This window comes from Polistes canadensis, unplaced genomic scaffold (assembly GCF_001313835.1).
Source record: "Polistes canadensis isolate GaletaPanama2010 unplaced genomic scaffold, ASM131383v1 scaffold_6, whole genome shotgun sequence".
In the NCBI taxonomy this organism is placed as follows: domain Eukaryota; kingdom Metazoa; phylum Arthropoda; class Insecta; order Hymenoptera; family Vespidae; genus Polistes; species Polistes canadensis.
The window spans coordinates 1,416,073-1,488,161 of record NW_014569553.1 but is presented as its reverse complement, the minus strand read 5'-3'; the positions used below and the strand labels follow the sequence as shown (position 1 = coordinate 1,488,161).

Sequence of the window (72,089 nt, the reverse complement as noted above, 5' to 3'; positions counted from 1 at the left end):
GCAACGATCGACTCTCCGGCGCCCAAGAGTCGTTCGATGATCCTTCTCCATCTTCTTCTTTTTTCCTCTTTTTCTTCTTCCTCTTCTTATTCTTCTATTTCTACTTCTTCCTCTTCTTCCTCGCTGTCGTAGTCGTTGTCGTAGTCGTTGTCGTAGTAGTAGTCGTACTTGCCCTCTCCTCGTCGTACACGTCCTCCTAGTTCACAGAAAAGGAAAAAAAGAAAACGAAGAAGATGCAGAAAAAGGATAAGAGAGAGAGAGAGAGAGAGAAAGAGAGTACACTTCGCGTAACGCAAAAACGATGAAGAAACATTTTAAAGTGGCGCCGTCAAGTTAAGGCACGGAGACATAAGGAAAGAACTTTAACCGATTAAAATAAAATAAAAGGAAAAAAAGTGGCAGAGAGAGAGAGAGGCGTAATGCGAGAAGAAATATAATCGAGTGTTGGGGTATATTTTATACTAACGGAATTATATTTCGATGTTTTATACTAGAATCTCGTAGAGAAAAGATGAAGAATCATTCGAACTCATTTGACGTCTCGTAGTCGAAGAAAGAAGGTATCGAGTATTTTTCTAATTATGAAAAAAGTGGTAGCCGTAAGGTGAAAAGAAAAATAGGGGCTGGGGGGAGGGGGTTTACACGGAACAGACGATATCTTTCGCTATGGAATTACATTTTTAAATCTATTGTAAATATTTAAACTTAAATCTCGTGGGAAAGATGAAGAAACGTTTGAAAGGGACGCCTTAGAGTTTACGTAGTGACATCAGAAAAAAGAAAGAAAGAAAAAGAAAAGTATATTTATATATACATAATATATATATATATAAAATTGACGATATATATTTAAATGAAATTACATTTAGAAAAGCTATAGAAATATTTGACTAGAATCTCGTGTAATTTTCATCATTTTGCTATTTTTTTTTTGTTTAATACTTCACACAGTTTATTTTATTCGAACGAGAGATACAAGTGAGTAGTAACTCTAACGAAGAAGCAAATGAAAGCTAATAAAAATGTAAAACGGACGAATCTGGTATCATAGTTAGGTGTATGTAAATACGTATAGTAAATACGTATATTCTATACACGTTTAGAGATATTTCCTATTGGCTTATCAACGAGCCGCAATTCCGTATAGCCTCGGGTAGCTACGTGATAGCTTTGTGGTCGGCTTTTACATTATTAATTACGATCAGGCATGCGAGACGTTTCGTACGGGACGGCTTTCTGCGAAACAGGCTACCGATCATAATTATTCCGCCAATAGTAATCGCTCGGATGGCGTACGTTCCCTCCAACCCCCGTACGTCCCACCTACTCCCTGTACGAGTACTCGCCCGTTCATCGAACGACAATTTATGGATCGTTGAACGCAACCGGCGTGTAAACAAGAGCGTTCGCGTGTGCTGGTTCGATATCGATTAATACAAAAAAAATTGAATTTTGTTGAAAAAAATCTATTCGAAATTATTCAAGTCGTACCCCGACTTTTCCTCGATGAACCCAACCGGAACCAAAATTCAGTCTCTTACGTAAAGAGGTTTTATCTTAAGTTTAAAGCAGATACAGTTCGCGTAACGTTCGCGTTTTATCGAATTTAAATAAATGACAAATTGACTTCTATCTGAACACAAATAATACAAAAAAAAAAAGAAATAAATGAAAAATAAAGAATTATTCGATGTCTGTTTTATTGATCATATAACGTCACTTTTCCTCGATAATTTAATCCCGATCGAATTTACCATTAAACGTGTCGATAGTTTATGCACGCCTAATGATATTTTATCGAACGAAATAAATAAGATAACATTTTCTGGCTGATGATAAAATAATATTTTTAACGCGATAATATGAAAAAAGTAATAAAATATTATATTTTTTTAAATAGAAAACTACAGAGTGATTAGAGAGGTTGACGGGTAAGATTTAAAATTGAATGGCCATTGTTTAACGATAAGAAAGAAAAATTGTAATCACCGAGGGCGAGTTTGGAAGAGGTATGCGAGTTGTGATTTACGCGAGTAGGTTTGCTTGATTTCACGGTAAGGCGGGTGTTTTATGAACTCCTTCAACCATTCCGCAAATAGAAGGAGAATCTTGCCGAAGAGTTGGTGTGTATACTAAGTACTTTGTATACACTCGTACCGGGACTCCCGCGACGAACCGGTCGCTGATAAAGCACTCGATAATCTACGATCCTTTAGGACTACGTAGGTTAGGCGTGTTTGCATCTTCGTAGAAGACCAACGACTAATTTTTTGATTAAGAAAAAGTTACAACATAAGGACGAGCGGACCCGCCGCGCCGTTATCCTTGAGACACGAACACAGGGGATCGGAAAATTATACGTCGGCTTCTCGACGTAAATGGAATGAAGTTATTCGAAAGTCTTTCTTACAACGTTTACGTTACAAGGTATAAACTCGTGACGAAGTGATCCGTAGCGAAGCTCTCTTGTAGCCATGCTTACGCGTTTACATCTACATGTTATACATACCTCTCTTTATATATATATATATATATATGATACATATAAACGTAGATAGTACATAGGAGTTTAACAAAAACGATTTAGCATTGAGTTAAAACGTTAAATTATAAACGTTATTCTCTTTCCCTATTCGAAAATAGAAACAACGTCGTTGGGAAAGACGAAGAAGATCATATTCGCGAGAAGATGTAATAAAAATAATTGATTAAATTATACCGGTTTCTATATATATATATATATTTCGATGTATTTTTTCTACTCGCGCAAGTATAATAATAAAAGAAGAAACGAAATCTGAATATCAATGTTAAAGGGGATCGAGCCCTTTCTCATGAAAAGAGGTGGGATAAAGAGAGGAAGAGAAATAAAAAAAAGAAAAGAAAAAAAAAGGGTCGATAGAAATAGTGCGTTCGCTCGGTCGCTCGCGTGTGTGCATATACGCGTGGCTTTTACAGTCACGATTGAGAATATTTGCGTCTATGAATCGCAATGCACATCTATATTCCGAAGCGGAATCCATTCGCGGTCGTCGTTTGCTCGTTATCTCGGGAATCACTTTTATCCGAGGGATGGAGTCTAACATAAGAGGGACGAAGCGAAAAAATACAAGTTAAAACGAGAAAAAGGATGAATGTGAAGAGAAAAAAAAAAGAAATAAGAAAGAAAAAGAAAAAGAGGAAAATAAAGTTGCCGGACGATTCGATCCAACCACGACCACGCAACCGATCTTAATGTTTCAACAGCTCACGGCCCGATAACGTGAGAGTAACGCAAATAACCTATCATAAAAATATATTACATCTATAGCTCGACGACGTGCGTATCATCTTTTCCCTTGCTCTGGCTAATCTAAATATCGATTCTACGAATCCATCTCCTGGAGGAAACCTCGACCGTAGGTATATCGTGTATCACTCTAAAAGAGACCATCATTTTCGTTCAACGTCTGTAATACAATACTATGAAATATTCCATTGTATTTTACTTTTGTACGATCACGACGAGAATGTAGTAACGTCGTTGACAACAATTTTTCTTTTCAAAATGAAACACAACCGTTGGAAATGATAATCCTTTCTACGATATTATCAAATATTCCATTGTATTATTTACTCTTATGTGTAAAATATTTAAAACATAAATCTAAGTGTAGCATAAAAATAAAAATAATTAGATATTAGAAAATATTTGATGAAAATTCACAATGTGTTAGAAATAGTTAATAAAGGAAAAACAATGACAAAAGAAATCTGAAATATTTAGTTTGAAATGATAATCTGTGCTAACTTTAATTTGGCCTATGGCAACTAAAGCGTAGTGCATCCAAGTTCGTTTAAATCGTTGATTTGTCCTATCGCGCGTGTCGGATCTGCATTGCAAAATTCGAACGAGCCTCGCGCATCTCTACTCGCGTATCTCGATGCAACGCTATCGGTTGCGGATGCAGGCATCAGGGGTCGAGTAAGATAGTAAGGAGAATTTAACGGAGGCAGACATATTCGTAGTAGCTGTCTTGGTAAAAGTAAAGGTAAATGTACACGTATATATATATATATATATATATGTACAAGTTTGTGCTTGCAAACACACATACACATACATTTATTTGCATGTAAACGAGACAGTGCCGAGCTCGAGCGTTTCTGCACCCCGTGGCATGCGTCAAGATAACCAGAAAAGCTTCTTCCTCTTTCGATTTTTTGCCGATCTTATCCCTTCTTATATCCCTTTCGAATGTCTTCTATCCGCGCGCGGAGAGATTGCCGCTCCTACTTCTTACTCCTAGATTATCATATTTTCCTCGACGAGTTTACTAAGCTATGAGAATTTATTCGAACAATCACGAGTAAAAAGATATATTCTTATTTCTTCCGATATATAAGAAAAATCGGGAGAATTTAAATTCGTTCATTGTTTTCTCGAGTTTAATTAAAAATCAGAAATCAACGTAGTTCCAATGAGCATCATTTATACTAAGTTATTAGAACATAAACGTAAAATAATATTTTCTCGATCTCGATCAAATCGTAATTGACATGATTCAAACGCAAAACGTCGTTTACCCGTTTTATTAAAACACAAGATCTTTATTTAATGACAATAATATAAAATATTATTACATCGTATATAACAGAGTGTTTTTTTTTTTTCTTTTTATGATAGCCAAGAGCATCATCAACCAATGAAAGATCGGTAATATCGAGTGATTTCTTTTCTAGTAGCTGAATCCATGAATCCATGTGACAATTTACCGCAATATCGAGAACGTTGGTAAACCGTCACGCGTGTACATACACGTTTCAGACAGAAATGAAAGACACACGTGCGCTCGTTGCAGTTTAGAAAAAGAGAAAGAGAAAGAGAAAGAGAAAGAAAGAAAGAAAGTCGACTGTGGAAGCATCGGCGGCCAATGCGAGCGAACGTAAATCATAACGCATAACCATTCGTGGTGCAAGCTCCACCTATTCCTTCGATGAACGACTTTACATATGCACGTGTATACCTACATCTATACGTTGTATTAGTTTGTATTCGTGTTGATCATCGACGGTGGCTGCGATACCGATTATCGCCTTTTCCGTATCCCAACGTTCTATTGCTAGACGGCTAATATATTTTCCGGCGGTTTAATAATAATCCGTTATGGTTCGGGTTTTAAACGTCGAGTAAGGATGAATTATCGAATCGAGTCGAATCGAATTTAACCGTGGTGTTAGGATACTCTTCAGATTTTTCCTTGATACTATTACTACTACTAGTTGCACGTAGGGTGCATTCTTTCCCTATTTATTTTACTCTTTTTCAGAAAGAAAGGAGAAATACACACACACACAGAGAGAAAGAGAGAGAGGGTAATAGGTTTTTGTTGAACGACGAGAGGCAACTAGGCAGTTCCGTCTCGTCTTTCCTTCTTTTCTTGCCTTTCGCATGTCCTCCGTATCGAAGAATGTCGCAGGTGCTTCGTCCCGGAGGAAAAGAATCGATCGATCTTACGATCTTACGATCTCTCGATCGGTTAGAGAACTCCGCTAGATCGCATCCAATGCTTTTTGCCAAGGGGAATCGAGACTTCGAAGGAACAAGTTCCCCCTTAACGCTCCGAGCATTGCAAATTTTGCGAGTCCTTCCTTAAGACCGGCCTATTACGAATCAACTCGTTTCTTTTTTTTTTTTTATATTTTTCCCCCCTTCCACCCCGTTTATTTCTATTATTTTCTTATTTCGTTAAAAGAGTAACAGAGAGAGAGAAAAATATACAAAACGGGATAAAATGTTATTCTGGAAAATCAAGTTTAATCTTCGTTTAGATATTTGCATAAGAAAAAGAAATCAAGTAAGATATATAATATCGTGTAATCAATAGTCGGATAGTTGATAAGGAATAAAAGTAAATGGGAAGAAGTAGAAATCGTTGTAAGAGTTACAATGCGATAGGGAGAGATACTTAACTGGCGCCGGTGGTATAGTTGGAAGGGAAATTATTTATCGCTGATCCGACAAGAAGTATTACCGAGGAATACAAGCGACGTTTATTAGCTCTAGAGGAAAAATAATGTTCTACATATTCATTTAATGTATATTAATATCCTTTACAGACGGACAGAATGAAAAAGATGGAAAAAGATAGAACATCGTAGATGTTGAAATCGTGTTCAATGACCGATTTAATAAAGCGTTATACTCGAGCTCGCATTTAACCGTTTCGAATTTTCGTTTTTAAAAATGTCAAGAAAAAAATTTCATGAATATCTCCAATATCTTTCTCTCTCTCTCTCTCTCGAATGTGTTTTTTCTTTTTTCTTTATCGGGATTGCAGATAAATAATTTAGTCGCGACATTTGATTCGTGCAAAATCGAACTGCGTGTATGTGGAAGAAGGAGGTTGTAGATCTGACAAAAGAATCCGAGGAAAATTTTAAAGCGGCCATTTGTCGAGAAACGAAGGAAGAAACCGGTAGCGATAAATCATACTTAACTCCTACCAACGCTTATAATTCTGATACAAACGGGGCACGTACGTATCTCGACGAAGAGACGATGAAAAGTCCACGGCAAGATTCGAATGCACCAAGATAACCGAACGCAGTATCATCGTATCGATTTACGATATCTCTCCGTTTCCGATTCGATTGACGTTACTTTCGATCTTTACGTATCTGCTTAAATAATAATAGAAAATGTTAAAATATACAAATTTTACATGTTACATTGTATGTGAAATCATTTGAAGATTGCTGCAAAATATTCACCGAATATACACAAAATTATCTAAATAATTAATATACTATATTTATATATATATATATATCCTCTTAATTATAAATAAATTTATCGATTTGTGTTTTTTAACAAATTGCATACGGTGTTTTGTTTGCCCAAAGTACTTCTGAAGATCGTAAATTTTGTAATCGTAGCATAAACCATTGTGCAATCCACGGAAACACTTTCTTTTTTATTCACATTTATAAATTCTTCCGAATATTACTATATATAGTTATTGATATTTTTTTTTTATTACCCAAATTGAATATTATTTAATGAAATGATTTTTAATTCGTCGAGTCGTTGATACGCGCATATAAAAAATGCATCGAAACAAAATATCTCGCGGAGATTTTATTATAAACGACAGTTCTCGTGACCCGTACGCAAAATGTGTTAATTAATAAGTAAAAATAGTAGTTTTTTTTTTTGTCGTAAAAGAAAAAGCGTGTCAAGTTTTTTATTGAAGAAAATTATATTCAAATATCATTTAAATGAAATATACAGCAATTTTTCTTATGGCAAGGGAACTCGTAAAAATAAAAAATAAACATAATTTATCTCAATTCTTTGATTATTTTAGACACATATGACAAATATCGAATAAAATGATAAAAAAACGTCACGTAATTGAATAAAAAATTTATAAAGATTCTCTCAAAGTTTCTTATTCGCTTTAAAAACATTAAAAATACCATAAGACGAAGATAATATAATAATTCATATTGGAAAACAAAAGTATTGGATAAAAATATTGCCTCGTGGAACTTTTCGATCAATTCGATGCTTACTCATTCAAATAAATATAAGACGAATTTTTGAAAGATTATTACGATCGGAAATGAATTTGAATTCGAGGATCACGCTGTTTCCGTTCCTGCACGTTCCTCCTCTTATCCTATTGACCATTTTGTTTTTTCTCCCCTTTCGAATGTAAAAAAAAAGAAAGAGAGAGAGAGAGAGAGAGAGAGAAAGTGAGAGATAAAATGTATCTTGGAAAGGCAAGGAACCGTCTGAAATCTCAAGGCGGGACGTAGGAACGATGCGCAGGACGGTATTTTTAGACGTTCAAATCGGTCCATAAATTAAATCCGCAAAAGGACCAAGCGAGATCCCGAGAGCTAAATGGAACGAGCTCGCCATCATGCTCGTCTCCTTTGCTTTCTTTCCAATTTTTTCACATTTTTTTTTTTCCATTCCATCATCGCGAAAATATGTAATTCACATTTTCATTGTTTTATTTTAGAAATATTAAATGTATCCTAATTAATTTACAAAGTAATTAAAAAACAAATGTAATATCGAGATACTGAATTAATAATTACACATAATAAATAATTATCATTGATAATTGCATTTGAAAAAGTATTACTATTTTATTCTCCCAAAATTTCCTACAAAAATATGACTTATTTTGAAAGTTATATCAATGTTTTTTCTTGCCATACGTTTTCGCGTAAAATTCGACATTAATGTGTATACGAAATTGGATTTTACGAATATATATTGTAAATCGAATTGGCTAATTATCACTGGCGCGAATAAGATGAACATATAAATGTTAATGTTTTTGAAGAAATAATAATAAAAATGATAAAACAAAAAGAGGAGAAAGAAGAAGCATCGATCCTTTGGCCGAAAGGTCAAGAATGTGTCGCGCAAAGGACACCATCTTGTTTCTTCTTTATATATACTTTTGAATTTTTTCTTATAATTTATTTTTTTTATTTTTCTTTATTTAGTCGATTCTCTCTCTCTCTCTCTCTCTCTCTCTCTCTCTCTCTCTCTCTCTCTGTTTTTGTTCGCGTAGAAAAAAGGTCTATGGAGGGTCTGACGCTATAAATTAAAATGTATCCGCGCTGGCGAGATAGCCGTGGAAAGGACACTCCGTCGATAAAATTATAATTTTATTGCACGGTGGGTGCTATTTTTATCGGCGACGTATGTAGGTACGCTATCGGGTGTATCGCTTTCTGGAAAGAAACAAGCATTCACGAACGATATATTCTTTTTCCCTTAGCCGTCTGGATCTTGCGTGGCGTTCGTTAAAACGATTAAAATTTCCTCCGACGAAATTTCATGAAGTCTCGCCGTGAAGTCGGATAAGATACGTTCGAAATATTTACAAAGGTGCCTCTTTCGCCAAAAAAAAAAAAAAAACATTTTTTCCTTAATTTCTTTTATCTCTTTTTCTTCATCAAAATTCGCGAAAGCACGCGTTTTATGTCAACGGCCTTGAGTAAGATTCGTAATACGACCATGAAAGTGTTCGTCATCGATAATAAACTTTTACAAGGATTGCACAAGAGTTCATAGTATCATAGTAAAATCTACGATCAAATCTTTCGTTTCAGTCGAATATACATGAAACTATCGTACGAATTATTTCAAGAAACAAAAAAAAAAAAAGAAAGAAAAATCGTTAAGAAGATACACCGTTGTCGGCGTTAACAACCGAAGTTGCTCACACGAGATCCGATCACAGCGTACTTTCATCCGTAACCCAATTCTTTACTTCGTTTTGACTTCGGTTAAACGGTCGTATAAACCGATCTCTTATCCTCTAACGAATTATTCCGAACCGTTACGCGAGATATTATTAACGAATATTAAACTAAAGTTTTGATACGTAAATAATAAAAGCCCTGGCGAGTCGTGATCAAACAACGAACGATTATGAAAAGACCGTTGCTGGTTTATACTTCGTAGAAAGTATCAAAGCTTATGATCCGTTCGTACAAAACTTGAACGTAAAATAAACGTTGGAAGAAGAATAAGAATAAGAATAAGAAGAAGAGGAAGATTTTTGATTGGTCAAAGTTCAAACAACAGCGGAAAGTTTCGATGAGAGTAACATCGAAGTCCAGTTCTCACCCTGGAGAAATTTGGTAAGGAATAGATTTGTTGGATATGTACGTACATAAATCCATACACGTATAGGTAAGATTCATGTACACAGGTAGAAGTTCGTGGACAGGTGAGGAGAAAAATGAAGAAAGAAAGAGAGTAGTAGCAAACTGGACGACCCATGGGCCAGAGAGCTAGGTCGTCATCGTTTAAGAATAAAGGATGAAAGATAAGGGCAGTATGAGGAAAAAAGGGAGAAAGAAGAAGAGGAGCTGGACTTGGCCCGTAAGAACGATGAATAAGATAGAAAGAGAGAACCGCGCGAAACTGACCAATAGATCCGGTTTAGCCAGTTTCCGGATTCCGTGGGTCATCGGGATCGAGCTTCCCCCTTTTTCAAGCGGTACCATCCTCCACTCTTTTGCACGGGTTGTCCTCCCTCGTGGAAAGGTCCGCTAACGCAACCCCTTTTCTTTCTCACTCGATCGTCCACTAGTCGCGTTGTCCATTCGCATAAATTAACTGCCCATCCTACGAAGAAATCCGGTTTTGCGACAATAAGCGATGATAGGGGCTGGACTAGGAGGGGAGCCCTTGGAATCATCATAGGTCACTCGACTCCCTAAACTCGGCTTCTGTCTCCGAAGACCCACGTGCAACCTGCGCCTAAACTAATGTAAGTGTGAGACACCGGCTGAAACTCTTTGGTAATACTCTTCTGTCCAGTTACGACGTTTCCTTTGGGGATGACCATCACTACCGATCAGATGTCGTTCCTTACGGTGGGAACCAAAACCTGATCGCGGGAGTCTTTCGTTAAAACTTTCAAGTGTCCGTTCCCAACGTTAGAGAATCGTAACGACATGGAAACGTACGTTGCAAAGCAGACCGAGGAGGAGTTAAGAAGAGGAACACACGAAGCTTCTCGTTGCGTTCTTTCGAACGAACGAACGAATGAACGAACGGATGAACGGAGGAAGAAGGGTGCCATGGAGAAGAGAATAAGGAAGAACAAACAAAAAAAACAATAAAAAAAAAAGCGGATCAACCGGACAGTGGTCAGGACAGCGTGTAAGTGCAGTCTCTGTCTTCTTTCATTTTTGGAAGGAGGAACAAGAAACGACAACTTCTACTATTCGAACCGGTACCGAACGCGTAACGACGTTTCGCGAGGAAAAATCCTAAAGGGGAATCTACAGAAAAGACTTTTGGAGAAAGGGAAAGAAAAGAATGGAGAAAAAGAATAAGAAGAAAAAGAAGAAGAAGAAAAAGAAGAAAGAATAAATAAACTCGTGGACCGTTGGCCATAGTTCGAGACTTTGTAAAACGACGGTTTACAATTGATCGTTAACCATCTTTTACTTTTAACGTTGCTTAATTCCAATCTATCTCTTTTTCTTTTCTCTTCCAACTGTTCCAACGTTCCTACTCGTTGAGATTCTTCGATCGTTCAACGAGTCACGTTCAATCCCCGTTACATCGGCTTTAATCTGAAATGTTAAAAGAATAACAACGCATCGTACCAAAGTGCAATTTGGTATCCACTAAATCGAGTCATTTTTAAAGAGAATATATCGTTCGGGGTGTACACGCGATCGTTCGGATGCTTGCACGAAGACTCGATAGGGACAAGATGTATATCCTTCTTCGTTGCAGAAAAGGAAGGAGGAAGGAGGTGGAGGAGGAGGAGGAGGAGGAGTAGAAGATCCGGAGGAAACTGCGAACTCTTTTCATTCGGTCGCAATAAACGCAAACGCGCCGACATTTGCGGTTAATAAAATGCGAGGAATGCAATCCCCTTGCATTATTTATTTCTTTCTTCTTTTTATTCGTCTTTGATATATTTTCTTCTTTTTTTCTTTCAATCTTTTTCCTACCATCCTACCTCATCGCACCTCCCAAGGAGCATCTTACACGGATAAAATAGTAGTAGTAGTAGTAGTAGTAGCAACCTATTGAGCCGTACAAGATAAATGCTAGTAATTGTTAGCACTAAAGGAAAAAGCTGTTATATTCCCGATATATCGTGCCAATCCCCGAAACTTTGCACGCACGCACGCATGCACGCACGCACGCACGCGAACGCAGTCACCTATTCGTGACTTTCCGGAGCGCGTTATAACGAGCGTGCTCGAGTAAACTTGGGTACCGATGCTGATGTCAAAAAGAGAGAGAGAGAGCTTTCAAACGAAGAAGACGGATAGACGAAGGTACATTAAAAGTAAGGTAAGTAAAGTAAGTGTATGTGAATGGCTTTTACAGAAAGAAAAAGAGGTATGTAAATGCATGCACGGAAATGCACGCGTATCGATATGTAGCGTTGCACATGTATATGACTGTTACACACGCGACAGAAACACGAATACGTTTATATATCGGGTGTATATATAACAAAAGGAGACACTAACATGGAAGGAGAGCAACTCGTTGGATAGTCCCTGATCGCTCGTCCGTGTCGACCTATTCGATCGAACGACCGTCGTTTATCATTCCGGCCTCTTACCTCCCACCCCCTTCTTCTCATCCGCTAACCATGTGACTCGACCGCCCATCGACGTTCTATCGGCGATATCATTTCTTTTTTTTTCTCTCTCTCTCTCTCTCTCTCTCTCTGTTTCTTAGCACACCACCGAAGGTGGTGGCACTTTATAAGAAGAAAAAATAATATAAGACTGGAAGAGAGAAAAGAAAGGAAAGAAAAAAAAATCATCATCATCATCATCTCGGACTACTACACCGACGTACGTCAATGTCCGAGACAACTTCCGCGATAAGAAGAAACTCCGATAAGGGCCGATCAAGTTCCTTCGATCTCGCGATTCTCGATTCGCGATTTTATCTTCTTTGTCGATTTTATGTAATAAGAAGAAACGCAACCAACTGGAACGTTGATAAGCTCTCTCTCTCTCTCTCTCTCTCTCGCTCTTTGATTTTTTCTCCTTTGATCTCGTTCTACTCTCAATCCCGATGTCGAGATTTCGATCGTAAAAATTAATATTCTTGGCGTCGGTTATGCAAATTGGCGAGAACTCATTGCACTCCGAGCGATCAATTTGTTAATTACGTATACCTTATCTACCTACGTAAGTACTCAAGTACACAACCTATATATCTTAGATTCGATAGATTCCATTCTATCATAGAAATATTTGTTTCCCCGAATTATTCCTTTAAAAAGATTCATTCGATCGGATCTATAATCGTTACTCTTTCATCGTGTTTAGATAATAAAATCCGTCGAGAAAAAAAGAAAAAAAGTAAAAAAGGAAAGAAAGTAAAGCGAAAATAGGAGAGGGTGTTTGTTGTCACGGAATCCGGTTTTCCTTTAGGAATTCGTAGAACTCACGTTAGTATTTGCCCATTAGAGAAACATCCCATTCATAATCTATTCGTAATCCATTCATAAATTAACTCTCGCAAAGGATAATAGTAAAAGACCGGCCTTGTAAGGATTCTCCTCTCTCTGTTGACCTGCGAACCGGTCGGTCGGATCACAGAAAAGACGAACGCGGTGGAATGAGAAAACGGAAGGAGAAAAAGGAGAGATAGATAGATACGGAGAAAGAGAGAGAGAGAGAGAGAGAGAGAGAGATAATATGGTGCAGTTAGATGGGCAGCGATTTCGCCTCGTTTGCGCTACTCGCGCGGAATAGTCGAGACGTCTTGAACAGAAATTTATGCGTTTAGGCGTCGGCTACGATCCTGATGTATACTGCTTCGTATAACGTTGCTATCGTAGCCAATGGACGTAATGGCCTTCGTTCGGCGCCGCGAATAACACGGTGCAAAAACGTTCAACTTGGGATTGGCTCAAACTATTGGTAATTATTTATCAGCAATTTTCAAACGACCATGCTGCTCCCTTTAACGATTTGATGAAAATTGGAATGGGCTTTGAGTATGTATATGAAAATTGCTATCACGCGTCTACGTAATATGCCGGAGGTTAAGTATTTCATTAATATAGTTATACAGGGGTATATCTCGTATACGGGAATGGACTTTAGAGGTATTGGAAAAAAAAAAAAAAAAAAAGATTAAATTAACGGATTCGGAACAATTCGATAACAATTTGTCTTCGATCGAGTTTAGATAAGAAAAGTAACGAAATAGCGAGCGAATGAAATCACGACTACTATCTTACGTGTCCTACGTACAAACGTACATACATATACACACACATGTAAGTAAATACTTACTTGCTTACTTACTTACTTACTTACTTACTTACTTACGTGGCTAGGAATACGTATAATGCATTTTGCAACGGCGAGTGTATAACTCACGGGGAAAAGGCGGTAGTGCTTAACGGACGGACGGGACTTGGAACGTTCGAATTCGAGCGTGAAGCCTGATATGAAGTATATACGTAAGTAAATACATATGTGGGTATAGCTAATGCACAAGCGAGCATAGGGCGAGTGTGGCTTATTACCGAGTTTGGTTCGACCAATAAAATAACGTGTTAACGTCGATAAGACCGTTGAATTTACTGCACCGCCGCCTTTAAGGTAACGATTAATAAATGACTTAGATCAGAGAAATTCGGAATACTTTCTATCGATCGCTTAGCTAAAGCGTAAACTAAATTCCAATCTTTAAACACTTTATCCCCCTTCTCTGATAACAAACGCTTATATTTCGACCTTACGTAATATCTCATTTCCTTCCTTAGGCATAATACGTGTGTGCATTGAGTTGTTAGTAAAGTTTGCGCCGTTTTATAAATACATATGGGATATATAACAGAAAGAAAAAAAATTCCAAATATCGGCAGAAACTTTCCGAGCAACTCAATAAAGGTATACATAGATATAGGTATACACCTAGACTCGATACAAAGACAAGATCGCGAATAGATGGAAGTTTGGCGAGGTAACGCTTAGCAATAACGCTATCTACAGCCACGTGTAATTTCATTTGTCGCGGGAGATCCTATCGTTTAAATTTATATGCCAGCCCGTAGGAAATACGTCGCGGAAAGCGATAAATGCGTCCATACCGGGCCGCTATAACGTAACCATCGTGTCGATCGTATAATGGTGCTTTCCTTGGATACGCGTAGGGTCATCGAACGTCCATCTCTTCGTTGTCTTCTTCTCCTCCTCCTCCTCCTCCTCCTCCTCCTCCTTCTTCTTCTTCTTCTTATTCTTATTCTTATTCTTCTTTTTCTTTTACTCCTCCTGCTCGTCTTTCTATTCGAAAGAGAAGAGGAACAGAAAGAGAGTAAAAGAGAGTGAGAGAGAGAGAGGAAGCTATCGGTAATTATTTATCGAGTGATCTTGAATGACGGTCACGTATACGCGCTCTCGTCTCTTCTCAAACAGGATCGGAGGAGAATCTCGCCGACGATGCGTCGGCATTCGGTGTATTAGAAGCAACGCGGAGGGTACCCTACGTATATACCCTTTTCGTTGTGCTACCTATACTCGTTTCTTTTCCCTTCTTCTTTGATCGCACTAAACCTATACCTATACGTCTACGGGACTAATTCTTCCTTTCGTTTCTTCCTAGAAAATACAAATAATTCTTTTCCACCTATCATTCGCACCTTCTTTTCTAATATATATATATATATATATATTTTGTTTATAAACAGTCAAAGATCTAATCGAGTCTCCTTGTGACATTAATTTAAAAAAAAAAAGAAAAGAACAAGATGTTTTTCCTACGTTGAAAATTTGTTCTGAGTTTTAATCAATGTTACCATAAAAGTTGCACTTCAGTGCGTAACAACGGTTTCAGGAGACTCGACAAACTCGATATCGCGTTAACGGTAAACCATTCTATCAGTCTTTGAATTCCTGTTTTAACAAGAATCGTCTTCCTATTAACATTCTTCGGAACAAAGCAACCAACCCGTTACTATAAGATATATTATTTGATATTTCTTCTCAAATGTCCGTTTTTTTTTCCCCAATAATAATCTTATATTTATTTTTAGATAATTATAGAAGGCCGAATAAATCTGATTATCCGGGAATTTGGTCGTTCTCGTGTTTTTGATTTTGTTTTTCGTGTTGATCAACGACAGAGAGAGAAAGAAAGAGAAATATATTAAAAGCTCGCGTTATCGATCGCAACGGCGTCAGAGATCGAAATCGTGAATTCTGCGCGTTCGATTTGCACCAGGAGGCGGCGCCGGTGCGAAGTCGGGGACCCATTGGCCACCGCAATGACCAATCATCATTTGACATTCTTTCGCCTTGGTCGTCGTTGTCGTCGTCGTCGTCGTCATCGTCGTCGTCGTCGTCGTCGTGTGCATTTATCCCACGAGCACGCAGATAGGGAGAGAAAGAGAGAGAGAGAGAGAGAGAGAGAGAGAGAGAGAGGGAAAATTCGACGAGACGCAGAGGCACGCGTACGAGACGCACGCGAGCCGAAGAATAACCACCACCACCATCGTCACAACTATTCTTGGGATTATCGAGATCGTGAAAAAGGTTGCACGCATGCGACGGTGGAAGGATAACAGAATGCATAGGAAGCGTATGGCATTTGCTTGCTTATTTGCTTACGCTACTGTTTCATGCGGTACAAGCTTCGAAACTACTTTATTCTATCGACTAAGTTACGTTATAGCCCAAGAAATTCTACAGTTTATTTTGACCAAACTACAATTCATATTCTTGTACGTGATCATTCATTCTAATTCATAGTCTATGTTAGTAATCGAAATATAAATAGGGCAAAAGTAACCTATAAAACAAAAAATTCAGATAAGCGCATTACTGTATGTAATTACAATGTCTAGTTCGTAGTTATGCACTTGTAAAAATGTTACTAGTACTCCCCGTTGCCTTTTCAGTCACTCGATTGTTTTAGAACTGAAGTATTAAGAAAAATGTTTGAACACCGATGAAATACTAGTACATCCGTCGAAAAGTTGCGCCATCGCATAGTTTTAGAAAGAAAAATCTCGCGTATAGTTTTTCATCATCGTCGTTGATCGTTTCTAACAACGTTTAGAAGAGATGCGTTAGTAATGAAAAAACGGCGGATATCGATGCTTTAGGAGAAGCACGTAGCCGTGCGAGATGGGCAATGCACTTTCTCATTACCGGCACGTAGACGAGTCCGTGGCGAACGGCTAAATACTCGATAAACGTACCTTTTACAGGAAGCACCATTGCAGGATGCGTATCTATATAAAGGAGTCCGGAATGTACCCTGTCGCGGATTAATTACACTTTGGAGGGGGAGAATTATCCAGGGGATGTCCCACCAGGGGGACCGATCTCGATACATTTTCTTCTCTAAGTGCACGTTACGCATGGGTGTGTCCCTTTCGTTTCGCGGACTCCAATGCTTGCCTGTTTGCTCGCTTGCTGCTTGCCTTTCGCTTAAGCGTCGCCTCTCAGGAATGTCAAACGTTGATCTCCTTGCCAACGATTATTCCCTACGTATCTTGGAATTTCATTGACAGTTCTTATCAAAGTATTTTTAATATTTAAATGAAGTTTCTTACCATATAGATTCGATGATATCTCAGCTATAATTCATTAAAATCAATTAGTTCATTTTCCATATATACCATATCATACTCATTATCTACATTTATAGTTTGTTCCCATCTTTTATTAACTTCGTACGAAATCGCGATCAATTTGTTCATTATCTTGAAACCTTATCTACGTATCACTATTCTGGATTAGAATAATTCATATCTATACTCATTTAAATAAGAAAATTATCTTACGTTCAGTTATTTATCGTTATCGATTAATTTTTCATACCTGTAGACGAAACGATGGCTCGCGATATATACCTAAGGATAGAATGAAGAAACAACATCTTACACGATATAGTGTAAGGGACAAGGAGGGTTGTTGACTCGATCCTTAGGAACATCTACCGATGGAAAAACGTGGACGTTAAGCATTCGACGTCAGCTGCGACCGATTCCGCGGTAGCACACGCCAGACCAGTTCAGCGAATTGAGTAGCTCCAGTTGCCATATCCTGCCACATCCCGCAGACATTTCCCTGCCTATTACGGACGAGGTTCGATCTGCCTCGGCCAAACAACTGTTCAATGAAATTCTCGGATACGAAAACTCAACCACCAGTCTTGAAACTACTTACTCTCGGAAAGAAAGAAAAAAAGGGTAATGATAATAAAAAAAGAAAACAAAAAAAAAAAAAGAAAAAAAGAAGAAATTTCATTATTATAGGCAGATATATAGATATGTTGGTAGCATATACCGGGTAACAGCGGTTACATGGAGCACTCAATAGTGCGGCACGCTTAATGACGCTCTATAATGGCGCCTAATCTTAGCACTCAATCGCGATACGCGTTCACGATACGAGATCATTCTTGCTCGTCCGTGCTCGTAAACGCAAACTCTCCTCTCTCTCTCTCTCTCTCTCTCTCTATCTATCTGAGTCACGGCCAATAAACGAAGATATTTTCATTGTAACGAAACACGCGAAGAAAAAGAAGAAGAAACCTCCTTGGGTGGGGGGCCGAGGAGTAATAGATTATTTAGGCGTTAATTCCTTGAATAGCATTTTTACGAAAAAAGTCACAAAATTTAGAAATAAATCATTGAAAAATTGTATATTTGAATAAAGATTATTAACTCGCGGTATCGAGGAGGAGGTAAGTTTTGGCCCTACTTTTTACCTCAAGGATCTTTCGAACGTTCTTTCGAGCGTACAAGGTTCACGCTTGCGTATAACCGGAGTACGAACTCGGTGAGAGCGTGTGTGCGTTGCTTCTATGTCTCTCTTTCTCTTTCTCCCACACTCTTGGTATAAGCCTACCATCATTTTCTCTCTCTTTCTCTTTGAGCGTACACGAGCAAAGGCCGAAGGAAGGCCAGCGGGTAGGGAAGAAGACAGGGCGTGGTCGCGATCTCCCGCGCCGCGAAACGCGTTTATTTGGTCGAGAAATTTCTCTCTGCCATCATCTCTCTCCCTCTCTCTCCCTCTCTCTCTCTCGTACCTTCTTTTCACCGCGCGAAACCTTCGTCGTGTTCGTTCTTTTATGAGAGTTTCCAATCGCGGCGACTAGATATACCTCTCCACCTATGTCTGCGTAAGTCTCTCGGAGTCGCATCGGAAGGCGCGTCACGCGCTCCTGGACTTGTTCGGCGTTCCTCATCTCGAGAAAGGGGAGCAGCACCAGCACCACGTAGAAAGAGAGAGAGAGAGAGAGAGAGAGTGAGAGCAAAAACAGCCCTCTCTCGTGCTTACCTTTTTCCTCCCCTCTTCTACTACTACTACTCTTCCTTCACTCCTCGCACCAACCGGCCAAGGAAAGAGGACGGATGAAAGATAAAGATAAAGAGAAAGAGAGAGCGAGATAAAGGGGGGGGGGGCCCGAACGGGTGGTGGAAGAAGGAGAAGAGAAAATTTACGCCGGCTTGATTATCGATCGATCGATACGTGGTCAGTTTACATATGTAGCGCCTGAGTTTAATTGCGACCAGGAGAATTAACGCTTTAAGATTCGCGACGACGATTTGAACCGTAGGCGCGTTTAAACGAGAAAGAAAGAGAGAGAGAGAGAGAGAGAGAGAGAGGGAGGGCACCAACACCGTTTTACCTTGCCTCTCTCGGAATTAATGGCGATCTGAGAAAATTAGCGGCCTGCTTCGGTTCGACGGTGATTTAATTGCGATCGAACGTTTTTTACGTGTTTACGGAGAAACTGTACGAGCAAGCGAGCTAGTAAGCTTACAAGCGTTCATGTTACCAATCGACAACTTTCGTTTAACGCCTTCAACAGTATACTCCATTTTTTTCACCTACCTCTCTCCCTCCCTCCTCTGTCTCTCTTTCTCTCGTTTTACCGAAAAGATATTCTACTCCGTCGATTAATCTCGGTGTAGGGTAAGCAAGCAAGCGAGCAAGAAAAGATCGCGTAACGAATTCAGCAGACGAGCATCTAAAGCGTACCATTCGAAAATCAGAAGTCACCGTTCGTTAATTAGGTGGCAATTTTCAATAGCTGCATTAACTTCGCGTGATAACTATGTAAGAAGAAATTGCATGCGTTCGCGTTAGGCGGGAATATCAAACGTTTCCTAGAGAAAAAAAAAAGAGAGAGAGAGAGAGATACAGAAGGGGGTGGGAGAAAGATGATTGCATAAAATAGGGGTATAAAAAAGAAAAAGAAAATATGATAGAAAAAGAACGTGGAAGGAACATCTCGCGATAAGGTAATTCGACATACGTATCTATTTGCCACTATGCGACATATACGTTTCTCGGGATTACGAAGGAATACCATTAGCATACTCGATCTACCGGACTAGCTCGAGAAAGAGAGAAAAGGGAGAGAGAAAGACAGTCTGTCTATGCGTACGCGTGTGTGTGTGAGAGAGAGAGAGAGAGAGAGAGAAAGAGATTTAAAAGATCATCTTCCTACATTTGAAAGAAAAGTGGTGCAAGTAGAAAGATTACGAACGAACCGTCCCGTCCGATCTCAGTGGCGTATAAAACGCGTCGCCGTAATTCAAGAGCGTGGCGGATGTGCTACCACCAATGCCAGAGAAAGAGAAATAAATAGAGAAAGAGAGAGAGAGAAAGAGAGAGAGCTCAGACTTTGACGTTGAGAGGGAAATAAATAACGTTTAACGCGTTCGATCATTTCTCGAGCGTTGATGGAGCGTGGTTATAAGATATACTAATCATTAGATATATGCCTTAGATTAAATATGCCCTTTTATGAGGATATTAAAATATCGCTATTTATTATGTATCATCTTAACGTCAACTCGATTCGTCTAATAATTACAATGTACCAACAACGGACAGTAGCCCTTTTTCTCTCGTTACTTTTTTGTTCTGTTTAGAAAATGAATGTTGGAAAATAACATGTTCGATAAAAAATATTCACGTTTTAATATTAATAAATATTAAAATGTATCTATATATGTAATTTTATGAAAGTAATGATATTTCTCATTGGACGAGCCTTCTCTTATTTTCTTACTCTATGTAGAAAAATAGGATTATATAAGGGTTAATTGAACCTTTCGGTTCTCCCATCCCCCGCCACGTATACGAAAGAATTTTGAATAAAGCCAAATGGAAATTGAAACTAAATGGAAAATAAATGTTTTTTACGGCGATAAAAAATGATAGGTAAGAGCGCGTAATTCGGCGTCCCGCGGTCCAAGTCGTAAAAATGAAAATAATATTTAATCGCGATTATCGTCGAGAGCATTGCAATAATAGCAATAACGATGGGCTCTTTATAGCCTTGCGAGTAATCTTAGGTACTCGTAGACAGGTAGCCAAGAGAAGAAAAGGGGAAGGAGAACCCTGCGGCGAATACTTCCTACAGTCTCAATATCGTAGCACCGAATTACTGCAACATACCTTCTTTTGCGAATCCTTTTCCCGTTTTACCGGTCCTCATCTACACGTAGGTTAAGCGTCTTCTTTGGGAGTCGTCTCTTGTCTTGCGACGCATTGCCGATTCCAACGAAAGTATTTGATTACCATCGACGATAAACAAATTTTGTCCACGGCCCCGGCGTACCTACGTCCATACACGCGTGCGTATGCATAATTAATGTTATTCAACTAGTAGGATCGTTGTAACGTTTGTCAAGACAAAAATTCATTTCGAAAAGTTAACTCGCTGCTGGAACCGATCGGAATGCGAGTTCTTCTAATGAACTGTTAAGCCCATAACGGTTACCAATTATTACCTGATCTTAATGATCAAGGACTCATTCGAAAGATAAACATTTTTATTATGCGAGTTCATTATTTTATTTGACAAGAAAATTATGGTTTAAGGGTGGAAAGGGAGGAAGTGGTGTCAAAATCATGTCTCAAAAATATGTCTTTTTCAAGATTAATTTTTAAACGAGGACACGAATCTGTTGAAAATATCGAATAACAGGCTAGCGTTGAAAATCTTGATCTTTCGAATGAATTATTGATCATTATAATCGGATAAAAAATACGATTGGGAAAATTTATATTGGTAAGCGCTCCTTTTTATACTATTTTTCTTTCTTATTTATCAAACCACAGTGGCGCTACTTCGCGTCAACTGTTGAAGCTTCTTCCCCCACTCAACAACGAAACAATGTAGAGATATCTGTTACTTTGGATCGGCTGTTCAAAATGAAGGTAAAAAAAAAAAATAAGGTAAAAAAGTCGGCATGCGTATAAGTATACACGCTATACCAAATTATTATAAATCTCTCTGATGTAACGCTTATAAAAATGTATAAATACTTAAAACGAACAAAAAAATTACTACCGTGAGAATTCATGATGTAAATCCTAAATAAAAAAAAACTTCTTAAGCCCTTTACGACCCCGGATTACCTCGAAGTTCTTAAATAGTTTAAAATTAAAATAAATTTTCTTGAATATTAAATAATTAAATAAATGATATATGACAAAATGTGCGTTAGAATTTGTATTACTTTTCCTTATCTTTCGTTTAGGTAAAATTAATCGATTTTAACAAATGCCTTTGGCAATTAATTTCGTACAAAATGATAATTTCGAATTGGACTATTGTTCCTCCATTTTTCGAATCTCGGAATGAAATAAAAAGAGGGAAAAAGAGAAAAGGCTTCGAGTCGGCCTTTGGAGGAGTCGTTACAAAGCGCACCTCCGAGCGACGTATCGCATCGAATTTCACGTGGCGTTTGTGGTTCCTTGGGAATGGATACTCGGATTATGGGTTACGGTTACGGTCGTCTCGCGTATACGAAGAAACCATGCACGAGATGCGGCGGCCACGACGACGTAAAACCATCGACGATGGAAATAACGATAAATATACTAACCTTTTAACGTGTCCTTATACCTTTTATCAAAATTATTTATTTTACAGTGATATATTTCGTTGTTTCGTATTTGCGCTTCGATTTCTTTTTATTTTTTTAAATTCTATATTCGATTGAAATTAAAATAATTGATAATTGTTTATCTCAGAAACGTTTCGTATAAATGCAACTTCGTAAAACTTCTTTGACGAAACGAAGATTGGGTGGGTATCTATTTTGAAGGTTTCAAATACACGTATGCACCTGAAACGTAAGAAAAATATATTAGTATCTATCCTAATTCATTGGAAATAATATTTATACGAGTTAGTTTACTCTTTATTAACGGATTTAATCTTTTCTGTATTTAATCTACATTAATCGAGTTTCGTTAGAAAAATAATGGCGACCATGAATTTAAGGGGGGAGTTGATACCGAACTCTAATTGGTTGACTTGATTTTAACGAGACGAATGTAATGATTCACTCGGTAATGTTATCTCTACGGTAGTTCAACGTACAATTAACATAAGTATACTCGGAGATAAATAATACATATGTAAATGCTTTCTCGTGGGGACAAGTAAACAATCATTGGGATATAACGCGATTAATCGCGTATTTGTAAAGTTGTTTTCATTTGGAAAAAAAAAGTATAAGATTGTTGATGTTTTTTTATCAATACAGTTAAATTATCAAGAACCGTATAAAAATACACTTCCGACGACAAATGCGAACGGATATGCTCTGACGGTGAATGAACGAACTACCGTTAGAGTATAGTTTACCTTTCGACATCGTTCAACTGGAATTTACAAGTCGCGCCATCTTTCAGTTCGCACGTTATTCTTCCATCTTACCTTGGTAAGATAATTTTTTTTTCTGTCGTAAGAAAAATGCGGCCATTACAAATTATTTTTTTAAGCGTATCATTATTCGGAAAACATACGAAAAATTCAATAAAATGAACGAACAATGTTGTTATTCGAGTCGAAGCGCCTTTAATGATAAAATTCTTGTGCCTTTACAATGTTTTATAAATAAATGCGTTGTTCGTTTTCACACGTTTGTCATTGGTTGGTGCATGCGCGACAGAGCTGCTGAATCTCAACCCTTTCCTGTTTTGCTGTGTACCTATTTTCGACACGGGGATTCCAGAAAATCCCAATGTTTATACCAGGTACTAATGTAAACATGCTACCCTTTAATGGTGGCTTTATTATTTTACAATTAGCAGACAGCGTTCTCGCATCAAAAGGAAAAAAAGAAAGACAGAGAGAGAGAGAGAGAGAGAGAGAGAGAGAGTAAGAGGGGGGTTGAGAATCGTAGGTAAAACGTTCGAGGAGACACGAATAAATAAATGAAAATAAAACCAACGAGGAAAATACTGAAGGACAACGTCCTCGAAGGAAGAACGCGTTTGTCTGTGAATCATTGCATGTTTCGTTTCACGATCGATCATAAACTCCTTTCTGTTCACCTCCCCATTCGATCTCTCTTTCCTTCTCTTATGGAATATTTTCTCATTGTCATTTTATATCTTTCAAAGAATCTACGTTTGTAACGATTACGTAAATCCAACCCTCGACATTTTTATTCGGCGAAACAAAGTCAACCTTTTACCCCCTTTATTCACATTTATATATTATTTTTTATTATTTTATTTCTCTTTTATTTCTTTTCTTTTCTTTCTTTGGATCTGTACTATTATTATATTTTATTTTCACTTTGAAAAAAAAAGGAAAATTGTGCTGCCGCTTTTATTCATTGATAATTTTGGTTTTATTTCTCCCTCCTTTCTTTCTTTCTTTCCTTTTTTATTTCGGTATTTATTTTTTTTTTAATTTTTCGAACGGTCCCACGCGTACCCGTATACCGTCAATATCGACGACGCAGTATTTACGTTAGTTGTACACTAAAGAGATATACCGAGTGTTCGATGTAATAGACGCGATCGAACGCTCTCTGTGTGAATGTATATGTGTATATGTATATTCGTGTGTATATGTGTGTATGCGTGTACGCGTATATACAATATTAAGGAATACTATATGGCACAAGTGCGGATGAGCGTTATGATAGGTGAATCTGTGAGGGTCGCGCTTACGTGTACGTGTGTATCTGTGTGTACATGGTCATGTGTATGCAACTGCATGTTTATTATCTCGTCGCGAGTTTCAAGGACCTTTTGCTTTAACGATTCAACGAATTCGTACGCATATAAACTTGTTAGATGCGTCCAATCTCGTATACTAGGGATTCCTATTATATACCTAAACGTTGTTCGAAATCGAACGATGAACGATGATCGTGCGATATAAATTCTTAATTATACGGTAATCGTGAAAAAGGCGTAATCTCGAACGATTAATTGTCATAGTCCTTAAGACGATTCAATGAAATAACGAGATTTAAGGACGTTGACGTGCGATCTCGGAACTATATATACTTTTTCTTTTCTTTTCTTTTCTTGTTCATCTTCTTTTTTTTCTTTTCTCCTTTTTCAATTCGATTTACGTGTTTTAACGTACAATGATAGTATGTATATAGTACCTATATACATACAGACAATTATGACAGGTAGCTGCAAACTCGAGGAGCAAACAACCAACGGAAGACAGAAAAATAACAAAACCAAGAAAGAGAACAAAGAAAGAGAGAAAGAAAGAGAGAGAGAGAAACAATGAGTTGGTAGGATCTGGCCACTTTAAAACACGATATTCGAAAAGTTTTATTTCAAACGTACATAATGTGACAATGTGACAAATAGCACGAAACGGAAGGAAGAAATGGGAAATTTGTGAAATATCCTTTTTTATCGCATTTGCTCAGCTCAGTTCTTAGTTGCTTCGCGGACAACGTTATTGCTGCTTAATTTCATATTTAACACGACGATCTTTTTCATTTATTTATTATTTAGTTTTTTGGTTAATTCCCAATAGTAGTGTATCGCGCGTATTTCATCCACGTTGTATGTCTCTTTATATAATAAAATGTGTAGAACAATGGTCCCAGAAGTGGTTCACGTTGGAACAGTTGGAATATACATCGAGGAAGATGGAAGATAGGGAAAATTTTATGCAAAAGAAGAAGAAGAAGAAGAAGAAGAAGATAAAGAATAGGATTAAGGTATCGTCGTAAAATCTTTGCAGCTACCTCTCGTAGAAAAAGTCATTAACGATATTTTCTTTCTTTTTTTTTTTTTTTTTAAATTACACCACGTGCATATACATAAGAATGAATTTATGGACCTGAGGTGTTCAAATTGGGAATAATCGTGAGTCGGTCGAGAGCAATTCGCAAACGCATATCTACGCACACAAAAATAAAAGGAATAAAAAACATCATAGAACATATTACGTGGAGCGAGTAAAAAAGAAACAAAGGAACGAGGGTTGAGAAAATTTGTGCGTTTATTAGCGAGAAGACTGAAGGTGGGATCAAAACGTTGAACTCTTTCCTTCTTTGAAACACTCGTTCTTTCGTTCGTTCGTTCGTTCGTTCGTACGTATGTTCGTTCGTTTGTTCGTTCGTTTGGTTGGTTGTTGGTTTTGTTTGTTCGTTAGTTCGTTCACCGTCATACGTTTGTTCGACCAACTACATGTATTTTAAGGGAAACTGATTCTGTAACGGAAAAGATTTCTTACGATTATGATTTACGAACCGTTCGCTAAACCAAAACGATTAATTTTCGTTTGAAAAATATTTGGAAAATTCTACAACACCCAATGCACTCAAAAAAAAAAAAAAACAAAAATTGATGTTTAAATATTTTTTATTTGAAATTGAATTTCTTAAATATCAATGATCTTATTAATTTGTTTTTTTTTTTTTTTTTTTTTTTTAACAAATGAATGACTCATATGTAGGAACAAAAGTTTATATAAATTTGTTGAGAATAAAAAAAATCAATATGCATCTTTTCCCTTTCAGAATCGATCAACCATAAATTAAGTCTATATATTTATATATATCTATCTATTTCTTGTTCTCTTAATCGCATGATTGCGCGTATCTGAATTTCTTTCTTTTTGAAAGGAGCACCTTGAGAAGCACCTTGAGGTACACCTTGAGGAGCACATTCACAAGCACCGAGGTAAGGAAGATGGGAATAAACGATGGAGATCTTAACGTCTTCTCACGATTCTTACTTTCCCTTTTGGCGAGATGGTCCATAGTAACAAACACGTATTGGACTTATTCCTTTTCTCAAATCAAAAAGAAAGGTAAGTAAGTATTTAAATAAGTACTTACTTAAGTAAATACATACCTATGGATGTATACGTTTTTTTTTTTTTTATATCGAGAATGAAAAAGATTGTTCTTATATGTCTCCCGAATGATTTCGTTATACGCTTTAGCGCAAGTATAATACGTTTAGAATCATTCTCATTCATATTTCATTAGCGATATTAATCATTGTATCTATCTACGATAATTATCTACAGATCGCAGTAGTCAAACACTGTGACTGACTGCGAGATTTGCCCGACTGGATGTATATGTGTGTGCGTGTGCGTGTATGTGTCTGTGTACCTTACGCGTCGTCCATTTATAATGTTCATTTTTTCACATTTATCATCGATTTCACGTTAGATAACACACGACGTTTCTTTCCTTCATTCCTTCCTATGTATTTACGATTTAGACGTAGGTAGGAAAGCTAAGTGGGTAAGGTATGAAGTGTTGTAAATATGTAGATACGTACGTATGTGTGTGTGTGTGTGTGTAATGATGCGTCTATATATCCTATACGCCCGCAAGCGCACTTTACGACTAGAGAGAGTGTCTGACTTTTTTTTTACTTTTATTTCTTCTTCTTCTTCTTCTCCTTCTTCTTTTTCTTTTTCTTCTACTTTACCCAATTTTCTTTTCATTAGAAACGATCTCATTTGAATCCAACCAGCTCGTTTACGTTTGATTTTTATCACAGAACAAAATGATATGTAGCTTTTTTTTTGTTCGGTAAAGCTTTGATAGAAAAATCATTGGTAGAAAAAGCTTAAGTAAAAGTTTAGAAAATGGACGTTTCCCTTTTTTTTTTTGTTTTGCGAAAAGAAGTTTAATTTAAAAGTTACGGATCGCGTGAGGCTCGGTGAACAATCGGATTTCAAAGAAATCGTTTCTACGAAGAAATGTAACATGCTTGCACGCGTAATCGAGATATGTACATACATACATACATACATACATATACATATACATCATGCCATATTTTAACGTATTCATTCATATGAGACACCCTGTATAGATATATATATATATATATGCATATATATGTACATATACAATGTATACACATACACATACGTACACGTATATATACATGTATATATATATTTAGATAAAGTCGCATAAAATCTTGATTTGACCGTGCGTATTCTTGTATGCATTTAAAATCGGCCCTTAACATTTTTTTTCTTATTTTTGTCGAATCGCGATCGGGTTTCAATGCTTCGATTCACGCACATCGAGAAATTTTTCTTGCGTTTTAGGCCTTTCTTCTTCTTCTTCTTCTTCTTCTTATTTTTCATTTTGTTTAAATCCCAGAAGATCTCGAACGAGCTCCGTTACGATATCATGTCTCTACGCGCATGACGATTTTTATAGACAAAAATGACTAGAATTGATTTATTTGGTAATGGATGACAAGTATTTTCTTCGATCGATATCTCGTCGGCAATAAATAGCCGATTATTCATAACGAACATGACAATTCTTTTCGTGAACTGTTGACTAGAATAAAAGTCGGTTGCATATCCGATCTTGCAATAAGAATTTTCTATTATCTTATTTTTTTCTTCTTAATCCTCATCTCGCGTACAACACTTGCTTTTTTAATTTTGTCTCCGTCTTCTCTCATTCCCCATTCCGTTCGTTTTCCTATCATCGTTTCCGCCTATTTCGTTCACCCTTCTTTCTCTTTTAGTTGATAATTTAATCGTAAAACGTTATTAAACGAAATTAACGTCATTACTCGACGGTATTCCAATTTTCGAAGGAAAAGTCACGAATTCGTAGCGTTTCCATACGTAAATACCAAACTCATTCAACTTGTATTCCTTACACAAAATACGTTTAGTTACCTTCAAGCTGGTATTTTAAGTTTCGACGAGCAATCGAGCTCCGTCGCATCTTAGCATCAACGATATATGCATTTATATATACACATACATAAAAATTTATACACACATATATATATACATACACATATCGCAATTGTGCATTGTTTCCAAGGCAGTGACAACTGTGCGCGCATCGTCCGCGAAAGAATTTTAAAGACAGACGCAAGGAGAGAGAAAAAGAGAGAGAAAGAGAAAGATAGAGAGAAAGAGAGAGAGAGAGAGTGAGAGAGAGAGGGAAAAGAGAGACCCCCGATCGTTCTCTTCGTTTCATTTTTTTCTTTATTAATTTTCGATCGTATTTTCCCGAGTTTCGAGCCGCGACTAGTTACGAGATTAATGCGATTTTTATTCGCATTTGTTTCTATTTTTGCTTTTTAATCTCGCTCGAATTTTCATTTCTTTTTCTCTTTTGTTCAATGTGGCCCCCGATAAAAAGATACTCTCCACTCACTCACTCACTCTCTCTCTGTCTCTCTCACCCCCTCTCTATTTCTTTCTTTCTTTCTGTATCTTTTTTCTTTCTCTATTTGTGATGTCATTGTCAGACTTCTTCCATCTGTTCGTAGCTCATTGGAAGAAGCCGAAATAAGAGAGAGACCACACGATCTCGCTGGTATCTCCACTTTCGGTTGAGGGTACGACGTCCAATCGGCTGATCGGCCGTGATCGCGATTACGTCGTCCCTTTTTTGCCTTTCGACTTTCCACCTGCGTGCTCTTGTTCGGAAGCACTCGTTGGACTCGGTGGACCGCTACTAAGCCTCGCCACTCGTCGATAAATCGCACTGTTGACGAATCGCGGATAAGAGTCCCGATGCATCAGCGTGTAGATTTGTAACTGTGCCTCGTCGAAGGTATGCGGGGTTGGTTCCACCATGTTGCGATTAACGATCTCGCGTACTCGCGAATCTAGACTCACCTGAAAAACATATAAATATATATATGTCTAAATAAAAGTAACTACGAGATAATGTGTAGAAAAATTCAATAGGAAACGTATTACTAATTGATAATTAGGAAAAATCAATCTACGCAACGATATATTATATCGTTGTCCGATAATGAATTTAATAAAAATTGTCGTTAATGACAAAAAGAAAAATTAATCTTCAATATAACAAGTTAAGTATATCGATAAAAAAGAAAAAGCAATTCTAAAAGTAGAGTTAATCGCTTTGACCTGTGAACGGTTGATGATAATAAAGAAAAAAAAAAAAAGGAACAAATAAAAGAGAAAAGAAAAAATGGGTATATAAGAAAAAGAAACGACTCACTTCTTTCGGTGAGAGTATGGATATGTAATCCTCGTAGATGAATCTTGCCTTTTCCTCGATTTTCTCCGGATTGCTTTCGCGTTTGAGTTCCTCGCACGCGAGCCAAAATGCAATATTTTCCTCGCTGTACTCGCTACGAAGGAACTCGCGAAATAATTTCCTACCGGCCGCGTTTTTCATCAGCTTGTCGAAGGAGGAACCCCAAGATTTGACTTCTTCGAAATTACAGCATTCCATGGAAGCGTCGACACCATCGAGACCGTCGAAGTTGTCCAACCCGTTGCCAGCGGTAACGCCACTGTGATCACCACCGAGGCCACCACCCACGTGTTCACCGCCAATACCAACGTTGCCCTTCTTCTTACCCTGTTCGCCAGTTCCGTCAGCACCGACCGTATTTCCGCCGACCGTTGCCAAACTGTTGTCATCGGGTACGTTGTTAGTCGTTATCAACGATCGAATCGTTAACAATAATTGTCTCAACATTATTTCATCGAGTCAAAATGGGGACAAACAAAAATAAATAAATATTTTTATCCTAACAGATTGAATATATTTCGCGATTACTCTCGTCGTCGCCGGCGTCGTTACGAATTACGTTTAAAAAAAAAAAAAAAAGGAATATGATTATTATGAAACGATAATAATAAAAGAAGCTTGAAAGAAACGCGTTGGCTTTGTCGACGGATGAGGAGCGACTCGCGTAAACGGTAAACATTCTTTAGCGTACCCCAGATGACTAGCCTGACGTCATATCCGTTTAATGTCGCATCATTGATTTTCATCGATACCGCGACCCTTCTCGCTCACTCACTCTCTCACTCTCTCTCTCTCTCTCTCTCTCACTCTCACACTTTTCTGTATCTTTCTAAACCTACGGATTCATCGCGTTATAGTAAACCGCTCTATTGTCGAGTAATAGTAGTATTAGTAGTAGTGTACACCTTTATGTATAAATACGTTGCATGCAAACGATGAAAAACCGATCGACTTTTGCTTACCATTTGTTCCTACATGCGGCATGAAACAGAGAAAGAGAAATATGGATAAAGCTTCGTTCGTACTTTTCTATATAGGTCATGGCTACCTCTTTTCGAGCACAATGAACAAAACGATACGGGAATGTGACAAAGGAAAGATACGATGAGAAAAATCCTAAACCTATATATTCATATAGGTATGTAACAGTATATTATACGTGTCTCTAGATCGGATCTTTGAAGTCAAACAAAATTACTTTCGGTACGGATCATGGATATTAACTTCATTCCATTTAATTATTATTATTATTATTATTATTATTATATCGAAAGGGTAGTATTATATAGAAGGAAGTTGATAGAATCGATGGGCCAAGAAGACACGCGCGCACCTGACGTATCGATTGAGCTCAAAGTAATTGAGGAAATAGAGAGAAACGATAATACCACGAGCAACTACAGCAACAGCACCAGCATAGGCAACAGTTGTCCTTTTTCGAGCGGCCTATGAACCTAGTTCCTTGACGTTGCTGTGCCTGCTGCTGCTGCGACGTAGGCGTTTGTTGTTGCTGTTGTTGTTGAGATTGTTGCAGTTGCTGTTGTTGTTGTTGTTGTTGAGATTGTTGCTGCTGCTGTTGTTGGGATTGTTGCGACGATTGTTGTTGCGATTGATGCTGAGACGATTGTTGAGACGACGTCTGAGACGATTGTTGCGGATTGCCGTGCTGAGATGAAGTTGCTTGACTTTGACTTTGGGCACGAAGACGACAACTGCTCGTAACACCGTCGTTTCCACCCGTTCCGTGGCTAACGCCAATCCCCATTGTGCTTGCACTGATTCCACTCGACATCTGACGACACACATACGTTACGTTATTCGGCTTACGTTTGACAAACTATTATCTTTTTATATTTGGGTTCTTTTTTTTTCTAGAATAATTAAAAGTATTAAGTCGTCGTCTCATAAGTTTCTTGCTTTTATTTTATGAGTATATTTTACGTGCACGATATACTTTGTCATTTTATTTTATTTTATTTTATCAAGCGAGCTATTTAAAATTCGTATAATTTTCAAATAAAAAGTAATGTTATTCGTGTGAAACTTTTAGGAACGATCCTAACAGTTTAAGTAATTAGGAAACTTTGCGTAAACTATTAACTATACGAAAGGGTAACGTGTCAAAATCAAGTGGCAAATATCTTCGAATAAATAAACCCTCGAAAATGCATTGTTTCATTAATTTATAGATTATTCTATTTTCGGAAAGTGCTTCGATTTTCGATAGGACCGAATCTTTAACGAAGCGTTTACGGGTACTAGGATTCGTTGTTAATCGTTGAATCTAGGCTTTAGAAAAATGATTCTCGACTCCGGTCAACTGTGCACTATCGCGCACACGCTTGGATCGTTTAATCGATGAAAAAAATCGGAATGAGTGTTGGTCCCGTTCTTCTCTCCCTTTCTTTTTTATTCTATTTTATTTTATTTTATTTTATTTTATTAGATTTTGTTCTCTCCGAGTCACGTGGTGGAAAAAGACAAAAAAAGAAAAAAAAAAGAGAGATAAATAAATGAATAAATAAAAAAAAGATGGTGAGAAAAAGGTTGAAAAGAATTGGTCAAAGCTGTCGGAAGCTCTAATTGAAAGCAGCTGACCATAATTGACGCCTAAGTCCTCAAAGGATTGGCAATTAATTTGGATGGGATTTTCGTAGCGATAGTAGTACACTCAGCCGCGCCTATCGATTTATCTCGTATTTTCCAAGCTTTCGCGCGTGAATCCAGTCGAGGATTAATCGTATCGTCTCCATTATTGCCATTTGAATTTAATTCCAACTGATATCGAGATGTGGATCGCAATCTCGAAAGTATCGCGCTTACTGTACGAGTCAATGAAAACGAATACTATCTATCCTAACGGTACTAGATAGAAAAAAAAATAAAAAAAAAAAAAAAGATAAAAAAAAGAAATAGAAAAGAAAAAAGAAAAAAAGCAGGGTTTTCTATTCGGTTCATTGGGAAAGTTCGTGGAACGTTGAAAGAAAAACTCGTTTGTATAATGCGCGCGTGCGTGCTCGAACGGTGTAAAAACAAAAGAGCTTTTAAAGGAAAAACGATCGGAAAGGTGGCCCCCTTACCAGGTTACGTATGCAGATTACATACACACACGCATGCACGCACGCACGCGCACGCACACACACGCGTATCAATATAAAACGCTTGTAAGTAAGTAAATAAGTAACATACGTGTGTTTTATTTTTACGATAAATCTTCGTCTATCGTAGGTGATACATCTGAAGTCATTATCGCGAGTTTTACACACGAAAGTTAATAAAAAAATTTACGAAGAGACACGCCTTCCTTTTTTTCGTTTATCACCAGCTCGGTGAGAAAATTCGACGGAAGCCACCCTTACGTTTACGTTATTCCACGCAAAAGAAAAAAAAAGAAAAAGAAAAACAACGGGTACTCGGTTCTTCTTTACTTCAGTTCGATCGGATAGATAATAAGCAAGAGAGGAGTTAAACACAAAAAAATAAATAAAAAAATGTAAAAAGGTGCAAAAGAGAGAAAAAGAAAGAAGAAGAAGAAGAAGAAGAAGAAGAAGAAGAAGAAGAAGAAGAAGAAGAAAGAAGAACAAAAAATATGAAGGTAAGATAATGAAAAGGTCGACGCACGTCGACCCCCCGGAGTCTCTCACCTCTATCATGTTCCATGCGAGCGAGAGCGAGACGAGCTCGCTTCCCGCGTCCTTAAGGTCCTAAAGGATGTGTAGTAGGGCGCTTGCGCAGGTGTTTTTAAGGACCGGAGAGAGAGAGAGAGGGAGAGAGAGGGAGAAAGAGACAGGATTGGAATTAGAGAGAAAGAAAAGTAGTAAGTGAATGAGTGCGACAGATAAAAAGAGAGAAGAATGTAGGCGACACTAAGGGGTTGATTTTCGTCGACGATAAATTGGGGGAGGTGGGAGAAAAAATAGGATTTTTGTTGAGGTATCCCTTCTTATCCTGGTCCACCGGCGAGGCCAGCCGTTCGTCTAGGGGCCTCGCCCGAAGTCCGCATGTTCTAAACGATGACGTTAACGATGCTTATTGTTTGTTTGTTGTTTTACTTTTCTCCTTGTTCCTAGTAAAACAGGGTACTAACTTTTCAGAATCCTTAATTTGCGTTTTCTTTAGTGCACATGTACGAACTAATTGAACTATAGTTTAACGATGACGATAAGTAAGCTCTCTCTTCTTATCACGCGTTACACCATTTAAAGAAACACGCGTCCGTCGTTCGGGTCTTGTTCAGGCTCGGCACAGGCCAACCACCACCACCACCACCACCATTTCTGCTACCATTAAAAACAACAACAACAACAACAGATGCCAATGGACACGTACACCGATCATTATTCTTCCTTATACATTTTCTCTTATTCTCTTCTATTTGTATTCCAATCTCTTTACAGAGAGAGAGAGAGAGAGAGAAGAGAGAGAGAGAGAGAGAGAGAGAGAGGGATAGAAAGAGGAACGGGTGAGTGGGAAAGAGAGATGAATTTTCTTATATCTCGCAAACTAATTCTTCGCGAGTTTGATTATTCGTATTATCTTCCATCCTGGACCTGCAATCTTTCCTTCCTTGCTCTCCCCTTCTTCTTCGGAGATAGATAATTAAAAGAGAGAGAGAGAGAGAGAGAGAGAGAGAGAAAGAGTGAGAGAGAGAGAGAGAGAGAGAGAGTGAGAGAGAGCGAGAGAGAGTGAGTGAGTGAGTGAGAAAGTGTGTTCTATCACCTTGGAGTCGGAAAGAAAATATATATATATATATATATGTATATGCGTGTGCGTGTGTGATATCACGAAGACACTAGGATGGAACACGAGTAAAATAAAAGGGTGGGTTTGCCGATTAAAATGATATCGCAGCAGTCGAAGTAGAGATTTCGCGCTACACGTTTACGTGTCCGATAGGCGCGGCCAGGCGTTCAGGGAGTCGCCGATGGCGGTGCCGTCGACGGTGCCGTCGGCCTCTGTCAGACCGACGGATCGTGCCGCCTAGTGGTCTCTTCTTTTCGTGGTAGATGAGAGCGTGGGTGGTGAAGCACACCGTGTGCTTCCTTCTCTCTCTCTCTCTCTCTCTCTCTCTCTCTTTCTTTCTTTCTTTCTTTCTTTCTTTCTCTTTCTTCTCTCTCTCTCTCTCTCTCTCTCTTCTTTGAGAGTTCTCCGTTCCGTTAACAGAGTAAAAATAGGTTTTCCGTGGTCGTAGGAAGTGCCGCCGCTCAGGGCGCTGGCGCGAACGAATAAACGCTAGGCCTATCGCGACACCACTACTTTATTCTTTTTCTATCTTTTTCCCTCGTGTTCCTTTTCTCTTTCTCTCTCTCTCTCTCTCTTTCTTCTTTCTCTCTAAAATTTTCTCTCAATTAGTTTCGCCCCTTCGGTCACTCTCTCTCTCTCTCTCTCTCTCTTTTCTTGTTCTTCTTCTTGTTCTTCTTTCTCTTCGTTGTAGCTATTTCCTTCCGTTATTTCTTGTTTTCTTCTTCTATAAACTTTAGTTAATTCTAATGTTTCCCAGACACACGTATTCTTTACTAATTTCTGGCTTAACGTTCGCCTAGGGGAGCGAAGAAAAACACATGCGTGTGGTTTGTGAATAAAGAGAGAGAGAGAGAGAGAGAGAGGTATGTTGTAAAAGATAGGAAAGTAGAGGGAGCGAGAGAGATTGCGAGAGAGAGAGAGAGAGGAGAGAGAGAGAGGAGAGGAGAGAATAGTAGAACGACGTCGAGCAAGTCGGCCTGTCTGTCGGTTATTGATTGGCAGAGGTCGAGACCAGAGGGAGAGAGGTGCTCGCGGCGCTGTCAAGCTGTACGACACACGGAAGAGGATACCAGGAGTTTATCTTTCCTGGATAACGACGAATTCTTTGATATATTTCACCAACACACTTATATATCCTTCTTCACGAATATTCGAGGGTAATTATTCTTGTTACTTCTTAGCATCTTCGAATTTTTTACGAGGTCATCTTCTTCAGGGTTGGTCCTGCGATTTCCGGTGTCCTCTTTGATTTCTTTTTCCCTTTCGTCAACCGTGATCGGTGTGTAATCTCTCTGTCTCTCTCTCTCTCTCTCTCTCTCTCTCTCTATGTGTGCGCGTGTGTGTACGTGCGTGCGTGCGTGTGTATTGTTAAGATCTAAAGAAGAATCAGAACTTTTATCGCAGGAAGAAAAATTCAACGAATAAGTCTTATTATTAGAATCGTTTCAATTTTCGTTAAACATCATATTCTTGATATATATATTTTCTAATCCTTCCGTTATGTTTCTCTCCATCCTCTAATCCTCTTCTTTCTTCCAGCACGTTTCACTCTCTTCACATTGGTAAACTTGTCAAGAGGGCGTCCGGATAGACTGGATGATAATACGTCGACTCGAGGAATACGTATTTCACGAATCCCACGTTCTTGTCTTTATCGTTTTTATTTTTGTTTCTGTCTTTGTCCTTTGTCGTTGTCGTCCACGTCTTCGTCGCGTCGTCGTCCACGTCGTCGTCGTCGTCGTCGTCGTCGTCGTCGTCGTCGTCCACGTCCTCCTCCTCTTCCTCCTCGACGTCGGGCTCTTCTCGTATCTAAAAGAGAGAGAGAGAGAGTTTCCGGCAATATGGCGGTCACGCGCTTACGCGACGCCACGACCACCACTGCGATTCGTTTCTCACTCCCACCGGAGGAAAACCAACGACGCCGACGCTGAAAACCAACGCCGACGCCGACGCCGACGCCGACGCCGACGCCGACGCCGAAGCAAAACCCGATCGCAACGCAACCTCCCTCCACCCTCCACCCTCGCTATTCGTTTACTTCGACGAGCGGTCATGAATGCGAATGACCTCGGATCTCCTATCTTCGAGCTTTTCCAAATACTTCAAAATGGAAAACATCGTAGGGGGAGAAGGTTCATCTCCCCTTTCCATTCGACTCCCCCCCAACCCCTGAGTAATTCATATATACATTTCCAATTGGTTCCGTTAAAACGATCGAAGTCTATTATCGATAACGAAGATTTACGGATTTTTTTTGGTTATAGTTTTTAATCTCATTTTATGGGAGTACTACATAACAATCGGTTCTCGTATCTTTGGGTTATTCCGAATAATTCACTTTTCTCTAGAATTCGTATCTACAATTGCGATTGGTTTTTTATTAAAAATATGACAGAATGTTTGTAATACGTTTGAACAGATTACAAAGATTTTTCTAGTTTTTAATTTGAGTTTATATAACGTATCTAGGAGCACGCGGGCAGACGTCAAGGAACCTGCAAAGTAAGAAGAATACGATCGTATTCGCCCGATGACGTCTGACCACGCGGTACACGCGCATCTCTTATGATGTGACGTACAAACTGACGTCCATGTGTCCCGTGTGCCGGCTCGTGTTTATCACCATAAACCGTTCCTCTGTGGCAACGTTAACGTTAACCGAGCATGATGTTCTGTCGCAGCACATCCGCTTATATTCGACGAGAGAGAAGATGTTAATCGATCTTTCCTTTTACACGTACTTACACAAAACCGGGGGAACCCCCTACGTCTCGATTGAGAGTCATCCTGCGGTTTTATTTTTTTTTACATTTATTTATTATCTTTTTCTCCCTTCACATTCCTATACCTATTCTTTTATTATTTTTTGTTTCCTTTCTTTGTTCGTAATCGGTTTAATGAATTGGAAATCAAGAATATTGCATAAGACTTCGAATACACTTACGTTTATATATCGTTTACGCAACGAAAAACTCGTCCCGACCAATTCGAATTTTGTTCTTGTGTTATTAGTTGTAAACAAATCTATCGGACACGTTAATTCGATCGATTTTCTTTTTTTTTTTTTTATTATTAGCCGTTGTTATTTATCATTTTACGTTACTCGTGAGTAATTTTTATGGTAACGTAAACGATTGGCTTACGCTTGGAAAGATTACAAACGTTCCCTGTCTTTTTAGTTGCAAAATATATGTGTATATATCTTTTAGCAATCACATCGCGTATATAATTTATGTTAACATTCTTTGATGTTCGATAAGAGTACTCGACGAAACGTTTCAAAAAATACGCGAGTCATAAGAGAGCTCTACTTTTACCGATAGGATCAATCGAATCGAGATTATCGACGCGTATCGACTTACCAACGAAGCAAACTCGAAAGATAATTCGACGAAAGTACCGACGTGTAAATCTTCGATCTTTTCGGTAGCGTCGATAAAACAGTTTGACTTTCGTTTAAAATTCATCCAAATACAGTATAGCTAATAACGTACAAATCAGTACGACGTGTTTGATCTAATTATTATAATTATTATTCGAGAGATAGGATCATTTGAAACTGGAGACATTAAAATCCCGATGGAAGGGTGTTTTTTATTATGACAGAATGTCTAGACATTTTACTACTAAAGATTCTTACGAAACGATTACATACAGGCCAATCTGGAAGAAGCAAAAAAAAAAAAAGCAAAAGAAGAATAGATATCAAATTTATTTCCGCTTTCGAATAAACTTGCTGTTCGTCGATAGGATCTAGAAACTTCCGGAACTTCCCAGGCCCGACCTTTGAATTTTTACAGAGTTGCCAATAAAGACCAAGTCCAATGGGAAGCGAGAAACCCTATTGGGGTCCCTTTGTGTCTGTTCCTGAAAACAGCCCTCTCTATCCTTACGAAATGCGCCCCTGAGTTCGAAAGCTGCCGTTAAGGCCGGCGTTGTTGGTGCTGCTGCTGCTGTTGCTGCTGCTACGACGAACACGTGCGAACGGATGGACGGATGAGCGAGCGTATGCTGGAAGCAGTGGGAGTGGGAGGAAGGGCGGCAGGGAGGTAAAGAGCAAGAGATAGAGAGAGAGAGAGAGAGTGAGAGAGGATCGGTAAGGGGAGAAGAGGAGGTGTTGGGAGGAAGAGAGAGTGTGCGCGAGTATACACACCTACGCGCTCGCACTCACGCACAAAGAACCTTCTTCGTCGTCGTCCATCCGTCGTCATCGTCTTCGTCGTTGGACGTAGCCTGGTTGGGTGGAGATGGGGCGGTGGGTTGGGGAGTGCCGGAGGATGAAGAGGGGTTGGGGGAGTGGGAGGGGGAGGAGGAGGTGGGAGTCGAGAAGAAGGGGACGGGAATGGGTAGGGAACGGAACGGAACGAATGGGAAGGGAAGCGGGGTGCGGAGGGGCGGGCGCTAGGCTGGGGGAGGAAAGGGGAGGAAGAAGAGGAGGAGGATGGGGGGAGGAACAGGCTCGGCTGCTCCCCCTAATACTGCAGGATTGAATGGGCGAGAAGGGTAGTATTGGGTTCCCTCACCCCACTCCCACCACCCACACAGCGCTCGAGCTCCCAAGCCACCCGGAGCCACCCACTTCTGTCCGCCTGCCACCCCGCCTGCCCACCCACTCGCCACCCGACTGCCGTCGAGGAAACAACCTGCAACCGAACTCAGCATAACGTTTTCTCCAACAAGCATTTCCATCCCAGGTATGTATCTTCTTTTCAAATTTCTTCGACGTTAACGTTAAATACGTGATCGAGTATGACGAACATCTTTCTTGCCGCTTTTTTCTTCCTTTCCTCGCACTATTTTTCGGTATTGCGCGCACTTGTGTTATTTTCTTTCTTGAGACAAGAAAGACGAAAAAGGAACAACGAAGAAGAAGTAGAAGAAGAAGAAGAAGAAGAAGAAGAAATGGAAACAGAAGGAATAAACAAGTAAAAAAAAAAAGGGTAACAAGAAGAAGACGAAAAGAGGAAGATGAAGATGAAGAAGAAGAAGAGGAGGACAAACAAGGAAAAATAATAAGCAACGGAAAAAGAGGAATGAAATATACGGGCCTTGGAAGTTCCGCGTGGTCACGCCGAGATAGATGGATAAAGTGAGAAAGAAAGAAAGAAAGAAATGAAGAAAGGAACAGTAAAAAGATGGTCGCGTCATACTTGTTCGTTCCGTGTGTCGTGTTGTCGCAACGCGTTGTCTTCGTCGTGATCGTCGTTACATCGTCGTCAACGTCTTCGTTTTCGTCTTCGTCGTTGTGTAGTCGGCGTCGTGAGGAATTGTGATTCGCGTGGTAGTAGTGACTTTCGCTGCTTGTTATTATTTTTTTTTTGTCTGTCCCCACATAATTGTGTTACTCGGTACGCGGCATGTTTTCGGCGTTTTGAGAAGTGTTTAGAGACGAGGAAGAACAAATAGTAGTAATAGTAATGTGGTAATAGTAGAAGTAAAAGAATAAGAATAAGAATAAGAAGAATAAGATATCTCGATAATCGCGATAGGTCGCGTTGGTAAACGTAAAAGAGAGAGAGTAGGACTCGCGTCGATGACGCGCGTTCCGTTCTTGGCGACGGCGCGTCGCGGAGTACGCGCGCGCGCCCCTGGGCCCGTCCATATATCGCGAGTTCTCTATATATCTCGGTTAACAAGAGAGAGAGGACGCGAACACGCGGAGAGGGACGGTCATCGTCGTCGTCGTCGTCATCACCATCCTCGTCCTCGTCCTCGTCCTCGTCCTCGTCCTCGTCGTAAACAACACGCTTCTTCTTATCGCGATATACGACTACGATGTACGATTTCTGACGACGCGTTTTGCCGTAACAAGAATTTCCAACAACGAAATAAAACTTATCGGAAAATGACGAAAGAACTTTTTTCTTGCCGTTAACAGCAGCATTTGAATTTCGCGAATCAGGGCAGCAAATTTTAATCAACGGGCGCCGAGAGCGCCACTCTTATTCTACCGTGCGTGAGTTGCGTACGCTACTTTGTACAAGCGGACGCTTGTGGCCGACGCCAGCGGGCGACGCTAGCGGACGACGCCAGCGGCCGACGCCAGCGCGACCGACGCCAGTGCGACCGATCGAGGAATCCTCCCACACTACACAACAACCTCTCTCTCTCTCTCTCTCTTTTTCTCTCTCGCTCTTTCTCTTTCTTTATCGCATATGCGTCTCTGCTACCTGAGTGTACGTGTACATGTATGCATATGCGCGCGCGCGTTCTGTGTGCTGTGTGTGCGTTTTCTCTCTCTCTCTCTCTTTCTCAGACACACATTCACTCACTCACTCATGTACAACGATGGCCGAGGAGGTCGAGACGAGGGGAGACCTGCTCTCTACCGTCCTTGGCCTAGCCGGCAATAATTTCCGGATGAATTTGAATGGCGTACTCTGCGCGCGCGTCTCTCTCTCTCTCTCTCTCTACGTCTGTCTGTCTCTGTCTCTGTCTCCGTCTCTCTCCCCCACTTTGCCTTTCTCTTCCACTCTCCCCTCACACAACTCCCTCGGCCAGAGTTCCTCTCTCATCGTCGACCGTTTTCCTTCCAACAGTGGTTCTCATTCGACTAACGGGACAAAACTCACCATCGTCATCGTCATTCTCCTTTCCCCTTTCTCTTCTTGGACAATTCACTGAAACATCTGTCGTTTCTATGAGCTCAACGTCGTAGGGGAATATTGATTTATCTTTCTCTCTCTTTCTAAAGTAGGGGAAGGGACTCAGCCCTTGTCCTTTCTCGGTTCTCTCTACCTACCTACCTACCTACCTACCTACCTATCTATCTACCTACCGTTTTGCGTACCCTCCTTTGCCCTCTCTTCGACCCCCCACCCTTTGCCCTCCTATTTCTCTCCCCTAACCCTCGCTCTCCTTGCTTCCCCTCCTCCTCTCCTCCTCATCATCCTTCTCCTCTACCCTTCTTCTTCCCCCTGTTCCCGCGCAAGCGCACACAACTTGCTCGTAGTACCTCTACCATCCGAGAGAAAGTGGAACTTACGCCAGGGAGAGCTTCTCTTTCTCTCACTTCCCCTTCTTTTTCCTCGAACACGATCAATACCAACGAGGTTCCCTACTTCCAACAGCTCCTCTAGCGTTAGCGGCGCATGCGTCGTTGCACCTAACCACCCTTTCTCTTTCTTAAAAAACCCAACTTCGTTCGAAGCCACCCTCTTCTTCGATCCGTGCGATCGATCCTATGAGACTTCTTCTTTTTCGATAGTTTTTCTTTCCCTTAATGCGACTAATGTTAATATATACGTATAGTAATTGCCCTACTCGAGTTACGAGATAGGCTAATCAATGTCTACCTATACGGTAGAATGTCAGGTATTTTTCTTTTTTTCTTAAATGTATAATAACTCGTTTATTTTCATTTCGGTGATGATAATAAATTGTTCTTTTTATTTGTAATTTTTAATCATTTACGATTGCAACATCATGAGTCTTTAGTTATAATAATATCTATTGTAATAATTATAATAAGAATGAAGTTATAACATGTATTGTGATATATATTGCAAGGGGTCAGAAAGATTTGTTCTCGATGGATAAAATTTATTTTATTGAAACGAAAGCAATCTCAATATTACATGCATTTTTATTCAAACCTACAAACGAAAAAATTTCTGTGAAATTATTCTACCCTCTTAATTGACCTATCGTTAATTACAATATAGTATCTTAAAAAGTAGGGGGAGAGAATTAGAATTCGTAGGAAAGCGATAAACGTATTTAACCAAAAGTACGATTCATTGATTTCGAGTTAGACCGGAACAATTTTCTTTTGCTCTGCATATTTGACTTCTTACGAAAACATCACGAATGGATAGACACTTTCCAAGTAGTGGTGGGTATACGATGGTGTGCGGTTACGATGGTGGTTGCGATCTCTCGTATATAGTATACTAGCCTAACTACTTCGACTCTAATCCTAAACTATAGTTCGGATAGTCGTTAGAAGAGAAGTCGTTAGCGCCTTTCTTCTCTATCAAGATGGGAGAGAGAGAGAGAGAGAGAGAGAGAGAGAGAGAGAGAGAGAGAGAGAGAGNGAGAGAGAGAGAGAGAGAGAGAGAGAGAGAGAGAGAGAGAGAGAGAGAGAGAGAGAGAGAGAATTCGCGGTTCCAAGCCCAACATGTTCAACCGTGTGGTCGAGAACACATGCGCGCGCAACTGCACGTCGACCTTCCAAGCCGTTCCGAAACACGCCCCCGACAGACAGAGGGAAAGAAAGAGATAGATACACTGAGATAAAGGGAAACAAAAAAAAAAATAAAGAATTCAAGAGAGAACTCTGCGTGAATTAGAGAATACGAGAAACGATTTTCATTTTTCCAAGGTGGCCTCGACAATTTTCAACCCCTTTATTTCTATCGCTTTAGAAACGTTCGACGTTCGAAATCATTTGGATATTTTTACCTTTTTTCTTTTTGTAAGGTAAATAAAAACTAAGGACATCTCCCGCGTGGCTTTTCACGTAAAGAATCCCTACAAGGATTTGTCCTTTTATTTTTTTGAATAACGATGAAAGAATGAAATTTTTTTTGGGGGAGGGGGTGGGTGGCAAGATGGAGAATAAAAGGGATTCGAACTATTGTTAACAAAAAATGATTTACAATAGGATCTTTTCTTTGGCAACCGTTGAGAATTTATTTTACTACCTAAATTCAAAATAATAAGACGGGACAATTTTCCAAGGTTCTTCCTTTGATGATAAGATTAGATAGTAGTAGTAGTAGTTGTAGAATTGTACTATGACCTTTTAGGTTCTTTCAATTCCCGTATTTCTAAGTTTTCCGTATATTTACGAGTAATTTTATTTGACTCCTCTTCATTCTTCCTCATTTCTTTTCCTTTGCTTAAGAACATCTTTAATATTACTTTAGCGATTATGCATAAGAAAAGTAGGAAGGAAGAAAACTGAGAGAAACGATATTACTTATATACCTTGGAGAAACGTTATCTTTCACAATAGATAATTTCTTTTCTTTCTACTACTCGACTCGAAGAATTCGTTCGCAGCTAAAAGCCGATTTAAGAAAACAAACGTTTCAAGATGAAACGTAATCTCGCAAAAGTGCCGTCGTATCGTCGAACTGCCGGAAGAAAAGGAAAAAAAAAAGAGAAAGAGAGAGAGAGAGAGAGAGAGAGAACTTCTTTTGGGGAATGAATAAAAAGCGACAGCTCGTTAATCGTACCTTCCGAGGCTTTCCCGTTTCAAAAAAGGCTAACGATGACATAGCGCTCTTGTCTTATTGCTTTTCTTTCTACCTAATTGACAACAACGTAGAAAACTTGTTGGACAATATTCGTATAATGGAAAAACATTACACTTTTTTTTTATTACGTAAATGACTAACGATATGACGACGTTAATTGATTAAATAGTTTCTTTTTTTTTTTTTTTATGAATTTTCTTATTTTTTTCCAACGAGAGATGTTTCGAGATAATTAACTTGAATTTTGCACGGGTCAATGATAAATAATTTATTTGTACGGTTAATAATCAAGCGAGAAAGAGAGAGAGAGAGAGAGAGAGAGAGAGAGAGAGAGAGAGAGAGAGAGAATGTCTAATGTACTTTGGAGTTTCCTGTTTGTTAGAGTTTACAAAGACGACTTTGTATACAGGTAGAAGGGCCCTGTATAACACCGGCGAGGGAAGGATTATTGTTCCAAGAATAGTGGCGAACCACTGACGACCTCAAAGATGGAGGGTAGCGGTACAGGAGTTGGCAGGATGGACACCTACGAGGATATGTTCAAGGAAATTACTCGAAAGCTTTACGGAGACGATCCCGATCACAGAAGTACGTCTAACTTATCCTTCGCGAAAGACTGGAACTGGAATTTAAACTTAATTAAGTTTATCAAAAGTAATTGAAAAAAAAGATTACTCATTATCTTTTTTTAGTTTTCGTTTAAACTTTTGTCTAACTTGAACTATTATCTAATTATATAATATACATATACATATATATTTATATATATATAGAATCAAAATTATATTCGAGCGATATTTCGTTTGGCGAAGTAAATACGACGATAGTACAATGTTCTCGTATTTACTTCCATTTACTATTACAACCACCGTATAATATTATTTAATCTTGTTGTTTCCGATTCTTTGTTATACGCAGCTTCGAGCGTCCAAAATGAATTCGAGACATCCGTGTCATACAAGAACGACGATGATACCGGAAATGGGACGGATGGAAGCGACGAAGGTAATTGGACTTGCGAGGAAGAACCCCTTAAAGGCACCGACGGTAGCCGAATAGCTGCTTATCATGCCGGCAAAGCTACATGGAGATGTTACGAATGCGGTAAGTTTATTTTAATAATTCATATAGAAGAACGTTTGTTTTATTGTTTAGTACGCGTACATCGTCATAGTATGGAATCATTTGTATATGTGAGTTTATTTAATCGAAGAAAGGAATGGAATGTGTCAATTAAAACATTCTTCAACTCTGAACTCTGTTCAAGTTAACCCTCTATGGGGCCTTTGTGTAACTTTCAGGTCACATGCTAATTTTTCGACATTTTATCAAATAATTTTACCTTTTTTTTAATGATACAACCAATACCAATATTCTAGATTGTTGCTAGTACAATCAACCTGTAACAACAAAATAAATGCCGTGCAAACTGTTTGCAAAAGAAGCAAACAAATTTATTTGTTTCAATTGATATTAATTGTGCTTCTGTCAATGTTTATCGAACAACAAATAGTGTATATAATAGCTCTGGGTTTTTATATCAATGACAACTTATTTGTTGACATTTCAATTATCATTTTGTTACTATTTTTTATGATACAGTTCTGTAACTTTGAGATTACAATGGGGTTTTTTAATGTATACATCATATGCCCAAAATATGAATAGTTGACTACATCATTTACTATACCAGTATCCATTGCACTGTAATCCAACAAAACCCATAGCTGTTTCAACGAATGAAATTGAACAATATAGTACTTCAGTACTAAAGTACTACAAAACATGTGAAAAAATGAAATAGCAGCACATTGGCCAATTTTTTCGGACAACAGAGAACGCTGCTGCAAAACCCGGATGTAAAGGTGTCCTGAATTAAAAAATAATGTTCCAAATGCAACGTACATTTATGTTTAACGAAAAGTACAAACTGCTTCGTAGAATTTCACGTTTAAGTTTTAATACGCAGAAGTGTAAACATTTATATAAGCCGTTGTTACCTGAAAGTTTCACACAGTGAATTTATTCTAATGAAATTATTTAAATTGGAAAATCTTTTTTTTCATCTACATATATAGTCTTACAATCGTTGCTTTTCCGTTCCATCAATTCTTTTTATATTTGAGACAGAAATTTCGGTCCATATAGTATAGGGTTAAAGGGAAACGAATAGTTTTGCGTCATCTTTATTTCGGTTTAAACACAATAGAAATACTTTTTATGCGGAGATGAAATGGGAAAGAAAAATATGTAAAAGAGAAAATTTGAACAAAGATAGGAACGGTGGAAAGGGAAAATGGATTTCGGATCATTTATGGATAGCAATCTGGAAGGGGAATTCCCGAAGTTACAAAAATGCTTTCGAGCGAATGGTCCTTACAGTCAACAGAAAGATTTGGTAAAATGAAGTTCGGTTAACAATAAGTCATTACGAAATAATAATCGTACGGAAAAGGAAAATACAAGAAATGTTTCGTTGTTAAAATTATTTAAACAATTAATTATTATTTTTGTTCATACTGTTTCTCACATAATATGAATTTAGGGCCTTCGTACAAATTATCAAAAGTTCGATTCGAATCTTTAGTTGTGAGAAAAAGTAAATAAACGAGGCTTTTTGTAAAAGTATAAAAAATCAAAAACATTGCTAGATGTGCGAAGGAAGAATGGAAATATTTTAATAAAAATTGGAAGAAATATTAAAGTATATAAATAAGTTCATAAACTTAATAGAAGAAAGACTAATAAATCGTTCGATGGAAACAGGATCAAAATTTTGCAAACTATAACCATGAAGAAATAATCCAGGCAAAACGGAGTGCCCATAAAATTACCAGAATGAGATGATCAATTATTTGATACGTTGCATTTTGAAAGATATGTATTTTTCTTTTTTCTTTTTATTAAATTTAATAATATTTTCGATTTGTGTGTGTGTGTGTTAGAAACGATGGAAAACGCATCAAATTCATCTGTTAAAGATAGAACGAAAAGGGATACAAAAATAAGTTATTGTCCTTTGAAATCCTGTTTGCAAATCTGGTTTTCATTGGGTTCAATTCTACTTTCCATTCTTCCTTTCTTGTATTATATACAGACGCATAAAATAGACAATTTTCAAATAGCTGTCAGCTGTTATTTATCTATGATCGATCATGAAATATAAGACTGTTCATTCTAAATTTCGAATCATGCAATAAAGATCCTAATTGGTTAACTTCGAAATTGTCACAAGTTGGGGATAACCGGATTGTCGTGTGCCTTACTAAATTGTAAACAAGGTTTCAAGCGGTACTATATTTTAATCGAGAAAGATGAATGGACGTTATTTACTTATTTGGTTAAAAAAATCAATTATCAAGATTGACATAATGGGACACGGAATTAAAATGCAGGTAAGATAAGATACAAAAATTAAGTATCAAGTCAAGATAAGGACATAGGTTTAACACTTTAATTAGAAACGCAATTATTAGATTTGTGAGTATAAAAATGTTGGATTTTTAAGTGAATATATAAGACTCCAACATTTCATATGCACCAACCTAATGGATTTCCGAAGTTCGATTAGTTTGATAAAAGAACCATTCATTCTTGAATTAATGATTGAAATTATGAAGAATAACTTAATAATATTTGAGGTAATCGATTAATCCGTTGTAGAAATTTGTCAAATAATTTTTATGAATATTGTAATGAAAACACAGAGATACAAAATATAATTTTATGGTGTTCGCAATACTCGGTATAACCATGCTTTGTTGAGTTATACTAACGATGAGTTACGATTTAATGAAAAAAAGTTGGATTTAGTAGAACCGGAGAGAATAGTTGTTTTAAAAAATTATGAATATTAATATTACAATAGTAGTTCCAACACGAAAGATAAAAATTATTCATTTTTTAGTAGTTCGCGTAAAAATAATCAAATAAAATATGTAGGATACGTGAATAAAAAAAAAACACTATATAGAAATGTTGGAAAGTGAAATTTATGTAATAAAAATTTACTCAATGCCGTATAATTTAGAAAGACGTACAAAGTATATTGATTTGACTCCATATGTTAGAAAATGTATTTTTGGTAAGTTACGCGATAAATAATCTAATTAATAAAATTCAATTTTTATTTTGCGTAAACAGAAAGGGAAAGAGAAAGACGACGGATGAAATAGTAGAATATTTTCAATCGAGTATAAATGATAATAAAAATCTGTAATTTAGAAAATAATTTTAACGTTGCAAGCTTAATTACGATAATCGGAAAGTAATTAATACGAAATGTGTACGAAAGTATTAAAAAAGAATCTATTTGAAAAATTTCCTACGGTCACATTTTTTCTGGAAGTCGTGAAAGGGTAGATACGGACGTAAACAAAATTCCTCAAAATTCTTTCCATAAAAAGAAAAATGTCACGTAGAAAAACTTTACAGAAAAAATAGCAGAGAAAAAAGATTCGTTTGGTCAATGGTAAGTGTGGAAAAAATGTGACCTTTTTTTTTTTTGTTTTTTTTTTTGAATCCATCTCTTTTAGATCTAAGTTCATTAATAAAAGAGAAAGTTAGGGTGGAAAGAGAACAATATTCTTGATCGACAAAAGACCTATTCAAGGTAAAATAAACAAAAAGTTTGGGAGAGGCTGTTGCTTTTCCACGGTTATCTTAGGACATTGAATCATAGAAATCAAAGTTCTTGAAAAATAAAAGTGAAAGTTAAGGTGAAATAAAAGAATAGAGAATAGAAGAATGAGAAAAAGAATTTAAAATTCGAATAAGAAAAGATGAAAAGAAGGCAAGAATTGGGAACCTATTTAAGGGTGTCGGTGCACACGTGTTCATCTTATGTACACTTCTGTTGCTAGACTTAAAATTTACTGTAGAAATATGTATATAATATTTATTGTTAACAATTTTTTTTCTTCTTAATAATCCATTATTTAAAAATTCGTGTAAATGAAGTACCGTGTAGATCGAATGATATATAAGGAAACTAATTTTATAATCAATTATGTCAAATAATATTTTAATCCTAAAATATGTTACTGCATAAAAGAATGTTGAAAAATTTAATTGTAAATAAATGTCAATTTTTTTTAAATTGACACCGAGTGTACGAGTACCCTTATCGGTCGTCAGCTTTTTTTTACGTGATTCTTATTAAGTTTTAATTTGTTTATGTCGTTTAATTTTTTTTTATACTTTTTTTATTTATTTATTTATTTATACTCCGCTCCTTTCGGGTGGGGAGGGCTTCCGATACAACTTTTCTTTTTTACAAAAATTCAACAACAGCTCTTATATTATATATTCTATCCCAATATATTTTAATTTCAAACAAAACTAAAACTAAAACTAATTTTTAAACTAATTAACAACATAACAATTCACTTCTATATACAATTTTTTGTATACATATATATATATATTAAAAATTGATTAGAAAAGGCAATGCTATACAACTGGAGATATCAATTGCTTTGTTACGGATGTTTAATTGATAAGGAAATCGTATCTGCATTTCACAGAGAGAGAAAGGGAATTTTTCATTAATTTATATTATAATTATTTGATATTATAATAATTATTTGATATATTTCGTTTTGCTACCTCTCGCATGACTTATGACCACGAAGTACTGTTATCACGTGAGAGAGTGACTGACAACTGATAAAGGGTTAATGTAACTTACTATCTATATGTATGTACAGTGTATAGTTTATTTATTTCAATTTATTATTAACATCTCCAAAAAAAATATATATTTATTTGATATCCGAGTTGTATCTTTAACTGAGAATGTTACTAGGCGTGTCTTTTCTTCTCCCACTTGTCCCCCTATTCTTTCGGAATAAGCATTTCGAAAACCAATGAAATCCCTCCCATCATTCGTGAATTCTTCCCCGCCTTCCACAACAACGTTTTTAATACATTTGTTAAATCTCAACATATTCAGTTGAGCGATACCCATTGACTCTGCAGGTCTTCTAAGATCTTCCAAGAAGAAGGACCACCTGAACTTTTGAAGTCAGTATTTTTCTTAAAACACATCTAAAATCTATAGTTTTATTAATTTCGTCCAACTTTTAACAAAAATTGTTAGAAAAAGTGTGTTATTTTTATCATATTAGCCACAAAACGCGTATCGCAGATCGTACCTCAGAAGTATAAAATCTTCTAAGAGGTGAGGTTCATCCAAACTCTAGTAGTTTTCCTTTGYATTCTTCTTAAAACACATTTAAAGTGTATAGTTTTATTAATCTCGTCACAAGTTTCATGAAAATTGTTAGAAAAAGTGTGTTATATCGATCATATTAGCCACAAAACGCGTATCGCAGATCGTACCTCAGAAGTATAAAATCTTCTAAGAGGTGAGGTTCATCCAAACTCTAGTAGTTTTCCTTTGTATTCTTCTTAAAACACATTTAAAGTGTATAGTTTTATTAATCTCGTCACAAGTTCGACAAAAAGTGTTAGAAAAAGTATGTTATATCGATCATATTAGCCACGAAACGCGTAATTTTGATTAATACGAAAAATGGATTTCCTGGATTTTTATCTACTATTAATAGGTATGAAAAAGTTATGAAACGATAAGAAAAAGAATAATTTGAAATATTGTTTCGATTGAACAAAAAGTGAAAGTGCAGAAAGTAACAAAGTTAATTTTGTTGTTTAACAAATTATTATTTTCATATAAATATATATATATCTTATTTTTTTTGTTAATGTATTATTCTCTCTCTCTCTCTCTCTCTATCTTTTATTTTATAATTTTATAATCAAGAAACATAAACCGTCATGGAAAAGGTTGACACGTTTCGTGCCGAACGGTTTTTTTTTTGATTTTTCATTAAAGTCATTTTTCGTTTCAACGTATTAAATAAATATATCAGCATGTATTGCCGGTGGTACACAAGGACTTGAATGAAAAGTTGAACGTGTATCATCGGTGGTATCCGTTGTACACACGGAACGTATTAAATAAAAAATATAATAAACATATTTGAAGAAAGAAAAAATTGTTTAAACATAGGTGAAATTTCGGGTGGTGGACCACGAGAAGTCGCCGAACATTTTATGGAATTACACTCGTCGAGAATTTTACCAGACGATACAAGAATTAGGCATCATTTACCTCGAAAGGATTATATGCAAAACGAGTTAAAGATAGAAGATGTAATAACTTATTTGGAAAGATTAAGAGAACGCGCGGAAACAGCCGCACCACCTTCCCGAAGAACTCAGGAAACCCAAACGATACCTGCCGCCTTATTGCCGGTGTCCTCGACTTTTCTTTTACAAGAATTACCGTCCGTCCCAGCGCCGCAACATTTACACCAGGTAAAACAACGAAAATTCTATTTTATTATTATAATTTTTCCACGGACATTTATTTTTTCCTTACCGAGCGAACTAATTCATTCTAATCTCGCGATTTCTTACGATTATTTTTTCAGAATTCCCCAACGATGTCATCGGTCACATCTTCTATCGGCAAGAGATACTCATGTCCGTATTGTCCTTACGGAACCGACAGACGCGATTTATACACGCGTCACGAAAATATTCATCGCGAGGAAAAGCCTTTCCATTGTTATATATGTTTCAAACCGTTCAATCGTGCCGATCACGTGAAGAAACATTTTCTTCGGATGCATCGTGATCAAGTTTACGATATAACCAAAATAAGAAAAAATAATGCAAACGCTTCCAAGTCTTTGCAACAGGATTCGAACTCGACGTCTACCGGTAATGGTGCTAATGGTCAACAGCAACAGCAGCAGCAACAACAGCAGCAGCAGCAACAACAACAGCAGCAGCAGCAACAACAGCAGCAGCAGCAGCAACAACACCAGCAACAACAACAACACGCCACTTATACGCCTGGTTACAGCGGTAATAAAAATTATCAATTGCAACCTAATCCTGGAACTGGTACTACGGCGGGTACGGCTGGAATCTATCAAGCAACGTCTATGCCGGCACCTGGTATTATGCAACCAGACGTAAACAATTGTGGGACGAGTAGAAGAATGTCAAATGGTGGATGCAACAGTAAAAGCCATCTCAAGGGAAGTTCGAAAGGATCCCAAGACCGCAGGTAATCTAAACATAATTACAATAAATGTGAATAATGAGAAATAAATTGAATAATAATAATAAATTGTAATAATAAAATATCTAAACATGAATGTAATAATTAAAATTAATAACGAGGGAAAAAATAAATTTGTAGTAGATACGTGTGCAATTTTTGTCCATGGAGTGGGGTTGACAATTGGTGCTTAAAACGTCACCTTAATACGCACTTGAGGCCATTCGCTTGCTCACTTTGCGAGTACAAAGCAGCGCGTTCCGAACGTCTGACGACGCACGTGCTCAAAGTTCACAACAGAAGTCAATGTTCCAAATGTTCCTACGTCGCGCTAGACGCAGCGGAGTTGCAAGTACATCAAATGCAAATGCACCGCGGTACCAATGCTTCGAATTCACAAGCTACGAGTTCGGCGGCACAAGCAGCATCGCTTCCAACCAATCGTCAACAACAACCCATTCAGTAAGATTTATTCTTTTCTTTTTTTTTTTTTTTATTTTATTAACCAATTACTTTAATAACCTGCGAGAGTAAAATGCATCGAACGTAAAGCTTTATTTATCGATGATCTTTGTTAATTTACAGTCCTACTGCTGGAGGACGACCACCACCTGGACCACCGGTTTTCCCTGCCCCGGCACCAGCTATCACACCTGCCACCACCGTAATACCACCAACTACATTACTCGGGTAAGCCGATAACGGTCGAGCTTCGCTGCTCATTCTGCTCGCTTTCGTTATCGTATCTTTACTTTTTCGTTCATTTTCGTATTTGCTCTTCTAATCCCTAATTTTTATTAACTAATCGAACTTTGCAGCTTCGTATTCGTACGCGCCTGCGTAAATAAATTTATGGGATAATTAATCGTGCTAATATATGAATGATTATTATCTTTTACGAACGATTATTATTGTACGATCTGTGCGAATATTGTGTCGAGTAGTTTATAGCGCGAAGGCAAGGGAGAGGGAGGGGGAGGGGGAGGGAGAAGTAGAAAATCGCTTCGTAACCGATTTTCGATCAAATTCGAATCTCAATTTTCTGATGTCAAGCCAAGCCAATTAATTCGTTCCTTTATACTGTTGATAATTAAATGCACAGTTGATACATTCCGGGGCTATAATTAACAACTTTTATTTCATTTGAATGGTCTTATTCTGCCTGTCGCTGTTTTTCTCTACTTCTCTCTCTCTCTCTCTTTCTCTTTCTCTTTCTCTTTCTGTCTGCCTGTCTATCTGTCTATCTCTCTTTCTTTCTGCATTTATTGATCTATTTCTATTTCTCTTCCATTATTTCTCTCTTTTTCTCTTTTTATCTATATGAATATAAATTTGGATATATAAAAAAAAAAAAAAAAGGAAATAAATTTTCACGTCGAAATCGAACTACGAAAGACACGGCACACGCAGACTACACGCACAAAACGAAAACCACAACGGGTTTATATTTGTTGGCCGTTAGAGAGCACGTACGAATGCACGAACAATTTATTTTTTTTTTCTCCCCCCTCTATTTTTCTTTAATTTTCTATTTTAAGATTTACGTTTATCGTTGAACGATCGACGATGGGTCACAAAAAATACGCGACGGCAGGGGGATAAAAAAAAAAAAAAGAAAAAAGGAGAAAAAAAAATAATATGAAACCTCCCCCTTGCGCTGAAAAAGGCAAAGGAAAAAAAAAAAGAAATGCAAATAAAAATGAAAATAGAAAAAAAAAAAAAAAAGGAAAAAAAAAGAAAAACGCATGAACATAGAGAAAAATTTGGTTGACGTACGTATCGTATTTTGTGACCTGTCGCATGGAATTCGAATACGCACGACTCGTCGTTCCTCGTTGTTGTGCTACCCGCTCCACCTCCAACATCACCTGTCCTCCATGTTATGTTACGTTCTCGCGTCATTTTTTTATGATATTTTCTTTAATCGATATTGCACGCTTACGTTCAGCTTTCGATGTCGTAGAATTTGTTGGTCTCGAATCTAAATGTTCCACTTTATGATTTATTTTTCTATCGCTCTATTATCTTCTTTCTTTTTTTCTTTCTCATACACATACACGAACTCTTTCTCTCTCTCTCTCTCTCTCTCATATTCTTTCTGTCGCTCTCTATACCGCTGACTTCTTCCTTTCTTATGTGTCTCTTTATCTCGTCGTATGACGGATGCTGATTAATTGATAGAAAAATGACGCGAACGTAACTTATGGAACAGTGCCGCGGTGGTTGCAGCCACGAGATGGTAAAGTCACCTGCAACTGCAGCGACTATGGCATACCCGTTGGAGGAGGAGAGGAGGCGAAGGTCGAGAGGTCGAGAAGACCTCGAAAACCTCGAGCATGGCAACGAGAAGGGCAAGGACTCGGGCGAATGTGGTCGCGTCAGCGATTCGATCGAAAAAACGAACGTTCATTCGGTTTCTCGTGATCATCGTCATAAATCGATCTTATCATCTAATCGTCATTTTACGTGCAGCACCGACGAGAACAATCCGTTTCCATTGACCTCGGAACTACTTTATGGACGTTTAACCGACGAGGACACGAGACAACCGGAAGAAAGAAGATCAAGGAAGCAACGAAAACCAAGAAGGTCTGTCCGTGGGCTTCATGTTACCGATGAACAATCTCCGGAGAACTTATCATCCAATAATGGTAATCGTAATGCGTCAGGATCTAGAATACAACGGAAACGTAGCTTCGATGAGACCAATGATTATCAAACCGACGAAGGGCAGACCGAAGAAGGGTCCTACGGTAGTTCGATCAGCGAAGCTTCACCCGAAAATTTTGTTGGCGAAGATTTGTTAGACATGTCAGCCTCATCGAGATTTCTCGACAACCGTATGTCTCAACTTAATATGTCAGCATCCAACTCTAGCCCTTCTGATAACGCCGGTTCTTCCTATACAAATTCTTTGACGAATCAGAAACTCTTGGGACAGTACAAAAGTGAGGAAACTGAGCAAAATGTGAGCACCAAGAAGAGACGTTCCAAAAAGAATAGCAATCAGGCGGTCCGTAATTACCAATCTGTCTCTTCGGTTACGCTCAAGGCCACACTTTTTACCAATCCTAGATACAATTTTAAGAGATAACGTTGGGTGCTTATCTCGAAATTTAGAATTAGGATATTTGCGAAATTGATCTTTTACTTTTAATTATAAGATAAGTTAAAGAAGATGATTATTTGAACAATATTAACCATTTAACGCGAAACGCTTGAATATTCATTCATTTTTCTTTCTTTTTTTCGAAACAAGCGTAAAAAGTAATCACTTCTTTTTATTTTGTAACATTGTATTTTATTTTTTTTTTTTGGACTTCTTCATGTAGAATATCTTTAGTTGTAGGAACAAAAGGCAAAAAAAATATCATGAAAATGATACTCGTGTGGGGGATAAAATTAAAAAAAAAAAAAAAAAAAATTAAAAATTGGGATAAAATTAAAAAAAAATTTTAATATTGCGTTGTGTGCTTTTTATATTACAAAAAAAAAAATTAAAAAAAAAAGAAAAAAGAAAAAAAAATTAGACTAAAAAAAAAAAAAAAATAATCGGTTGTTTCATATATTTCAAAACTTAATTTTGACAATATTCGATATTTAGGCTGCATGAAGAATAATTATTATTTTTTTAATCAATACATAAACTGACTTTAACTGACATAAACTGATTTTAATATGACGAACATTGAATTGACTGATAATAACGATAAATTTAAAATTAATTTTCTTTCTTTTAACTATTTTGTGTTACTTAAATTTGTGTTGTTTAAGGATAATGTTGGGCTTGATTTATTTTCCAAACAAATTTTTAATAATTTGATGCGAACGTTAAACGACCTGTAGACATAGCGTTAAGCGGTAAATGGTTAATAATCGAAACAACATTTGACGAGATGATATTACGCGTTTATTATTTTCAACCTGTTAACTTATAAAAGATAGATATTACGTTGATCAAAGCGAATGTTAATCGAATGTGTATATGTATATATGTATATGAAATTTATTTTGATCGAAAAATACTATTGTTAGGATAAGCGAGACAGGGAACTTTGAATAATATTGATAAATTGTAATACATCCTTTGGCACACGTCTTAGGATAAACTTTCTTTTTCCGTTTTTAAAGTAAGGCTCAAATTCGAGTTAACAGGTTCAACGATTATCAGAATAAAAAAAGGATGCTTGTAAATATATCTTTATTAGTGAGTGCAATTGAACGGACAAAGGTAGTAAAGCGAAAATAATAATAAGATTCGATGCGATTAATTGAGATAAAAGGAAAAAGAAAGATTAAAAGAAAGATTATAAACGAATAAGAATAAGAATAAGAATAAGAATTAGAATAAGAATTAGAATAAGAAGAACGTAACACAAAAAGTATTAAGAAAGAAAAGGCTTGGCAACAAGCTCAAAATAAGAAAGTGTGCAATTTTAATGTTTTATACTCGTACCTTACCACTTTCCTCCATCCGCCTTTTCCCATTTGATGTCTCGTACATTTGTCTTCGTCCATCTGTAATCGTGTAATCCCTCATTCCTTTTTACCCACACTGCGAAGAGCCAATTCTTCTTTCTATATACGAAGGAAATCATTTTCGGCTCATCTATTCGTAATAAATCGAAATTTTCAACCGTCATGCTGTTACGCCGTTTCCATATCGCGCTACCTGCTGAAAATAAATTTTATACATATAAGTCATTTGTACAAAACCATTATCACGATTGTGTTATTTACATTAAAAATACATAACATCCACATATTATATACTTTATATATTATATTAACTTATTTTTATTTATCCACACACAACTCTGTATCTGTTTCCCGTTTCCTTCCTGATCCTATTTTTTCCTTACTTTCTTTCTCCCCTCTCTCTTGATTGATTCGACAAAAGCCGCTGTATATTTTTAAGATCAATGTTCGTATATTTTTCTCTTAGCCCGTTGCAACGTAAATACGATATATACATACATTTTTTTATTTTATATCGATTCGAAAAGTTTCTTATTACATTTGTTGGTAAAAATCGAGGATTATTAAAAAGAAAAAAGAATCAACGACAATTCGAAAACGTTTTCAAATGTCACAAATGATGACGTCATAATTTAACTGTTAAAAAAGGGATTGATACAAATCTGACGTATCGAGGATTGGTAAGGCTCGATCGGTAAAATAGTTTAATGCAATTTTCCCCAACAGACGTCGCTGCGAACAATTTTCACATTTTCCGCACGTAAAGAGATCAATTTTGAAAATGGTCAAATATCGTTTAGCAAAAAGAGTTACTTTACGACTATGTAATAAAGTAAATCGTACCTAGCCATTTTTCTCGAAAATAACACGAAATTCGTGCAAGCGATGTCAGAGTTACATCATACGTGTCCTATATAAATATATATATATATATATATATATATATATATCATATATATGAATGAAAAAACAAATAGAAGGGGAACAAAAAATGATTGCTTTTTTTCTCTGTATAAGAAAAAGTGATAGAAAATGGTTCTGTTTTCTAAGGAAAACCGGTATCGATTCACTGAAATATCTGTTACGTATATATACTTACTTTACTTACTTTACTTTCAAGTTAGCGAGAGCGTGGTCATCGAGGCGGCATCGACAGTCGATAATTGGATGAAATTTGAAACCGTTCACCACCGACCGGTCTTCGACCCTTCCAGAGAGTCGAACAGTCTGTTACTCTGGAAATCATCGGTGAACTTTAACAAACCAATCTCGGATTCGATAAATTGTACGCCGTTGTAAGGAATAAAAGAGGGAGATGGATGAAGAGAAGGAGCAGGAGGTGGAGGCGGAGGAGGGGGAGGAGGAGGAGGAGGATGTGGAGAAAGACGAGATGATGGAAGAGGAGGAGGAGGAGGAGGAGGAGGAAGAAGACGTGGACTACCATCTCGTTCCAATTGGGGGATGTCTCGAAAATGAAGTCCTCTTGTATTCGTGTTAAGTCGAAAGGATCGATCCGCGAGAATAGACTCGTCCCGGACGAACGATGAAAATTATTCTCTCGTGACTCTCTCTCTCTCTTTCTCATTCTCCTCTCTTTCTCTGCTTACTCCTTCGTGACTCTGTCGCTTGTCGGATATACGTTGAACCTAGCGATGCTGCTTTCGATAGAGCACGAAAGCTCTCTTCTCCTCTCTCTCTCTCTCTCTCTCTCTTTTTGCTATTACGTGCAAACTCATAGTACACATTTTGACGCGGCTAAGTCGAGGCTTCGTACAGAAGCCCAGTGACAAAGGGTAAAAGAGAGAGAGAGAGAGAGAGAGAGAGAGAGATGGGTAGAACACGTTGCACAAGTTTTACGATGTAAATTTTTCTACCGACAAGACGCATAATCGACGTGCATGCAATTTTCTATATAGTATGCCATATATGTATAACGAGTAACGACAATCTACACGCGTTACGGGATTATATATATATATGTATGTATATGTAATGTAAAATGATGATGATAATAAAAATATATTATTATAATATATACATATATGCGGAGATAACGTGTTGCTGGAACGAAGAGAGATGATACGTGACGATTAGAAAGAAATATATCATCTGAATTATCTCTCTCTCTCTCTCTCTCTCTCTCTCTCTCTCTCTCGTGTTATTATAGTCGTAGAGTATTATAGAATCGATTTCAATTATGTTGAATATTCGTTATTATAATTGGTTAATATATTACGATTACCTCGACTCGAATCAATTGTACTCTCGCTCTTTTTTTTTCCCTCTTTTTCTTTCTCGCGATTAATGAGATTTCTTTCCCTTCCGTTCTGTTTTTTTCCTCTTTTTTTTGAGAGGGGTGGGGAGGAGAAATTTTCAACGAATCGTCATTAATATCGTTCTCTTCGATTATTCCTATCATTTCTATTCCATGCAAATCCAATAGGAACACGTTAAATAATAGATAACGTTTATCGCGATCATGATTTTTCTTTTTTTTTCGTTCAAAAAAAAAGCAATCTCAAGAATATTCTTGTTAATTTTTAAAACGGGCTGGAATAATTTTCGCGAATGGGATTTAATATAAGAGTAAGGACTAATTGTAAAGAAAGAGATGATTTTAACGCGAGAAAGTAAAACGCGTTTTGTCGCCTTATACTCCTCGCATTTTCTCGTTTTAGTCACGAAGCCACCTAATCGTTTCAACTAATCAAGTTAAAAAAGTCACGCGAGCTCGGCTCCTCAGCCTCGTTGTCGTCGTCGTTGTCGTCGTCGTCGTCGTCGTCGAACTTTCGTGATCGTTCAAAATTGTTAGAAACACAAGGTAAGAAAAAAAACCAATTCGATTAGTCTTCTACCGATGTCCTATTCTTTTTTCATAGTTATATGTGTGTCTATGAATACATACAAGTATTTTGTGTATATATAAAAGAAGAACATTATTCTTATGTATAAGAAGGCTTAAAAGTCCTGAGTTTAGTATGTGAAGGGTTGTAATAGAATTATACCTGTTATAAGGTGCATTGTCCGACCCATAAATGCATCTATTTCGAAACAAACATTGACTCGAAGATCGCAAAAATTGCAAAATATGCGTAATTAAATAATGAATTAAATAAATCATTTCATTAATGAACGTTAGGTTAAGATTTTTTAATAGATCGAACGTCAGCCATTTACCTATCAATGGATACGTTGCATCATACAAATTTTATGGACACCGTAAGCAATATTGGTTATCGGATTTCACCACCAGGGAGATTGCTACGTCGGGGAGATCCATTTGGAAATTAAAATAAATTTCTAAAATTAAAGAAAATGAATATTTTTGAGCATAGTTACATAATCTATTAATTATTATAATTTCAATGGGATGATGGTTTTTCAAAAATCGTAAAAAGAATTGTATGATGGCAAACGTTTCCCTTAAACTATGATAATCAAAGTCTTTGTAAAACCATAAAAAGAATAAGACTATAGTAGAAAAATATAACATGCTTTAATTCTGGTAATTAATCTTCTTACCTAATTTGAAGACATTTACACCTACGATAATTACTGCATAATTCTGTAAATAAAATGAGATTTAATTAGATATACAAAATTATGTAATAAAATATTATTTTATTATACGCAGAGGAATAAATTCTTACCAAGAGAGCGAACACACAAGTAACGTTTAACTTCAACGATGTTAAAAATCAAAATGAGATAAATAGATGCTTATGTATGAGTCAACTAGTTGATAAAAATAGAATTTCTTGAAATTCATCGAGCGATATAAACATAGACGAAGTTTGCCTCGTTCGATTTTTACCTACACCTACATCACTCTCTACCTCTCTGTCTCTCTCTCTCTCTCTCTATATATATATATACATACATTCAATAGTGTTGAGATTACTACTACGCGTAAAAATATAAAACCATAGAAACTCATATACTCTTTGAAGAGTAATAAAAATAATATTTAATAAAAACACTTTTACAGAAGACAATGACTGAGTTCAATGGTGGATTTCAAAGAGAAAGATGCGTCGTAACTATATTCCGTGCTTTTTGATAACAATATACATTTCCCTCCTTCAATTAATTATTATTTTAATACTTTAATAAACTCTACATATATATTTAGGATTGCGTAAACATATATACATTTGTTTCAACATAATATACCTATCAACGTATTTCGAATATGAAATCATTTTTATTTTAAACAATCTAAAATAAAAGCAGATTGCATTAGAGTATTAAAATAATTGTTAAAAAATCGAAGAAAATGTATTATATGTGTATACCATCGGAGCTCCTTCCTCTTTGAGATCCGCCGTTAGACTTACACGTTGTCCTCTGTGAAAGTACTTTTATTCAATATTGTTTATGTGACTTTCCGAAGGCTACAACTGCAAAATAGAAATAATATTCGTTGCAGATAGAATTTCTTTATACGGAAAGTCACGTAAACAACATTTAACAAACGAAAGTTTACAGAGGACAATAACAGTCCATAAATACTTTTATCGATTAATTAACAATTATTTTAATACTCTAATACACTCTTCTTATATTACAGGACAATTTTATCTTCGAAGTCGTCACTGCGCAAAAGCATTAAAATAATTACATGAAAATTAAAAGAATATTAAAACGAGAAGGTTATAATTTTAAATTTTATTGATTAGGTGGATTATTCCTTTTATACACATGCGCAACGTTCGGAAAGTCATATAAACAACTTTCAATAAAAGTAATTTTCTAGAGGACAATGGCCCAGTCTGAAGGGGAATTTCGAAGAGGACGGTACATAGATCGTATACTCCGAGCATTTAAGCAACAATAGACATTTCTATCGATTATAATTAACAATTATTTTAATAATCTAATAGACACTTTTTATATTTCAGATTGTTTTAACACATATTGTTTCTGGTTTAAGCGTTACATACTTATTTACATACTTTAAATAGAAAATAATTTTAATATATTTCTATTTTATGTTTTTAGATGACTTTTTTAAACTTGATTTCGTTACTGGCCTAATGTATAAACATAACATTTTCCGTTAACTTACATTACTTTTCAATTAGTTTTCTGTAAAGACTAAGAGTGGGGCACATTAAAAAACGTTTTCGGTTAGATCATTTTCTTTCGTTTGAATTTAATTCGGATGTGGACATCTTTAGGATGCACATCCCTCGTGGTTTTTCGGAAGCAGCTACCTCCTCGTGGTTAGACTCGGGCAATGGTATTTTACTTTCAGTATAATGTTTATCATATTTTATATGCTATACATTCCATTGCAAGTATGTATATATATAATCAGGTTTTTATTGCACAACTTACAAAGTTTTTTACAATGTCTTATCATTATTTCACTTATAATTATCTCACATTTTTGGCATTCCATTGCAAGTAAGATTCAGCCAAAGACCGCTTAACATATAAACATTATAATAATAATTAGTTTCTTTTTCATCTCTCTAATTAATATCATTTTTTCATTTATTTCATTACGAAATCATAAGTACGAATTAATAATTATATTATTCGTCACCGTTTTCCCTTCTAGGTTTTAAAATATTTTTTAATAATAATACTCAATTTATTTTTTAAAAAAGTTAATCATAAACATTTAATTTCAGTCGTTATTATTTGACGTGTAGTGCGGTTGGTGGTCACGTCCGGGTCGCGATCGCGATAAAAAACTTATTTATAGTTTTTTATTTACGCAATCGTTCGGTCATAGTCATCCTAAGGGTAGGAGACCCATCGGGCACTCATCACTGAAGAAAAAAGGTAAATTAATTTTTATATTAAATATTTATTCAATAATTTTGTATATGATAACGACGATACTAATCGTTTTGTTTTTTTTTTTTTTCAGAAGAGGTAACCAGTGTTATTGTTTGATATTTTTAACTGCGTGCAATGCAGTTGCAAAATTAGAGTCAGTGTCTGTGCGAATAATTAAAAAGTAAAATTTTTAATCGCGAAGTAGAGGCACGGCGCGATCGCGATAAGAAACTTTTTCTTTTATTTTTCTTTTTTATTTTCGTAATCGTAATATGCGGGATTTTTGCATCGTTTAATATAATATTAAAAATCGCGAATTAGAAGCACGTTCGTATAATAAATTAATTTCATTTTCTATCGCGTTTCGCGTAATATTTTTATAATTAACTGCGAGCAAGGCAGTTATTGCATTAGAATTTTTCCCTATAAAATTATATTTTTATTTTAAAACAGTCGCGGGGCGCGTACAGACTGTTCACGAAGTAGAGTCAGTGAAGTGCATCAGTGAAGTGACCACGTATCGGGAGTGAAATTTTTCTATACATTGATTGCGTGTAAAGCAGTCTTTAAAGTAATTGTAAAGTCAGTGTTTGTACGAATAATTAAAGTAACATTTTTTAATCGCGAAGTAGAGTCAGTGACCGGGCGTAAATTAAATTCAAATCAAACGCGTATGTTCGCCGTTTAAAAAAAATTTCGGTTTCGCGATAAGAAACTCTTTTATAGTTTCTTATATTCGTTTATCGCGTTATTAGAGTCACGGGAGTGCGAGGAAAAGTGCATCAAGGAATTCTCCGATGGGTCTGGTGGACGAGAGATGCAGCTGGACCATTTGCTACGAAGTWGGAGTGTTTTGGAGCCASCGCAGAACTTCTAATGCTAATTGTTCATATTGCGTACATGCGTCATTTTATTTTAAAATGCCACATATATGTAATATGACATTTAGCAGGTCGTGAGTTAAAATTTGAAGTCCCTCCGGTGCTCAATCATGCCGAGGATGAAAGATCCAAATCGGCACGAGCTACTGGTTGTAATTATCCCAAAAAATTATTGACGAGCACATGAGATATTCCAAAAAAGGAGTAATCATTTTTTGTAATTGCTCATGAAAACTGTATATTTTGTTGTATGTTATATTATTAGTTCAGGATAGGTCTTCTTGTCTCAGATTAAATTCATTTAATTAACAGTGCAAATTAATTATTGCACTTTTTTTTTTATAACGTGTTTTGTTCATGGTTAGTAATCGTGAAATCGAGTATTAATTTACTCGATTTCGTGCCAGAAAAGCATGTAATAAATGTTTTACATGCATTGCTTCGTATTTAGTTTATTTAATCGCGATTTCTTTTTCGATATAATAAATAAATGAACAAGAAGACAAAAACCCATTCGTGACGGATAGATTCTGGCAATTAAGTGGTAGCTCAAAGCCCAGTTCTTTAATTCGAACAGCCATTTAACGAAAGAGTCGTCCGAGGTTTTTTTTTAATTTTTTCTAAACTCTTAAAATCTTGTTGAAAGTTATTATAAATGTCTTGTAAAGTCATAGATTTATGAGAGAACATTTTTATTTATTAATGAATATTTAGATTATAGGATTTTCAGCATCTAATTTACTAATCCCCGTTTCTCCCCTCCCTATACTTTCTGCGTTCTCACCTATGCGTGTGCCTGGGTGTTACTTGTATGGGTGAGAAACGGTTAGTATAGATTTAGTTCCCCCCCCCCCTATTGGCGGCTGTCATTGTGCTAGTGATTGCACGGTGTACATTGCACCTGTATGCGCGTGTTAGGTGTGTGCATTGTACATCGTTTCGCGATACGTAATACCGMGTTTATTATTTTTTAAAGTTATTGAATAAAAATAACTTGTAAAGTCACGCATACGATACGAAATTTTTTTTTTTTTAACAAGCGTTTTGCATAGTAGAGTTACCGCACTTATTTGTGGAAACTATGATATACTCGTATATAATTAGTATGCATATATACTAGTTTATACTTGTATTTTTGCTTTAGTCATTTATGCAATGATTACTAGCCTTGGCAATCTATTACAGCAATTGGTACGTACTCCTATAAATTTAGAAAACACGCGTTTGAACTGGGGTGTCGAAGGTGCCCTAGGGCATGCTCTCTAGTTTAGGCTTTTGCACCCTGGTGGTATGTGTGAGAATCGTGAAGTGAGTGGGTAGGTATGCATGTATACTTTTGTGAGCGAATGTGGAAACTTTAATTTTAAGTAGATAGGACCTCGGAATGGCAAGTGCAAGTCCCCACCTCCGGGTTTTATACGGAATCGTCACAAAATTATATCTTTTTATTCTATCATGTTTATATATATATACCCTGTAAAGTAAATTTATTCTGTGATAATTCTATAATATTTATTACGTATCATGATTCAAAGGGATTTGCAACCATTTGAAAGATTCATTTCTATTTCGATTCTATCTCGAACGAGATAGAGTCGAACAAATTTGCATATACTTTGATGAATTTAACACTTAGTTTTAAGTATTATAACTAGCACTTCAAACTATCGCGATTTAGTCTTTGAAACATATGATATAATTCAATATAATGAATAAATTGAATAAAAATATTACAAGAAAATGCAATTTGCATTTACAGTAATATTTTTATTTCAATTAGATTATATTACTCGATACTAAAAGTGCGAAGTGTTAATAGGTCATCGGTTAGCATAATTAACTGATCGGACATTCGATTAAATGTGCACGTGTAATATGTGCACAGTCGATGCACTCTAAGTTCGTTGATTGTCCACGAGCTAGGTTAGCTAACGAGAAACTCGAATTAATTTTGTAATAATTAATAAATAGAGTCACATAACGAACATCGGAATTACTTGAAAAAGATGTATAAAAGAAAATAAATGGAATTATATAATGTAATATGAAATGTATTTCATTTATATTAGTGTTTTAAGTAGTTGAGAGTAATTGGGTGAAAATATCTTGAAGTCGTTTTTAATTTGTACGACCATAATCTGGCATATTATAACGGTATGGTATTAGAATAGAATCGATACTTTTACATGGTTAATAATATTTCTTTCGGCGATGAGATATCTCTCGACCTAAAGGTAATAATCATTTTCTATGTAAAAAGCTTAGGATGTTTTATTAATTTTGTTTCAGGGTTGTGTTAGGATCGGTTAGGATTTGTTCCTTTTATAATTAAGAATCAGGGACGATTCTAATTCTATATCATTAATCGTTGTAATATGCCAAATTATGCGAATACATTTTGGGAACGATTGACGATTTTGGTGAAAAATTCTTTTCATGCTCGCACGTAGAGAATGTCCGATAGTAGGCTTGAAGAAAGAAGAAGCTAAAAGCCGAAGAGGCCCCCACAAATTTATGGTATCAAGTGGACAACTACAGATTTAATGAGTTATTTTTAAGTTCAACAGCATGGTTGAATCTTTTGAGAATARCTCGTTGGTCATTTTTTATTGCTTGATTTTTCTTTGCTCGTCAATAATTTATAGTGGTTTTTTAAGAATGGAAGTAACTAATATAGTTTTATTTTTTTGTTACAGGTGACCATCGTTGGATTTGCCATACCACCCACCAAACATAATTATATCTAAAAATAAATCGAGTATTAGAAAAATTTTATTTTAAATAATATTTTATTGAAAAGACAGAAAATATTTTGAAATCATGATACGCGTTCCTCTTGTCATTCTTCATTTCATTTGTAGAAAATAATTATTTTATAATGTTTTTTAATAACTTTTATATTTTTACAGATAATACATCGAACAAACAAGAATTGTTTTATAATGTAATTATTATTTGATTTCATTTCATAAAAGGATTAATTATAATACAGGTTAGAGGATCGTTTTTAAATAACAATTATATAATTATCTTTCAAAAATTTATGATAAACCTAACTGCAATACTTATACACCAGGCCAAATAATTTTTAACATATTTATTACTTAGAAATATTTAATGTACATTTCTTCTTTTCGCGATATCCCGTTTTATCATCGTGCTAAAGTAAAACACTTGTTCGATCATTCCTAGCCAATGACATCGTTGCACTTTTCGCGTCGCGTTTTAAATTATTTGTGCCTGATGTGCGGTTGTTTCGTATCCTCCCCTACCTTCCCCGCAAGTTTTGCCCGATCGATATTTCTCCACCAGTCAAACAAAAACTTAACGAGCTCTCCTCGGAACCTTTCACTTTTCGTTTAGCATGAAAATTTTCGGTACCCTCCTAAAAAGAAGTTTCGCTGGAAAAAGCAACGCTTTATGCGATACAGCATTGAAAATTTTATAGAGAAGAAAAGCACGATTGAGTTCTAGCATACACTTCACCGAGACCTTGGTCGATTTGAAATCCCATCTCAACACATAAATTCGACATTTTTCATTCCTCTATTTTTCCATCATCTACGTATATTTTACATATACTCTAAATGTTATAACATATCAATGCATTCTATCGAAGAAAATAAATGTAAATCGTTAGAAAAGTGAACGGCTGCGTGTGCTTGGACAGAACGTTTTTAACATTTTTTTTTCGTTGCTTTTTTTTTATTTTTATTTTTTTTTAAACATCGACGAACGAGTAATTCTTCCGTTAAATGTGAAATATAGACCGGCTGTACTTTACCTTTCTCTCGTTTCTATTTTATATAAATAAAAGCTTTTGGAACGAAAGCTTTTCCGATCGACGAACAATAAAACAGTAAATACGGGCACCACCGATAATAATTAATATTACTTTGACACGGTAAAATCGCGACAACGGGTTGGAAAAAATGATGTTCTATTTATTATTTTATTTTACTACCTTTTTCTTTTTTTCTTTTCTTTTTTTTAGGGTTTTTCTTTGTTTGCAGGGACGCGTTAAAAAGTTTATCGTTTATTCATTGTCATTACGAATTACGGTATGAATGAAATCAAACTTTGGTCTATGGATGTATATATACATATAAAGATTTAACATGCATATATACATATAATAAGTGTAAATATAAAATCAAATAGTTGTATTCGATCGAAGAAATTCTTACAACGTGTATAACGATGACGAGGAGTAAATACACTTCATTCTCTCTCTCACATTGATTTCTTTTTATAACGAATTTCCAGGCCAAAAAACACGGCCTCTTTTCTTCACATCGAGGAAAGAGACGACTATACTCATTTCAGCAAGAAATCTAACGATTCGAGGTATCGTACGTCGAATTCTCATCCAATAGGTGATTCCTTTAAAAGAAGAAAAAAAAAAAAATAAGAAAAAAAACTGGCGCGGATAGGAATAGAAAAGAGATAGATAGGGAAATGCAAAAAGATAGAAGAAAAAAGAACAAAAAAAAGAAACGTCATAGGATAGAAAGGAAAAAAAAATGTTGCATTGAGAATTGCCGAGTGGCGCTTATAAATACGCGTATTAAATGTTATAGAGTTGTCGTCGTCGTCGTTATTGTTGTGTGTTAGTGTTGGTGTTTCGATTCGTTTCGTTTCGGATAAAATCATTGCTCTGGTTTCTCGATCGTCACGAATATCACGCGTCCGAGTTTACGAGCTTTCGTCCGGTTTTGCTGCTGTTGGTTCTGCAAAGTTGCTTTCTCTCTTTCTCTTTCTCTTTCTTTCTCTCTCTTTTTCTCTCTCTTTTTCTCTATACTACCTCGTCGCGTTCGCGATCGTTGACGGACAGTCACGAACACCCTTTCAAAAAGATTTTCATCGGCGCGACGTTCTCGCAAGTTCGATCCACGAATCGAGTAGCAGCAGTAACAGCAGCACGCTTCCACTAACGCCAACCCCCTATCCCCCCCCCTTCTCCCACCACCCCTCACGCTTCAATGTTTCTTTTTTCTTTCGCAAACCTTTTTCCTATTTTTCTTTTTTTCTTTTTCTCCTCCTCCTCCTCCTCCTCCTCCTCCTCCTCTTGTATTTTTTTATTTCCCTTTATCGTCGAAATAAATCGGGCCGAAGGTTTATTTTTTTTTGTCCTTTCTTTCTTTCTTTTTTTTTTCTTTTTTTTTTTTTTTTTTTTTTTTTTTTTTTTTTTTTTTTTTTTCTATTTATTTCGTTGCGATCGTTTCGACTAGATCGTTTCCTGTGCCGAATATCGAGCGATAAAGACCGTTAGATGCAACGCAACCTTTTCATCCCTTTTCATTTTTATTTATTTATCGATTAATCCTTTTTTAGTTTTCTATTTGGTTCGTCTGATATGCCGTAGAATCGTTCGCACTTGCAAAAATAAAAGGGGAGGACGATTTTACCTTTCATTTTATCCAACTGTCAACACTTTTTTAGTTACCATTCATTTTGTTAGATCATCGTCCGTATTTTTATTATTATTAATATTATTATTATGCTATTAGTATTATTATTGGCATCGTAATCATCTTACATATTTTTTTATGACTGCTAAACATAGATATCATAACTTACAAACTTTCTAGTACCTTTCTTTCACCTTAATTTTCCTTTTTCCCTAAATCAACTAATTTTAACTAACGCAAAGAAATTAATCATAGACCTGAAAATTATAAATTTTCGAGTTATTAATGTTTTTCAGTAACAAACGCATATCACGTATCCCGTATTCCTGAACCTGACCACGTAACAACGAATTTGTTCTTTTTCCTCGACTACGATTATCTAGATTATATAATATTTCGATTATTGTTCAATAATTTATCTTGAATTTTGTTATTAGATTCATTCTACTGATATGTCATAGGAATTCGTTTAAAATAAAATCAAAGGACATAATGAGTAGGAAGTGGGGAGGGAAGGGGGGAGGTGGGGAGGGGGCGATATAAGTTTGTGATTATCTTCGACAATTGTTTCCATTGTGATTGGTGCCGAGTGTCTTCTTCAAAGTGCATTTTCTCTCATTCATTCTCTCTCTCTCTCTCTCTCTCTCTCTCTCCTTCTTTAATTTCAAGTTGGAACCGCGAAGGAGTCGTCTCATTCCAAGATCTATAGTTCTGTTCGTTTGTCGCCTGACTTTCCAAAGATCTTTGAAGATGGTGGTGATGGTATAAGAGAGAGAAAGAGAGAGAAAGAGAGAGAGAGAGAGGGAAGACTGAGGTAGCTGTTGGCCGTAGCTGTTGGATGGAGAATTTAACTCGCGGACCGGCGCAATTAATCCGTCTAATTAAAGACGAGGGGAAGAGGGGAACGTGAAAAGGGGGAGATCTCATCTTAGTTTGGCGTGTCGAACCTTCATCCAAATGAAATTCTTCCTTTCCCTTTTCCGTTTTGAAACGTAACAGAGAGAGAGAGAGAGAGAGAGAGAGGGAGAGAGAAAAATAGAATTATAGAAAATGATAGTGATGATAAGATATGAATTTGTTACGATTACCTGTTTATTATTATAATTCTCTAATTAATAATAGACTTTAATTGTGTGTTTGGATAGGTAAACCAATCGGGAAATGAAAAACTTTTTGTATTTTATAAATAATTATATTTATATATGTGTGTGTGTGTGTGTGTGTGAAGGTAAAGTTTATGTAAAGGCGAAAAGGGATAGAAGATTTTGTTGTTATTTTTATTATTTAAAACGATATATGGATCCTTCGTCCAGCGGTAAGTTTCATTTTAATTTTTCTTTTTCTTTGTCTTTTTTTTTTCATTAGAATCAACCGTAAACGATCTACCTCCGACGTTAATTACATTTTGAATTAGTGCATCGCGTAGAGGGTACGGCTTGCGCTAAATAAGCGAATATAACCGGCAACTTTGTACGCTGAAAACGATTGAGCACGCGCTCGTGCACGAGCCAGAATATAATGCAACAATAGACGGGGATAGATGTACTTCGGAAAGTACAATAGGATTCCCTAATAGAGTATGCAATTACGTATATCATGAAAGAACGAAACAACTTATTAATGAACGAATATATATATATATATATATATGTATAACATTTTCGATAAAGTATTAGAGATCCTATTAATTAGCTACTACTATCCTTCTCTTTTTCTACGTCGATCTCTACCGTTCGGTAATTAAAGCATTTCTTCATTTCCATTTTTATATTTATTCGTAAAGAGATATCGTATTAATAGTTACTCGAACGCGAAGAGTACATTTTAAATATTATATATACTTTTCTATTACCCCGCGAAAACTTACGAATTCATTGCAACTTGTACAAGTTGTAACTAATTAAGTAGTAATTTATAGTTCGTTACTTGTATCAAATAAAATTAACTCAAGGAAAGTATTAAATAGAGTTAAGAAAAAACTGTGAAAATATTTTTAAATAACTCAAACGTTTGAATTGATAAAAGCAAAAGAGAAAAAATATAAAAAGGTAAAGTATAGAATATTTTGTCGTTGACGGAAGGAACGCAGTGATGATCGTAACAATTAATGGGGAAGATAGAAAATATCGATAAAGTATCCCATATACTTGTCCATAAGATTCTTATCGGATGTATATACGTGCGTCCATATAGAACTGAAATGATTAATATGTAGTAAAGTAAGAACAACGTGTAACGTAGGGTCTGTTTGCGTGGGGGAACGCATTGTTAGCATATAGTCATCCGGTAACAGAGGCGTAACCGTAACAACAATTATTGTTGACCCACGCGGTTCCCGGTCGCGCATCCGTTTCGGAAATGACGTTGACCATATCTTGTTTCCTTCCTTCCTTCCTTCCTTCCTTCCTTCCTACCTTTGCATTTCTCTAACTAGCAATCCTATCGTTCTTCTATTAAAATCCGTCGATTGTCGATTAAGGGAAATGGATTCGAAGATTGCGATTAGAAATCCGTGCTCGTGGGAAACGAAAACTCGGGTTTGTTTTTTCTTTTTTAAATTATTAAATTTCGCTTATGTTAGAAGAACTTTATTCCTTCCATGCTAAAAGGTGTTTACGAAGTACGTTTTCTATAGCTTTGGCAATAAATTAGAAATGGGATTTATTAATAATTAATGATGTTTTCTTTAGTACCGTGAACAAGAAAACAGCAATTAACGGTAAAGGTAATTTAACAAATTACGGGATGATTAAATCATGCGTTAAAGAGTACCTATTGCGAGGGAAAGAATATACGAGAGAAAAAGAAAAGGAGAGAGAGAGAGAGACAGATTCAAAATGCAAATAGCAAGTGCTTAGCTCGGAATGAGTAGTTGCAAATTAAAATCGATGCTCATAGGAACTTTTATGGATATATGCTATGTATATATATATACATAGGGGTACACCTGTTTTAAAATGAAATGCTAACGAGCGATTTTGAAATATTAGCTTTTGTACATTCCGAGTGTACTTGTGCGTATATGGGTGTAACGAGACTCTCAAAGAGATGAATTTAGTTGTTCCGTAGACCATAAAGGATATCTAGCAGCATAAATACAATATAATACTTTTATTTCTTAACGAACGTCGAGACAAATCTATTTTTCGTTTTAACCCATCGTTGCGTTAATCTTCCTAAACGAAATCCGAAAATATTTCTCTCTTCTTTTTCTTTTTTTGCTATTTACATATTTCGATATTTGTTTGAAAGGATAAGAATTTGATTAATCAAAAGAAGGATGAAAAATTAAGGATCGATTTTACGTCAATTTTTCATCGGGAAGGGGATAACAATTAACCTGATCTGAAATAGGAGGGGCGAATCGAGAAAACCATCGATGTTCCTGAAATAAAAACATTATTCGTTTATCGGGATAGAAAATTACGACAGAGCTATGTCATTTCTTATTCGATTCGATTCCTTTTCCGTGCAATTAAAAGGATTAATTCGGTACGTTTTAATTGTTCGTTAACACTATGCTCGTCGATAGTTTAGCTTAGATCTGTTAGGTTTAGAAATTAATTAAATACCTTTCTTAATTAATATACTATTTATTTGTAAAGTAATCATACATCTGTTATTCTTTCAAACAGTTTCTATTATTTTCGATTACTTTGGTTTAAAGATTGATGTATTAATTGTTACAC

At 36.6% G+C, this 72,089-nt stretch overlaps 2 protein-coding genes across 9 annotated transcripts; one reads left to right on the top strand and one right to left on the bottom strand.

Annotated features, from left to right (window-relative positions):
• Window positions 1–26,204: 26,204 nt before the first annotated feature.
• On the bottom strand, window positions 26,205–35,344 carry LOC106789007 (regulator of G-protein signaling 17-like). Of its 2 annotated transcripts, none has more exons than XM_014752795.1 (5): window positions 33,443–35,344; window positions 31,187–31,590; window positions 30,761–30,769; window positions 29,760–30,177; window positions 26,205–29,404 (listed from the first exon to the last, which is right to left on the bottom strand). In XM_014752795.1, the coding sequence occupies exons 1-5, from the start codon at window positions 33,449–33,451 to the stop codon at window positions 29,159–29,161; spliced, it is 1,086 nt and encodes a 361-aa protein (XP_014608281.1). In that variant the 5' UTR covers window positions 33,452–35,344; the 3' UTR covers window positions 26,205–29,158. The 2 variants fall into 2 exon arrangements, with proteins under 2 accessions (XP_014608281.1, XP_014608290.1); XM_014752804.1 differs by having other exon boundaries at window positions 31,190–31,590.
• Window positions 35,345–35,349: 5 nt separating this feature from the next.
• LOC106788969 (probable serine/threonine-protein kinase DDB_G0267686) lies at window positions 35,350–55,299 on the top strand. 7 transcript variants are annotated; one of them, XM_014752786.1, is made up of 9 exons: window positions 35,350–35,698; window positions 38,342–39,235; window positions 44,154–44,398; window positions 44,663–44,848; window positions 50,778–51,085; window positions 51,202–51,845; window positions 51,981–52,301; window positions 52,425–52,529; window positions 54,021–54,106. In XM_014752786.1, exons 3-9 carry the CDS (start codon window positions 44,233–44,235, stop codon window positions 54,037–54,039), a joined length of 1,749 nt encoding a protein of 582 aa, XP_014608272.1. In that variant the 5' UTR covers window positions 35,350–35,698; window positions 38,342–39,235; window positions 44,154–44,232; the 3' UTR covers window positions 54,040–54,106. The 7 variants fall into 7 exon arrangements, with proteins under 7 accessions (XP_014608272.1, XP_014608261.1, XP_014608253.1 ...); XM_014752775.1 differs by having other exon boundaries at window positions 35,351–35,698; window positions 54,052–54,176; XM_014752759.1 differs by lacking the exon at window positions 54,021–54,106 and adding an exon at window positions 54,312–55,298 and having other exon boundaries at window positions 35,354–35,698.
• The last annotated feature ends 16,790 nt before the right edge of the window (window positions 55,300–72,089 follow it).

Coding starts and splice junctions, on each gene's coding strand:
- LOC106789007 (XM_014752795.1), bottom strand. Junction 29,405..29,759: donor CCATACTCTCACCGAAAGAA/GTGAGTCGTTTC, acceptor TATGTTTTTCAG/GTGAGTCTAGATTCGCGAGT.
- LOC106788969 (XM_014752746.1), top strand. CDS start 44,233: ATGGAGGGTAGCGGTACAGGAGTTGGCAGGATGGACACCTACGAGGAT. Junction 44,849..50,777: donor ATGGAGATGTTACGAATGCG/GTAAGTTTATTT, acceptor GTTTAAACATAG/GTGAAATTTCGGGTGGTGGA. Junction 52,530..54,068: donor CCACCAACTACATTACTCGG/GTAAGCCGATAA, acceptor CGGTGGTTGCAG/CCACGAGATGGTAAAGTCAC.